This window comes from Monodelphis domestica, chromosome 2 (genome assembly GCF_027887165.1).
Source record: "Monodelphis domestica isolate mMonDom1 chromosome 2, mMonDom1.pri, whole genome shotgun sequence".
NCBI lineage: Eukaryota > Metazoa > Chordata > Mammalia > Didelphimorphia > Didelphidae > Monodelphis > Monodelphis domestica.
This window is the reverse complement of record NC_077228.1, coordinates 523,480,505-523,551,921: the sequence shown is the minus strand read 5'-3', so window position 1 is coordinate 523,551,921 and position 71,417 is coordinate 523,480,505. Positions and strand designations below refer to the sequence as shown.

The 71,417-nt window shown below is 46.5% G+C and overlaps 1 protein-coding gene across 1 annotated transcript; it reads left to right on the top strand.

The window, feature by feature from the left end:
- Positions 1 to 23,170: 23,170 nt before the first annotated feature.
- Positions 23,171 to 48,593, top strand: YWHAG (tyrosine 3-monooxygenase/tryptophan 5-monooxygenase activation protein gamma). The gene is made up of 2 exons (XM_001378914.4): positions 23,171 to 23,665; positions 45,001 to 48,593. Exons 1-2 carry the CDS (start codon positions 23,579 to 23,581, stop codon positions 45,655 to 45,657), a joined length of 744 nt encoding a protein of 247 aa, XP_001378951.1. The 5' UTR covers positions 23,171 to 23,578; the 3' UTR covers positions 45,658 to 48,593.
- Positions 48,594 to 71,417: the final 22,824 nt, after the last annotated feature.

The following is a 71,417-nucleotide window of genomic DNA, read 5'->3' as shown; positions in this document are numbered from 1 at the left end:
GAGCCCAAATGCCCAGAGTGGCGCCAGGATCAGGGAATTCTGCTGTCCCACACTTTGCCTAACACCAGCTGTGCCTTGCCCAGAGCTGTCGAGGGTCCAAACAGGGGCCTAGATTTAGAATTTGAAGGGACCTCCAACCTTGCCTGGTCCATTTACCCCACTCTCCTTCGTTTACAAGAAACTGAGGGCTGGGAGGAGGGCCACGAAATAGCTTTCCCAAAGTCACAAAAGTGATAAGTAGAAGAGGTGGGATTTGACCCCACATTCAAAGGGCCAAATCTGCACTTTTCTGCTCTGCAGCGGGCTCGGATGGCAAGGCAAGACTCCCTCTGGGAGGGTAGTAAGATGTGCCTGTGGGAAGGTGCTCTTCAGGGATTCCTATGCCCTTCGTGTGGTCTTAGCTCTCAGGGCACCCACCCTCATGCACACAGACTTTCTCCGCCCCACCAGCCTTGGGAAGGCTTCTGTCTGAAGGGCCCGATTCACACTGGCCTTGCCACGACTAAGGAGTGGGTCTTTTTTTAGCCCTGCTCTTAATAAGGCCTCTTTAGAGTATGGCTCCTTAAATAAGGCCACTAACCCAGACAAATCAGCAGGGTTATTCAAGCTCTTTCCCCTCCTGGGGGTAGAGGGAAAGGCCTTGGATGCTGCAGGGATGGCAGCTGCTCATTCTCCCCTTGTCTTCCACCTTCTCTCCTTTCCTCTCCCCAGTTTGAGTCTTTTCTTTCCTTGGCCAAGGCTGAAGGTGATAGGAAATGGGTCCAGGATCCTGGGCCCCCTGGGGGTTATAGAGATGCCTGAAAAGGGATTCTTTTCCTCTAGGGACTCTGAGCCTCATTGGAGAGACAAGTCACTTTAGAGGGGCAAAGGAGTTGAGGGAAGAGCGTCCTTACTGAGTCCTGGAGGGATCCTGTAAACCTAACCCAGGAAGGCTTCATGGAGGAGGGGGAAGAGCAAGAACAAAGTGTTCCTAAGAGACATTTAGAAGGAAGAAGATCGTGCTGGTGGGGAGGGGGAACTGGGCTTCTGAATCAGCCAATCAAGCATCATTTAGTACTCATTAAACACAGGAGATACACACATAATAAATGAAACAGTTCCTACTCTCAAGGAGTAACAGGAAAAGAGATTGCTGGAGCAGATTGGGTACTAGATCTGGAGATGGAAGAGTCCATCGAGTTCAACCCTCTATTTTAATAGATGAAGAAATCAAGGCTCAAGAAGTCCAGGAGAGTTGCCCAAAGTCATCTAGCTAATGGCAGCGACAGGATTTGAACTCGTGCTTTGTGACTCCAGCTTTGGGTCTCTTGCCACTATACTCATGGTCCTATTTGGGATTTTCTTGGCAAAGATACTGAGGTGGTTTGTTGATTCCTTTTCTAGTTCATTTTACAGATGAGAAAACTGAGGCAAGCCTGGTTAAGTGACTTGCTTAGGGTCCTACAACTAATGTCTGAGGCTGGATTTGAGCCCAGATCTTCCTGACTCCAGGCCCAGCCCTCTGTGCACTTTGGTTTTCGTTCCCTGGCTTGTGCCCAGTGATGGGCTAAGGTATGGCCAGAACCTTAGCCAGGTTTTACTGGGGTCTGTCTCATGATTTGGATAGATGCTGGGGTGGGGTGGGGGCTACTGGTTTTGGTAGGGATTGGGGAAAGTGGGGGCTTTGGTCCCATAGTCTATCCGACATGAATTCCTTTGCTGAGGGCTTCTGGGTTAAGGCACACTCACCCACAGGAAAGGGATGTTATTAAAAGCCTTTAATAAGAAGGGATTTTCTGATTGTTTCCCCATCATAGCACTTTCCAGATATAAATCCCTTCTATTCAATCAGTTTGCCAATCAGTAAGTATCTTTCAAGTGCCTACTATGTGCCAGGAGGGCGGCTAGATGGGCCATAGTGCCCAGAGGGCTGGGTCTGGAGTCAGGAAGATCTGAGCTCAAATCCAGCCTCAGACACTAGCTGTGGGACCCTAAGCAAGTCTCCTAACCCGGCTTGCCTCAGTTTTCCCATCTGTAAGATGAACTGGAGAAGGAAACAACAAACCACCTCAGTTTCTTTGCCAAGGAAATCTCAAATGGGGTCACGAAGAGACAGACAAGACTGAAACAACTCAACAACACAAATGTTCTGGGAACAATGGCAGGTCCTGGAGAGACAAGTCCAAAGAATGGCATTTCCACTTGGACAAGCCCTCAAGAGGGCTATTATAATAACCTCCTAGCTGATCCCCCTCCCCCCATCTCTGCCCTGGGGAGTCCATCCTTCAGAATTAATTTTCCCGAAGCACAAAGCTGACCTTGTCCTGCCCTTGCCCAGAAACCTTTGGAGGCTTCCCACTGCTTCTAGAATCAAGCCCACACTCCTCGGCTGAGAATTCGAGGGCCAGCCCTAATCTCATTTGGCGCCCTTTCACGTAGGCTGTGTCCTGGCCAGACTAGCCCTTTGCTTTACCCCGGGCCTGTGGCTGTAGCATTCCTTTCTCTGCTCTAATTTTAGCTGTCCTCTAAAGGCAGTGAGCAGTGTCAGGCTGGGAGGCAGGAATAGGCAGGTTCTAGTCCTGCCTCTGACATCCATTTGCTGACTGTGTGACCCTGGACAAAAGTCAGTCACTCAAGCTCTTAGTGTCTTGAGTGATTTAAAAACTATGTGACCCTGGGTAAGTCACTGAGCTTTTATGGGCCTCTGTTCCCTTCTAGCTCTAAATCCATTAATTGCTCTTTAAGACCCAAATGAGGAAGTACCTCCTCCCAGAGCCTTCCTTGATTCTCCCAGCAGAAAGTGATCTCTTCTTCCTCTGAATGGTCATAAAATCTTTCTGTACCTCTCCAATGACATGTCCAATCTGACCCCAGATTTTAATAATATGTATGTGTATAAGCATCTATGGCTTAGTACCTAAGAACACTGGGCCTGGAGTCAGAAAGATATGAGTTCAAATCTGACCTCAAATACCCCAAAGAGATTTTTTAAAAAAATGATCCTACAAAAATATTTATAGCTGTGCTTTTTGTGGTGGCAAAAAATTGGAAACTGGGGGGGGGGGTGTCCCTTGATTGTGTGAAGATTGGATTTATCTATCTCCTGATTGTAACAATGAAGATACTTAGCTCTTCCTTTATAGGGAAGCTAGAATTGTAAGCTACAATCTATTTTTAGATTTTAACTACAAAAAGGTGTTAAGTAACTATAAAAGGTGAATTTTTAACAAAAGAGGTGTTAAGTAACCCAAGAAGATATAATCTAACCAGAGAAGGTGAGAACTAAAGAGTGGGCGGTCCTGGAGAAAAGCATCTGCTGTGATTGGTAGACATGAAAATTTAGAGGAGGTGTCACAAGAGAAAAAGGTCTTTAAATAGAGGGGGAAAAGACTGAAGGAGTCAGTCAGCCACCCTGAGCTTGGAGTGAAGCATCAGTCACTTGGAGCTGAAGAGAAGACGGACATTTGAACAGTCAGTCACCAGGCTTGGAGTGAAGGATGGAGGAGTGGCACCCAGACTTCTTTTAGACTGTTACCGTTGGTGAGTGAAAGGCTGACTTAGTGGACTTGCTTTTCTCTTCCCCTGGCTGGGACTTAGAATTTCTAATTGGTATCAGAAGAAGCCAGAGTTTTCTCTCTCTCTCTCTCATTCCTTAATATCTTCCTTCTATTGTTAATATTGTAAATAAACTACCCTAAATTCCATTTACTTTAGTAATTCATTTTGGAATTTAGAAATTAAATCCCTGGTGACCACCTAATAAAACCACCTAATATATACATTTAGAGTCCAACCACAATTTAATTTAACATTGAGGAATGGTTGAACAAATTGTGGTATAGGACAGTGATGGAATATATTGTGCTCTAAGGAATGATGAACTTCTTGATCTCCATGTGAGCTAGAAAGATCTCCATGAACTGATGCAAAGTGAAATGAGCAAAACCAGAAGAACATTGTGCTGAGAAATTAAAATATTGTGGGATGATCAAATTTAATAGACTTTTCTACTAATAGCAATGCAATGATCAAGAAAAATCCCATGGCAGGAAATTAGAGAACACATAGCTGATTAGGTAGGTATTTTAATGATAATCTGACATTCGTGTTCTTCAGCTTTGGACCACATTTTTTTTGTTTCCTTCCTCCCTCTCTCCATTCCTCCTCTAATATTGTTAATGTTTTATATGTAAATTTCATAGAGTATCAAATATTACCCTACTTGTGTATGGTTGAAATGCTATGTGAAATTATGGATTTGATTTTAAATTGAGAGCTTATTATTAAAAATAATGATATATATAAAAAGAATAATCCCATGGAATTTATGAAAAAGAATGCTATTCACATCTAGAGACTGAAGAACTATGGGAGTAGAAAGGCATAAGAAAAACATATGATTGATCATTTGGTTCTGTGGGTACAGGATTTGGGGTTGTGTTTTTTATAAATTACAATTATGAATATTACAAATATGAACAATATGGAAATAAGCTTTGAGTAATAAGACATGTATAACCCAATGGGATTGCTTGTTAGCTCCAGGAGGAGAAAGGGAAGAGGGAAGGGAGAGAACATGAATCATGAAACCATGGAAAAATAGTCTAAATAAAATAACGTGGGGGAAAAAAATCTGACCTCAAATACTTCCTGGCTATGTGAGCCTGGGCAAGTCACTTAACTTATTGTGTGACAAAAGGATCCACTGGAGAAGGAAATGGCAAAACACTTCAGCATCCTTGCCAAAAAAATGCCATGGATTGCTCTGGTCCATGAGGTCAGGAAGAGTGGTTCCACGGTCAGGGTCCAGCCTCACTTGCGACTCCAGGGTTCCGGAGAGGTGGCGAATGATCAGTCAAAATAAATAACAAATGGAAGACAGCTTAATCATTACAGCCATGGGACTGCTTTGCATCTAACAGCTGCTCTGACATTCCCAGGCCCAGGATTTATTTTTATACCCATTTTCTTGGCATGCAGGTATACAAAATCAAAGAGAGATAATTGGAAAAGTGATATTTTAACTTTTAACAAATCACTTTATTAACATTCTATATTTTTGTATTGTGATTACAGACAGAATACAAGATAAATGATTTTGTCACAGGTGGCTTACTAGGGAGTTTGAGTTACTGATTTGTGAAATTGAGTCACTGAAGCTTAGTGTACCTGTCCTGTACCTGTACGTATTGTATGGGCCTCTATGATTGATTTGTGTGCTGGATTCATAAGAAAGTTTTGGGCTTGGCCTGTAGCTGCGGTTTTGCTGGGAATTATGTACCTAAGTAAAAGTTAACCCATGATAGTCTTTTGGGATTGTGTTTGAGGGTCTGATCTTTTGGTGATGTTTTGGGGAATAAGGGTACAGGTGTTTTGCTCTTGCATTATTTCAGATGAAAACACACAAAGACAATAATAGTCATTCTCAGACACTGAGAGACTACTACTAACTAATTTCTTTTGAGACTAGGGGGAATAATAATCATGTCAACTCATAGATAAAGGGCATTGATGAAAGAGGCCATGCAAGGGGGATAGAGTGGGCAGTCACATCTTGCCAAGGACCACTCTGTGGTCTCCCCAGCTACCACGCGTGACTCTGTCAAGGTGTCGTGGACTGATGGCTCCCAGCAAAGTGGGACATGAGTGAATGGCTAAATAACAACAGCAAAGGTAGCTTTCCCCCCTCTCCTGTCATGTGAGCTCAGGGACCCCCAGTCTTACTCCCTTCTGTATCTCCCTGAGCCCTAGTACAGGCTCTGCGGAAGAAGGTGCTCCCTAGATGACTTCATCATTGTGAATAGTTTTCCATTCGAGAAGGAGGAAACAGAGAAGAGAATAAGGATCAGAGGTCACCTAAGGGGTATATATAAAGCCGATGTCTCTGTCAACTAGAAAAAACACAGAACTATTAAATAGTCAAAATCACTCTTTAATCAAGGGCTAAAGGGGTTCAGCACTAGAGCTGCTTGCGACTGCACAGAGTCCGGATTGAACTCTGGCCACTCTGGTCACTGATCCCTGGGAGTGCCACCAACTCAGGATGGACTCCAGGGAACAAAAGATCTTGGGGAACCTATATACCACTCTAGATGACCTGGGGTTTTAGAGTGAGAGGGACAGTTGATTGACTTTACAATGGTAAGAAAGGAAAATGAGGAGTTCCAGACAGGAATGATAGTGAGGGGCTGATACCCTACAATGGGTGCAAAAGGGAAAGAATCAGCTCAGGGCTGGGCCACCTTGGTAATGGACCTTATCCTAGGGGGAGAAACCATAGGAACAAAAGAGCTACTTAATATTCAAACTACCAGGAGGTCCATTGTCTGGTGAAGTGGGACCTTCCCTCAGGGGGAAACGTCTCCTGTGACAAGGTCAAAAGCTGGGGTTTCCACCCTCAAACTAAATAAACTGGGGATCTCTAGATTTCCATGTTGACATCTCTAAGGCAGAGAACTTGCCTCTGGGCCAAGAACACCTGATTTCAAGTCCTTCTTCTGATGTAGGACCAGGGACAAACCAACTGGCCTTTCAGTGACTTTCCTATCCTTCTTTTGAAGACTACACATTGCAGAGAAGTGCTAAAATCTTTTGGTCTGGGGACATCTAGGTGGCTCGATGGATTAGGAGCTAGGCCTAGAGACAGGAGTTTCTGGGTTTGAATTTGGCCTCAGATACTTCCTTACTGTGTCACCCTGGGCAAAGAGTCACTTAACCCTCATTATCTAGCCCTTATCACTCTGCCCTTGGAACCCATACAAAGCACTGATTCTAAGAAGGAAAGTAAAGGTTAAAAAATAAGCTACTGATAGAAGGCTTTCCTCCTTGGGAACTCCTGACATTGATGAAATCATAGGCTGAGAGCTTAGAAGAAAAAGCTACAGGCCACCATTTTGTCTACTTTGCATTTCCCTCCCACCTAGACTAGGACATGTACCCAGGGGAACCTTATTTGGAGAACCTCCCCTGTGGGTCCCTTCCGGGATGGAATGCAAAGGTGGAACAGCATTTTGGGAGAATTTAGTGGGCGCTAAACTCTGAGGATACGATTGGAAAGTCAAGAGAATGCTTGCTCCCAAGCAGCTCCCATTCAAATTATGGAAGTTAATCTATCAAAAAGAGTTCAAAGGGGGCAACTAGGTGGCTCAGTAGATAGAGTGCCAGGCCTAGAGATTGGTGGTCCGAGTTCAAATCTGGCCTCAGACACTTCCTAGCTGTGTGAGCCTGAACAAATCACTCATTGACTGGCTTTTACCACTTTTCTGCCTTGGATCCAACATTCAGTATTGGTTCTAAGATGGAAAATAAGGTTTAAAAAAAAGAAAAAGAGTTCAACCTTATGTTTAGTTCATAGCTGTTGGAAAATGCAGGTTTTTCTTGGGCAGAGAAAGTAGCAAGGCAGATGGCAAGGCCCAGAGGGTCTCGGAGTCATGGTAGGCAGTAAGGTTGGTTGGCTACCAAGAGGGCTGCAAAGGGAAGCATAGAAGGTTCTGAGTTCCTCACTCTCATCTTGGCTTTGCTTCCAGGGGATCATAAGTTTAGAATTAAACAGGACCCTAGAAATCCTTTAGTCCAACCATCTCCATTACAAACAAAGAGACTGAGGCCTGGAGAAGTGACAGGCTCAAGGTCACCCAGAGAAGCAGCTGAGTTGCTATCATGACTCTCAAGTCCAGCCTGCTCTCAGCCTCCCCACCTCCACCCCAGCAATGACTTTCTGGGTGGCTTTCAGAAAGTGACTTTCCCTTTCTGGTCCAGGATTTCTCCCCTTCATCCTCTGTTCCCTTCCTCCTACCTTCTGGGGAATAAAGAGGAGAAGCCTGTTGGGACAAGGCCTCATGTGATCATGGAGTCCGTGACTGGCCAACTTCTGTGGAAGGCCATGAAGGTCCATGAAAAATCTGGCCAGGACTAGGACAGTCCTTGGAGATGGTGGGGGCTGCCCTGGGGACTCCTGAGCATGGGATTACTCTGGATCAAAGACTTGGAGTTGGAAGGACCTACCCTATGGGTCCTCTAGACCAACTCCCTCATTTTAGAGGAGGAAACTGGAGAATTAGCTTCCCCAAGGCCCCAGAGGAAGTAAGTCGCACCCAGATCTTTGGGTTCCAAGTCCTGAGCCTATTCTCCCACTGCGGGCCAGATCTCCCCAGGAGAAAGATGGAAAGATCCAGAGAGGGAGCAGCATGACCTTGGCCTTGTCCTGCCAGCTGGCTCCCCTGTCTTGATCAATGGGAGATCGATGGCGAAGGGCTGGCCAGGCTGGGAGATGGAGAGGAGAGGAGCTGGGCTGTCTCTTTTTTCTGCATCCCTGCTGAAGCAATCTCAGAGCCACCCTCCTGTTTCTGCAAAGAGGGCTCTTGGATGGCTTTCTGGAAGAATCCCTTCTGGGGGTTGGGATCGTCCCCACCCACAAAGATCTCTTTGGGAGTAGGAGAGTGCCTGGTACAGGGGACAAGCTCAGGGGCCCTGGAGGCAGAGGACTCAGCCACAAATCCCACCCCTGACACTGCTTATCTGAGTGACTCTGGGCAAGTCCCAACCTCCAGGAACTTGTTTCTTCTTCTATAAACTGAGGGCATCTCTGACTTGTTGGTTTCCGAGATCCCTTTAAGCTCTACGTCTATAATCAGTCAGGGGGTGTGGGACTCAGGGAGGGATAATATCTCTGGTATGGAGGGCTTGTCATGCCCTCCTAGGGCAGTTCTCCAGCCTCTGACCCCCACCTGACATCCAGTTCTCACTTGTGGCTCCCAGGAGTTGCTAGCATGCGGCAGCGGCCACACCCTGGGCAACAGCTTCAGCAGGCCGGCTAAACCTTGTGAGGGTAGCCATTGGGTTGTCGACCCCTGGTGAACCAGGGCTTTGCCCACCCAGCATGTGAAGACTGCTTCGGCGGAACAGGCGGAAGAAACCAAAAAGAAGGTTCAACGGCTGAGAGGGCGACGCAGCAAAGCACTGTGGAGTGCTTAGGGCGTGTTGGAGCACAAAGGACAACACAGCCACCCAATGCAGCTGAGGAAGTCTCCAGGTGTAACGACTTTTCGTGCCCCTGGACCCAGGCTTCCAATGCCGAGAGAGTGGGACTGTCTCTGTGCATCGACTTTTCCACTTAAATCTCCTTCACACACAAGTGTCTTTGTGCACACTCATCTATTCCAACCCTGCCTACCCGTTCAGTCTTTGGACTTCAAAGCCACATGAGGGTACCTCAATAGATGATAATGCACAAAGACAATTGTCATTCTCAGCTTCCGAGAGACCACCACTATAATCAGTCAAGAAACAAGCATTAATTAAGCACTTACAGAATACCAGGACTGAATGACAGGAACAGTTCCTGCCCTCAAGGAGTTCACATTCTAATGAGGGAGATAACAAGCAAAGAGCTAGGCTAGGTCCTTCTCAAATACTTATAGGATACAGAAAGTAATCTGAAGGTTCAGCTAGGTGGCCCAGTGGATAGACTGTCAGGCCTAGAGATGGGAGGTCCTAGGTTCAAATCTGGCCTCAGACACTTCCCAGCTGTGTGCTCCTGGGCAAATCACTTAACTTCCATTGCCTAGCCCTGACCACTCTCCTGCCTTGGAACCAATACACAGCATTGATTCCAAGATGAAGGCATAAGAGTTAAAAAACAAAACAAAACTCCTTTTCCTGAGTTCGAATCCAACCTCAGACACTCAATAGCTGTGTGACTCTGAACAAGTCACTTCGCCTTAATTACCTCAGTTTCTTCATCTGGAAAATATGGTGGAAAAGGAAATAGCAAATCACAAAAATGGGGTCACAGAGAGTTAGACACGATAAACAACTCAACAACAACAAAGCCATATTCATGACATGCCAGCATGCGCCTTACATGATGATTGACTCTGCTCACTAGACAGGACAGCTCTCTGGAGTAGCTAGTGGAAAGTATGTTGGACTGAGGAGTCAGGAAGACCTGAAATAAAATCCTGCCTCAGACACTGCAAAGGGGAAAATCCATTGTGGCAGGGAGAACTGGACGAGGTACAGAGCAATGGGGTAAGTCTCAGCTTCCTGGCCCATCAAAGAAGAGGATTGGACTTGATGGTCGCTAGGATTCCTTCCATAGAAGGAACTCTGAGTCTGTGACCCCATGAGAAATCTAGACCACGTTCTCTGGGAAGATGAGAAAAGAAGAGAGCTTGTGTGCTAGAGGGATTATGGGAAGTTTCACTGAAGAAATATAACCATCTCAGGATTCTAGACTCTAGAGCTGGAAGGGACTTTTGGAGTTATTTTTACAGGTGTGGAAGAGGTGAAGTGACTTGTCTGAGGTCTCAGGGTAGATCAGAGGATCACAGATTTAAAAGTGAAAGGAACCTAAGAGGTCAATTAATTCAACTCCCTCATTTTACAGATGAGGAAACTGAGGCAAACAGAATGAAATGACTCATCCAGGGTCACACAGCTAGTAAGTGTCTGAGGTCAAGATCTAAACTTAGGTTTTCCCGACTCCAGACCCAGAGGTCTACCTACTGAGCCTCCTGGCACTTCTAACACCTTGATAACATGAACCTGAATCAATAATTGGGTTTCGAAAGTAGCCTGAATCAAGAGGGAAAAGACCAGGGACTCTATGTGCCATTTGGTATAACTGAATGAAAAGAATCAAGGGACTTAAACCCAAGTCCTGTGTGTGTATGTGTGTGTGAAAGAAAGAGACAGAGACAGAGACAGAGAGACGGAGAGGGAGGGAGTGACAGAGACAGACAAAGACAGAGACAGAGAGGGAAGGACAGAGAGAGAGAGGGAGGGGGAGAGAAAGAGACAGAGACAGAGAAGGAGGGAGTGACAGAGAGGGAGGGAGTGACAGAGACAGACAGACAGACAAAGACAGAGACAGAGAAGGAAGAACAGAGAGAGAGGGAGGGAGAGAGAGAGAGAGAGAGGTCTCAGTTCCCTCCTTTGTCAAATGTAGAAGTGGAACTAGATAACCTGCAAGAATGGTCCCTCTCAGCAGCTCTAATATCAAAACCTTCACAGTCAAGTCTTTGCATACAAATATTTGTAAGCAATTGCTTTGGTCTGTCCCATGAGCTAGTGAGCTGGCCTGCCTGAGGAAAGAGTCTCCTGACTGGACTCGCTTTTCATCCATCTAAGGCAGCAAAGTCAGAGCCCCGTGAGCCTCCGTTGGGGTATTTTCCACACACCTAGACAGACGTGTGTTCCTTTTTGGCTAGGCTGATGTCAGCACACCGGGAGGAGATGACATGCAGGCCAGGTGTGTATGAATCATAAGAGAGCAGTACCTGGTTCAGCCTTGGACAAAATGCCTGGAGACACCAGGCTCCCTCCCTGTTCTGGGCAAGGTCCCATCATTCTGACTTCTCTGCTAATCTCTTCCTCTCCCTCCTTCCTTGTCTCCACCCTTCCTATCTATCTGCCTACTTTCTCTTGTTAGATCACAAATGTAGAGCTGGGAGGGACTTTAGAGGCTTCCTAGTTGAACCCCCTCATTTTACAAATAACTAAACTTAACCCAGAGAAGTCCTGTGACTTGCTCTAAGTCATACAGGTATTTGAACCCAGACCTTTGGCCCATCTCAAAGATAGATAACCATATCTATCCACTGAACCATCTCCCTGCCCCTAGTAGGTTCTTTTTTCTTTTTTAACTCTTTCCTTCCAGCTTAGAATCAATATCCATTCTGAGACAGACAAGCAGCAAGGACTAGGCAAAGGGAGTTAAGTGACTTGCCCAGGGTCAGCCAGTTAGGAAGTTTCTGAGCCTACATTTGAACCCAAGACCTCCTGACTCCAGGCCTGTCTCTTTATGCACCAGAGCCTTGAACTCTCCAACACTGCTGCCTCTAGTCCTCTCCCTTCCCCACTGCCCAAACAGTCCCACTAGAATCCCCCAACTTGGATCTCTTCCTCTTGGCTGAGGTTCCCACTTCCCAGCCCCCTTTTCCCATGTCAGGGCTCACTGCTGCCACATCTCTCCACATCTTAACTCATCCCTTATTCCTCTCATTCATAGGCTTTTTCTGTCTTCCTAGGTGACAGTAATTCATCTGAAACCCTCATTGTATGAAGGAGTATTATAATGGGAGGAGGTCCTAAGAGTTTATAAGCAGGGGGCAGCTACTGGCTAAGGGATTAAGAGATCTGGAGATGGGAGGTCCTGGGTTCAAATCTGACCTCAGACATTTCCTAGCTGAGTGACCCTGGGTAAGTCACTTCACCCCCATTGCCCAGTTCTTACCGCATTTCTGTCTTGAAACCAACACACAGTATTGATTCTAAGACAGAAGGTGAGGGTTAAAAAAAAATGTTTGTAAGCAATCTGAATTCTAGAATGGGAAGAGAACTTTCCTTAGAGACTTTTGAATCCAACCCTTCCCTTTAGAAATGAGGCCTTGTATTCTCCGGTTCACTTTATAGATGAGGAATGTGAGGCCAAGAGAGTTAAATGACTTGTCCAGGGTCGCACAGCCATTAAATGTCTCGGTCAGATTTAAACCGAGGAAGATGAGTCTTCCTGACTCCAGGCTGGCACTCTGTCCACTGAGCCACTTTGTTGCCCATTACATATGTATATAACATATATCCAGAGAGACAGGAAGAGAAATTTCACCAAACACAGGAAAGAGCGTTTACCAGCCCTGCCTGGGATTTGATTAGCTTAAGAAACTCCCAATAGGGAAACTCCCACTGTTGAGGCAGGGCAGTCCCTTCTCCAAGCCTGAAAAGTGAAAGGACTCGCAGAAGCTATCCAGGCCCCTAACCATTAGGCTATATTATCCCTCATCTGTAATCATGATAACCCAATATAACACTTTGAAGCCCACAGAGCACTTTTCAAATTTGATCACAATTTATGCTTCTAAGAACCCTGTAAGATCGTTTTTACAGATGAGGAAACTGAGGCAGGCCGATGAAGTGAATTGCCCAAGATCACACAGCAGGCGTTCTTCCTCTTGTTGAGACCTCCCTTGTCATTGCTTTCAGCTAATATTTCAAGTACACCCTCTCTGTGCTGGGTACTGTCGATGGAGGAGAGAATCTTTGAAAAGCTCTATGTTCTGCTTGGAACACGTATGCCCTCCGAAGGCAAAAGAACCACGGAATAATAACGTCGTAGAGCGGAGGGGGACTTCAGAGGTCATCTGGCCCCACCCTGTCATTTCTCCAGAAGAAGCCAAAGGAGCAGAGTAGGGCAATGACTTGTCCAAGATCATCCAGCCAGTATTCTCTCTGCTGAGTCACTGGCTTAATATGTTTTTATCAGTTGCTTGAACCGAGAGGTCAGCAGGGTCTCTACTCCCATGAGTTATTGGGTCCTCTTTTTTTTTTTAATGGGTGGGTGGGTTGAAGAGAAGAAGCACGTATAGAAAGACACCAGAGCTTGTTGAAAGCATCGGCCTTCCAGGCTCAGGAGTGAGCCTTGCTCATGGTGGTAGCTGAAGGGAAGGAGGGATCTGGGGGAAAGAGCGCCGGACCTCCCATTTCAGATTTTTAAACCAACCCCTTACTTTCTGTCCTTGTCACCACCTGAGACAGAAGGGCAAGGGCTAGGCAAAAGGGTTTAAGTGACTTACCCAGGGTCATACAGTTAGGAAGGGTCTGAGGTCACCCTTGAACCCAGGTCCTTGCGGCTCTAGGCCAGGCTCTCTATCCACTGAGCCACCCAGCTGCTCTCCCTTCTGATTTCTAGCTTCCTGTGGGTCCTGGGGAAACCCCTTCTCCTTCTGGGCCTCAGCTTACTCCAAGATAAAATGAGGGGTTTGGACTAGACACCTTCCAAGGCCCCTTCCAGCTCTGGACCGGAGATCTTGTGACTTTCTGACTCGTCTGCCCATCCTGCCTCCAATCCAGGCAAGGGTTTCCCATCTCACTGTGTCAGCAGCAGCATTCCCGTTCGATGACCAAGAGGGATTTGAACTCTCCAAGCAAGCATTAGCGTTCTTGGCTGACTCTGCAGAACAGCCTGGGCTTACACAGCTCTCTTCCTGCCTCCTGCCTTCTGCCTCCTGTCTCTCTCGTGCCAGGAAGCCCACAAGACCCGCTTCTCAGCCCCCGTCTCAGAGCCCCACTTAACTGTTTGCGGTCTGGGAGAGTGAAGCTGCCTCTGTCTCCCAAGGGGTCCAACAGATTCTGCCTGGCGCGCACAGCATCGCTAGCATCGTCCCCGTTACCCTTCCCATCCCCCTTTGGTGTTCAGTCCCCAATGTATGATGGAGAGGTACTGAGGAATTCTTCTAGTCGTGTTCCAGAGAGGCCCCTACCTGGCCAAGGCCACACAAGCAGGGAGATCCAACGGGGGGCTCTTTGCACCCCAAACTGTAAGCTATTCAGAGTTCTGGGCGGTGGTCCTCCTCACCTTGAATTTCTTTTTTTCAGGGCAGCCACCTCTCTGCTCCCCCTGGTTTCTGGCTGCTTTGGGTGGCATCTCCCCTAAGAGGGCAGTCATTTCTTCTTTAAAGCCTTTCTCCATCTACCTTCCCTCGCTCCCATGCCCCAGGAGGTGAGTCAGGGGGCTGACCAGCACCCGGGTGGTACCTGCCCAGAAAGCCACAGAGCCCACGAGGGGTTTCCTTTTGGTCATTTACTCAGTCTCTCCCTTGGGACCAGAGCTGAGTCAGGGACCCTGGCTAGTGGACAGGAGGACGGGCAGATCTCCAAGGCTGATTTTGCTTGCAGGCAGAATAGGGATGGGGCCATGTCCACTCCCCCCTGCCCTTCCCCGGAGCACAGGGAGTATCTCTGATGGCTTCTTCCCTCCAGCCAGGCCTGAGCCACAGGAGAGGATGCTTATAAGTCAATTAAAGAACCTTCCAACCACTGGAGGAAGCCAGGAACTGAGTGGATGGGGAAGGGAGAGATTTATGGCTGCAAAGTAACAGCAGGACACTAATGCACCCCAGACATCAATACGAGAGAATGCATTAAAGGTCACTTGGAAGACAGGACCAAGGAGAGGGAGAGCTCTCCAAGGTGTCCAGCCACATAAGCCAGCGCCAGGTCAAGGCTTCAGGACATACCCATCTCCTGGGGAGCTGCCAAAGAGCCAGGCTGGGCAAGGGGGACATCAAGATTCTGAAGGTCACAGAACACGGGGCCGAGAAAGATGTTGGAGCCAGGTAGGAAGAAGGTTAGGTGGAGACTTTAAGGAGAAGGAAGAGCAAGGGTTGGAAGGTCTAGAATCATGGCGCTAGGGAAGGAGATCATGTAGTCCTACCTCCTCAGAAGCTACTGAGAGATGAAGGACCGAGGCCCAGAGATGTGGAGGGATCTACCTAAGGTTCCACACCTACTCAGTGAAAGGGAAAGGTGACAGGTAAAGCAGAAGAAAAAAAAAAACAGCCCTTGCCTTGAGGAGCTGGATTCGAATTCTACTGTTGATGCTTCTAATAGTTCGCTGACTTTGTGTGTAAGATACTTAAGTGAAGAAGATGAATGAGCCATCCTGCTACTTCTCAGATGGGTCCTAAACTATTCTTCTCCCTTTTTAATGAAATAACTTAACTCCACTGCCTCAGTTTCCTCATCTGGAAAATTAGAACTAGATGGACTAGATGACCTCTGAGGTCCCCAGCTCTGGATTAATGGATTAATACAAATTGAGCTTCTGTACTTATCTTTCCCAATTGAGAGGCTAGTGGCGACTGATAGTTGCCTAAGCCTTAAAGGTTAACAAAGTGAGCCTCAGAACACCTGGGACAGGTAAGCATTATCACCTCCACTTTATAGATGATGTAACTAAATTGAATAAATGACTTGGCCAAGGCCACAGAGCTTTCAAAGATGACACTTGATCCCAAGTCTAGGACTCTTTTCACTACATCAGAATTTTCAGAACTCCAGGCCCAGAGATAAGATGCCTCCCTTCTCCCTGAAAAACAAGAGGGCAACAACCTGGCTAGCCATCCCTGCTTAGAATGTTGAACAAGAATTTGCAAGGAACTGTCAAGCTGAGAAGATGGATGGTCTTTGGGGAGTGTGGCAGGAACCATTTCCCAGGAACAGCAGGAATGGAGGCAGGAAGCAAATGGATGGCCAGACCGCCTAGCTTCTCTTGCCAGAAGAAGAGTTAATGAAGCAGGGAGTCACCCTAATCCTGTGGGTGGGATCTGGGGATCTGGATATTACAAATGGTACTCAGTGATTAGAATCACAGGAGTCCTGATACATGTGACTAGTCATCCCAAAGAAAGCCATATGACTGAGTTAGAAAGAATGAAAGAGGGAGGGAGGGAGGAAGGAAGGAGGGAGGAGAAGGAAGGAGGGAGGGAAGGAAGGAAGGAGGGAGGGAAGGAAGGAGAAAGGAAGGGAGGAAAGGAAGGATGGAAGGAAGGGAGGGAAGGAAGGATGGAAGGAAGGAGAGAAGGAAGGGGGAAGGAAGGAAGGAAGGAAGGAAGGAAGGAAGGAAGGAAGGAAGGAAGGAAGGAAGGAAGGAAGGAAGGAAGGAAGGAAGGAAGGAAGGAAGGAAGGAAGGAAGGAAGGAAGAAAAAGGGAAGGGATCTTTGAGTTTATACTAGGATAAAGAAGACCCTGACCATTACTGAGTTTCCATACACTGTCTAGGGACAACTAAGAGCAGAATCATAGCTAACCATTTTTATACTCCAGGCAGGCAATATGAAAACTTGGAGTGAAGGGCAGGACTGGGCTAAGGAAAAGTTTACCTGGTGAGCAGCTGTGTGATGAGGGTGAGAGGAAGGTAGAAGCTCTGACAGTTTCCTATTTTAAACAATTATCCTTGTTAACTAGGCCCTCAATTCAGTGTTTCTAGATAAGAACTGTTAGCACCCTTTAAATTTCAGGGCCCTGGCAAAAGTGCCATCTGCTCCACCCTAGTTATAATTCCTTATAAAAGCCTTCAGGTTCCAATTTTGCAGAGTTGGGAAGGAAGCAAGATTTGTGTCTTTCAGAGTTTATCTGCATAGATCCAGTCACTGAGAATATTTGGGCAGAGAAGAGGGGCTGGATCTGTATAAGGTAGACTGTTAGAGGTAAGCTTTGAAGCCTGGGCTTGCTCACAAGTGCTGCTCATTTCAGAGCCTCCAGGGTATGGATGGTTCTCTATTAAGTGTTCTAATGGAGCAAATCGGAGCCTTGGATAATCAATCCAGAAAGAAATCCAAATTCCTTTTTGGCTTTGGAACCAATTCCCCTTTTTACATTCACACTTTATCTTCTCGGGTCTGGCTGGTCTTGACTAATATCAAGACAGTCTGCATTTCCTGAGCACATGTCTACTGTGGGTGGGGGGTGGGCTGGAGGGTAGGAGGAGACTCAGCTGAGGGTAGGAGGTGGAGACAAAGAGAAGATCTGGCCAAGGAGGGTGCTGGGTGTCAGGGGAAAACAATTAGAATTAAAAATGTGCTGCTGATAAAAAAAAAAAACAAAATGGTTTTTCCACACTTAGGGGGGAGATCATAGAATTGATGGCAGGATCTGGACTAGAGGACATTTATTAAACATCTCCTATATGTCAGGTGCACTGGCAATGTGTGTGTAAAATAAAAATGCAGTGATGGAAGGAGGGTGGCATTAATACACAAGGGAGGCAGCCAGTCTTTTTGAAGGAGGTAACTCTGATCAGTGAAGAGAGCCAGAGATCCAAGGGGTAGAGAAGGGAAGGGAAAGCATCATCAGTCTGAAGTCTAGACCCTCTACTGGGCCAGTGGGGCTGGGGGCTGCACTCCTCCCCTCTTCATGGAGGATTCCCTCTTTTCTGGACTCAGCAGTCCTGGAAGAGCCTAGCCTTTAATGGTTGGAGTTGGGTGCCATTTTCTCACAGTCTTTGGCCCTCTAATTCCCCAGCCTTATTATCCTGGAAACAAATGATTTAAAGCTGATTTGGGGGCTCATATGTAGGGTCTCCTCAAAGGAGTAGGGATGGAAAAGAACTCGCCGCACAATGTGAAATTAGGTATGGGACAGCTATTTACTTCCTACTCCCAAAGAAAATGCTAGAAAGCACCAAAGACCATGCACACTGGCAAGACTTAAGTAATCAGAAATTTATCATTTATTGCTAAGGTGACACTGCTAAGAAGTTGAGTCACAAGCCTGAAAATATAAAACAGTGTGTGGGATGCCCAAATAGGGATGCCCATGGTTCACCTCCATTCTGCATAATCCAGACATACTCCTGGATGTCATGGTTTTCTCTGATGAATAATCTAATCTTGCTGATTAGTGGTGAGTCAGCCTGGCCCAATGAACACAGGCTTTCCAGAACTCACCAGGCTACCTCAGAGCCTGGACATCTTGAGAATGATGCTTGAGCATGAAGGGAAAACCAAAGCAGATTCACAGGCAGGCGAGGGTTCAGGTAGGAGCTTGCCTGGTTGAGCCCGTGCTCCACGTGGGAGTGTTCAAAGGGTTGGGGGAGAGGGAAGAGCACCACCCACCCTCCTACCCCCTCAGGGGAGCCTCACCAGAACTGCTTGGCCTATGGGAATTCGTTTTTAATTGACACAGCTACCAGTGGAGGAAGGATCAAGGGACTGTTAAAGATCTGATTGGAGATACCAAAGGGCCAAATCCTTTCATACACACATAATTATAACCATAATAATAAGGGCAGCTAGGTGGAGACGGGGCCCCCCCCCCCCACTCTGGAAATTGGGAGGTCCTGGGTTCAAATCTGGCCTCAGACTCTTCCTAGCTGGGTGGCCCTGCTCTTCTGCCTTGGAAATGATACTTAATTTTGATACTAAGACAAAACAATTATAATAATAATAATTAGCATTTATGTAGCATTGCAAAGTTTGCAAAGCACTTTACATATATTAAGTCATTTGATCCTTAAAACAAACCTGTGAGGTGGTACTGTTCTTATTATGTCACAGGACAGGGTGAAATGACTTGTCCAGGGTCACACAGTTAGTGAGTGGCTGAGGCAGGATTTGAATGCCAGTGTTCTTGAAGCCAGACCCAGAGCTCTATGTACTTTACCATCAAACTGTCTTCATAGGACGGGTCACAAGCAGGCAAGGAATCTCTGTGAATATCCTGTGAAACCCCTGTTCCATGGGCATGGAGACAGGAGACGGGAACAGTCAGTAGCTGTCTTGGCTAGACTAGGGCATATCATGGGGGGAAAGTGCAATGAGCTTGGGAAGCTCGGCTGAACCCAGTCTGGGAGGGGCTTTAAGTGCATGGAAAGAACTTTAATTTCATTTTAAAGACAGTGGGGACCTCTGAAGCTTCTTGAGCAGGGGTGAAACATTCTATTTCCAGCCCTGAAAAGGAACAAAGATGAAGGAGGTGTGTCAACCCTGTCCTCAAATAGTTTAGAATTCAGTAGGACTTCCTGCTTCCTTGGAAATGCCTGCGGACTAATCAATCTTGTTTTTTTTTTTAATTGAAATCCTTACCTTTTGTCTTAGAATCAATATTAAATATTGGTTCCAAGAAAGAAAAGAGGTAAGGGCTAGGCAATAGGGTTGAAGTGACTTGCCCAAGGTCACACAGCTAGGAAGTATCTGAGGCCATTTTTGAACCCTGGATCTCTCCCATCTCTAGGCCTGACTATCTCCTCTATCTACTCTTGAATAGGAAAAACTGTTAGCCTTCCTTAGGAAATCTTGGATCCTGGAAGTGGAAGGGCTAGTAGGGAAGGGAGATATTGTTTGCAGGCGATTGTATGGAAATTTAAGCAGTATTTCAACATAAACATGGCAGCCAGTCCCAGAAACCTTTGGACAGTCAGATGAAAGAAATAAGCAAAGGGCACAGAAGTTTAAGGCTAAGAAGCAATTCCTGCTTGGAATGACTATATATTACTCTGAATACATTCAGTATTGCTGTAAGGGCGTGCTGAGAGCAGGGACTTTTTTTTTAAACCCTTAGAATAGATACTAAGTTTTGGTTCCAAGGGGAAGGCAATGAGGGTTAAGTGACTTATCCAGGGTCACATATGAGGGTCAGGTCTGAATCCAGGACTTCCCATCTTCAGGCCTGATTCTCTTTCCATTGAGCTATGGCCCCAGGGACTGTTCTTTGCCTTTTTTTTTTAAATCTTCCCAACAGAGTTCTTGTCACACAGTGGGTGCTTCATAAATGTCTGTAGACACAAGAAACAATGAACTTTCATCCCACTTAGCTGTTCTGTGGCTGCTCCTTCCTCATCTACCCAGAACAGAAGGGGTTTGGAGTTGGAAAAAATACTGGGGAACTCCAAACCCATTTACTTATCTCATTTCCTCTTGCATAAAAGGAGGGGGTTGGGCTTCATTGCTCTAAGGTCCCTTCCAGCTGGAAACCTAGGATTCTCTGACGTCTTCTGCTAGGGAAATGCAAGCTCCATGAGGCCAGGAATGACTTGGGTTTTCTTTCTGTAGCCCCTTGTGCCTAGTAGATAGTAAATGTCTGTTAAATTGGTTGTTGAGCTGAGGTCTTAAAAGCAGGCTTCCCTTCCTCTTTAGGGGAGAGACAGACAGAGACAGAGACAGAGTGTCTCTGTGTGCTGCAGAATGCCTTTATCTGAATTCCCCGGCCCATAAAGCCCCAGGGGACCACAGGAGCCTTGCCCACTGAGGTCTTAAGGGCCACGCACAGAATTTTTACTGTTCTCTTAGGAAAGTCACAATGTAGGGCACTCGGTCAGGCCTGTTTCCTTTTTGCCTCCAGGGGTTTTGTTTCTGTTGCCGAATCACTGCTCACTTCCCATTATCCCAAGGTAGAGAGAAATGAGGTGGGGACAGATGCTGCCTTGTCATCTTGGCCTCTCCTTCCTTACAATTGAAAGCTGGGTCATTAGCTGGATGTTCTTCCTGGGCATGAGATCAGAATCCTATAGAATGTTCCAGCTGGAAGTGACCTTCGTTTGGAGTGGGAGAAAGCGAGGTCACCAAAGGGGAAGTGACTCACTCCAGGTCACACAGCCACGCAGACTCTGTGACCAAGGCTTCTTCACTTTACCCTAAGGCCAGAGTCCATGACCCATGATTGAGAGAAATGTTGATTCATGCCAGCAGACAGGCACCAGACTTGTGATTTCTTTGGAACTTGGAGTGAGGAAACTCCCTCTGCCAGTGAAGGCCAGGACCTTCTCTGCAATTTCTAATTTTAGAGAACTGTCTGGAGCCCTTGAAGTTTAAGTGACTTGCCCAGGGTCACACAGCCTGTACCTTAGAGGTGAGGCTTACATCCTAATCTTTGTGATTCCAAGGCATTTGGTGACTCTCTACGTGTTGTGTCAATCAAGATGTATCCTTGACAGGGGATCATGTGCCAGGCACTGTGCTAAGCAGTATGAATACAAAGACGGGGGAAACATTCCCTTAAGTAGCTCAGGTTGTACAGGAGGAGACAGGAGACAAGCAATTATGTATAGATTGATCCATCTATCCTTCCTGTTCTATCTATCCATCCATCCTATCTCTCCCTCTATCCATCATCTATCCATAGCTAATCTATCTCTAGATATCTATATTTATCTATCAAGATATAGCTAGATCTCTCTTATTTTTAAAAAATTACCCTTACCTTCTGTTTCAGTATCAATTGTAAGAGCAGCAAGGGCTAGGCAATCCAGGCTAAATGACCTGCTAGAAAGTATTTTGAGGTCAAATCTGAACTCAGGACCTCTCATTTCTAGGTCTGGCTCTCAATTCACGAGCCACCTAGCTGCTACCTATGTACATCTCTTTTGATATATGCCTGTCCATTTCTATACAGTTATTTATCAAGATTTTTGTAGATGTATCTAGAATCTCTCTTGACATGTAGCTGTCCCTATGTATCTATAGATATGGAGACATATTTTTCTATACAGACAGACATAGATCTATACTTATTTATTAAGATAATCTCTAGCTATATCAATCTGCTTCCAAATGTATCTCCATCTATATACATAGCTATTTTACAACATACAAAGAAGATATCTACCATAGGCTCTCTTTCTATAGCTATACCTATTTGTATCAATATCCAGATTAACTTTCTGTATCTAAATGTATCTCCACCATATATGTGTCTATACATACCTCTCTATATCTATTTTGCAATGTACAAACAGGACAGCTCTGCTGTAGACTGTCTCTATAGACATCTATAGCTAGGGAAAGAGATCCACCTATAGATTGTGGATCTATAGATTTATCTGTATAGCTAGAGGGATCTTGTCTGCACCCAGGTGTTGTCATGTTGTCCATGCCAAGTAAATCGGACTTCATATCTGGGAAGGCACTAGAGTAGGAGGGGGATGGGAGGGGGAAGCTAGGGGCTAAATTAGGGCCTGAAGAAAGAGCCTCAGGACACAGAGATGAAGTAGGAGGAGAGCATCCCAGGCATGGGGCAGAGGGCAACCAAAAGGAGGAAGAGATGGAGGCCCTGGGCTGTGAAAGGTTGCCCTGGGAATTCCGGGCCTGCCCTCAGGGGCTTCCGCTCTCCTGGGACACGGGAGCCTAACCTAGGCAGGATATGCGGGGCCTGGATGGTCCAGGAGATGAGCAGTTTTTGGGTCGGGCATGGAAGGGGCTGAGGCTCTGGGCGGGGGGTAAGAGGACGGGAGAAGCTGACCCCCAGGTTAGGAGGAGGAGAGGGGGCTTCAGGCGATATTGTGGGCGCAATTAAGGCCAGTAGAGGACAAGGCTCCCAGCAGAGGACAAGGGGCAGTAGGGAGTCACTGGAACTCCCTGAGCAGAAGAATGACATCCAACGTGAGGCGCGGCCTCAGGGAGAGCAGGATCCGGAGGGGGAAGAGGAGGGAGGCACAGCCTGGGCAGGGCCGGGCAGGGAAGGGGAGAGGGCGGAGTTGCGCCGAGAGGGGAGGGGGCAGAACCTCGGGAGGCAGTGAATCAGCATTCCGCCTAGGTGACGCACAGCACGCCGCGCCCTCCCTCCCCCACCCTACCACGGCAGAGAGTACAACCCGGAGAGAGGGGCGCGCCCAAGGTGGCCCTCCCACCCCCACCCCCACCCCCGCCCCTTGTGGCTCTGGCTCTCCTTCCCAGTCCCTCCCTCCTTCTGTAGGTGCCTGGTTGCTAACGGCCCCACTCCACCCGGCCTCTCCCGTCCTTTAAAAAACGAGAGCTCTCCCCGCAAGGTCTCCTGGGAGGTATAGTCTTCCTCGCTCCAGCCCGGACGCAGTTAGGGGGTCTCGCTCCCCGTAGAGTGAACTACATGTCCCAGGGGTCCTTGCGGCTGGGGCCGGGTGTTGGGGGGGGAAGCTGAGGAGAAGGCTGAGGCGGCGCGGAGTGGGGTGAGGGGAGGAGGGGACGCGCGGGGCGGGGCCCGGCGCTAACGTCAGGGCCGAGGGCGTGGCCGGAGGGGGTTGTCCTCCCGCGGCACGCGCAGCAGCCGCAGCCGCCTCGCGCCGGGTTCCTCCTTTGCAGCACGAGCCTCAGCGGCAGCAGCAGCAACACCACCACCACCACCATCACCACCAGCAGCAGCAGCAGCAGCAGCGGCATCGCCAGCTCCAGCAGTAGCAGCAGGAGTCGGAGCCGGAGCAGCCTCTGCCGCCGCCGCCGTCCCGCGGACGTGATTGGTCGGCCCGTCGCCGCCACTGTCCGGGCTCGAACCGCCGCCGCCACCTTCGCCGCGCGCCCTCCCACCCGCCACCCCAGCCCCGTAGGAGCCGGTCCGAGCCGTCCGCCCCGGGAAGATGGTGGACCGCGAGCAACTGGTGCAGAAAGCCCGGCTGGCCGAGCAGGCGGAGCGCTACGACGACATGGCCGCGGCCATGAAGAACGTGAGTGCCCCCTCTTTTCCCCTCCCCTGTCGCGACAGAACCGGGCCCTGTCGCGATATATTGGGAGATGCAGCTATCGCGAGGCCTCCTCCCTTCCACCCCTTGCCCCGCTGGGCCGCCAAATTCGGGGAGGGGGTTCCCCCTTTGTGCCCTCCCAGCGGTGGGGTGGGGCTGGGGGGGGCGCCGCGTTCATGCGGTCGCTCTTCAGAGGTTCCTCTTTCTCTGTGTCTGGGGCGGCGCCTCTCTCCATTCACTCACCAGCCTGCTCCCCCCACCCCCTTCTTCCTTCTCCCTTCCCGAAGAGGAATTTAGGGTGGGTGGGGGGCTCGGGGGGGGTCAGTTAAAAAAAATCCCAATCATTCCAAGATCGCCGTGCGTGGCTCTTTGCTCCGTTTCTTCTTTCAGGACGCCCCCACCTCCTTCCCCTCCCTCCTTCCTGCCTTTGGGGAGCAGGGGAGGGGGTGGGGGGGGCGCTGGACCATTTCATCTTTCTCTCTTCATTGTCTCGAACGTCTTATCCCCTTTTATTTTATATGATTTTTTGCTTCTTTATTCCCAGCCTTATCGATCCAGACGTGCAGTGTTTCCCCTTAAAATCAAGGTTGTGTATGGAGCTAAGAGGCTGCATTTGTGACATTTGCTGTTTCTTTCCTAAATGCAGGCGTCCATCTATTGAAATCCCTATAAGTAAAAAACAAACCCCACCATCTCTCTGATCTGATCTTGCAAACAAAGCGCTCGTGGGAGGCAGGATCAAGTCATTCCAGAAGATTCTGCATTTGTCATATTGCAGAGAGGCTAGACTGGGGGGAGGGAGGGAGGGGCTGCCTGAAAGGGGGAAAAGGCTTTTTATTTGTTTCCCGAGACAGGTCTGAGCCTTTTTTCCCCCTTTTAATCAAGAAAAGGCTGGCGTGTCCCCTCCTGCTGATGAAAAGAGAATGCTGATCGGAAATGTCGCAGCCTATCTGGTGCACAGATGCCTGCCTATATTGCAGCATTTTTTCTGTAACCTTAACATTTATCAAAGAGGGGGGCCTTGTCAGCATGCCCAGAGTGGGGGAGGAGGCATGGCACCCTGGAAGTGGCACGATCTGATGGACCACTGGGGCCCTCATTCTCCCATCCTTGACAGGCTCTCTTCAGGGACCCTTGACAGCTAGATAACAAAAGGTATCCGGTTATATAACAAGGTATTAAAAATACACCCGTTTTAAATTGGATGCTGAGGGAACCCTGTATACCATATCAATCGCCCTTAATTGGACCAGCTTGGGTGTCATCCCCGGTTCAGAGGCACACCTGTGTAAGTTAAACTGGATCGGTAAAGTTGGCCGAGCTGGATCCTTTGGGTCTACACGATCCACCTTTAAAGGCAGTTTAATAAGGGTAGGAGCTCCGTGCTGGCAAGAATGATATTACAGTTGGGAGTAGATGCCTTAGCTTTTATTTTCACATCCTGTTGGTACCATCCATGGGCTTTAACCCTTCCCATTCGCGATGGGTTTTTCTTTTTCAGTGCTTGCTATCACCGCATTTTAACAGGCATTATTAATCTTAAATGGATTTGTCTTGAGTTCTGTGTCTTTCTGAACCTTCTAACTCTTCCTCATTTGCAGTTTTGCAGGAAAGCTTATGACCTCGCACTCATTGCCTTAGCAACACGGTGATGTCACTCATAATGGCACCGAGGCTGCAATGCGCCCAGGTGGTAGGGAGTGTGCGAATGGCCCATGGCCAAGGTAATGCAGAAATGGGATAATTCCAGAGCCAAGTGGGATTGGAAATTTCATTGTATAGACCCTGCTGGAGAAAACGCAGTGTGTGATAGGATGAAGGCTCGTGCTGTGGACCTGCAACATTTTTACAATATCATTTTGCCTTTAGACATACTAATCAGTGACCTCCAGATGCACATTGGGGCCAGTCACCTTTCTGTTTTGAGTATTCTATGGAGCCATTTTGCTACCTGGTAGGATGGCAAATAGTGGACTACATAGAGCAATCGATAAACAACGAATATTTCAATCTTGTGCTCTATTTACACAGCAGTTGGATTCAGCTTTACACCAAGCCTTAAATTTCTCATAAAACTGAATTTTGTTTTAAATAAACTTGAAGAAAGGGATGGGCTTATATCCAGTCAGAGGGTGTGGGTTTGAATTAAGGGTAGTAAATAAAAATGTTAGCATAGTATGGTGGATTCAGCAGCCACCTAGAAATTAACTTAAGAAGACCAGGGTTCAAATCTCATCTCATTAGAGGCGTTTGACTTACTGCAGCCAGGTGATTTGATAGACAAAGAGCCAGGCCTAGGGTCAGGGAGACCTGAATTCAAATCCAGCTTTTTCAGACACACAGTAATTGTGAAACCTTACACTTAGCAAATGAGGAACTTGTCATGCTTTAGAATGGGGGTGGAAAGCCTGAAAATGGTATGATTTCCTGGGCAAGCCACTTCTGTTTGCCTCAGTTTCCTCATCTGTGAAGTGGGGGTGATGATAATAGCACCCCCTCCCAGGGTGGTTGTGAAGCTCAAATGAGATCACTGTAAATTACTTAGCACAGTTCCTGGCACATAGTAAGTGATATTTTAATAAATATGTAGCTATTATTATTATTACTAGCAAGTTGCCAGCCATTCTCTCATGAGGCCCCCCAAAGTACTTGGCTGCTCTCTCCAACTCATGGATGGATATCATTCTACCTCGTATAATTTGGTTGTCTTGCCCCCAGTATTTGGGTGCTTCAAGCAATAACGGTTGCCTGTGGGGATCTAGAATAGGAATGATGAACTCTCTCAGAATGGTGGAAGAGGGAAACCTTGAATTGCTATGCCTTTTTCCTGAACTGGTCCTCTAGAATTTAAATGGACGTTGCTTTTTTTGGTGACCACCTTGCTACTTCTCATGGCCTAGACAATGCCATTTTTGTACTTGGGTTTTGCAATTGCCTCCTAAGAAGTTAATATGTCTAAGTAGGCTACTGGTACTTGCAGCTGCCTTGGGGAAGTAAAGGGTTCTCTGCAGGGGACAGTTCGAACCTTCATTGTGTTAACCCCTTATATTTGACAGGGGATCTGACAGCTTCCTTAATATAAAAGAAATCACCTTCCTAGTACAATTGATACTTAAGAATCTTTCCCTTATATCTTAAATTTGCTTTAAGAAAAAAACTGATGTGTATTCCAGGATGGCAGGATCAATAGCCATTATCACTAATGGAGTAATAATACCTCGGCAGGCTTTTCAGAGGTGGCTGTCTGCCAGCCCTTATTTAAAGGAATGGGAATTCTTCCCTCTCTTGGGGCTGGGGCGGTCCAGAGTTGATTGATCTTTTCTCTAGATCCCTTAGAAAGCCAGTTTTGGGGAGCAGACTTGGATTCAGGAGGGACCTGTGCCCAAAATATAGTAGGAGCTTAATAAATGTTGATTGATGAAATTGCTAATTGATTCATTGGACCATGAGCACAAAACATTTACTCTCAGGACCTGCCTCCCATTTCTAAAATGTAGGAGGAGAAAACCCTGTATCTACCTCAAGTGGGTGGAAGGTGAGGTCCAAGCGATAGAAGTATAGATAAGGCTCTTTCTAGAAGGGTCCGCTATTGTAGTGACACTGTCCTCTTAATACTCTAGGACCTTACTCAGATCTTTTTTAAGCCTTAAATTAAATTTTCAAATGGAGGCAATTAGGCAGCAGAGCACCAGGCCTGGAGTCAGGAGGACCTGGATTCAGATCTGGCTTCAGATGATTCTCAGCTGTGTGACCCTGGGCAAGTCACTTAACCCCAGTTGCCTAGCCCTTAATTACTCTTCTGTCTTAGATACTTAGTATTTTGATTCTAAGACAGACATTAAAGGCTTAAAAAAAATTTTTTTAGATGATAGGAAAAGGCTCTGCTTTAATGTAAAGCTTTATGAAATTAGGCTACTGGACACCTGCCATTTACCTTAGAATTCTTGTGATATTTCATCTTTATCTTTTAGACCCCAAAGTGGCTCAGTAGAGTGCTAGACCTAGAATCAGGACGATCTGAGTTCAAATCTATCCTCAGACAATTACCAGCTCTGTGGGCAAGTCATATAACTTGCTTGCCTCAGTTTCCTCATCTGCAAAATGGGGATAACACCCAACATCCCAGGGCTGTTGTAAGAATCACAATGAGATCATTGTGAAGAGCTATGTAATTCATAAGTGCTCTGTAAATTATGATTTTAGATGTTTTAGTCAGTCAAATTCTGGATTTACACAAAAAGAATTAAAAAAAGCTTTTAGCTTGCTACCGTATCTAGAATTCATTCTGTAGAGTGACTTGCACACATAGAAGAAATCTAATAAATCAAGTCTTGATTCTATTACTAGCCAGCCATTCTCTTGAGCCCCCCAGAAGTACTTGGCTGCTCTCTCCAACTATCATGGGTGGGTATCGTTCTATCTCATATATAAGTCAGTTATCTTAGATGTTTTTATTAATAGCCTCCCATCTCTTAATTAAGCAGCTCTTTTTCCAGCTATATTTTAATGTTTCTTAATGAATACGGTACCATCTTGTAATGTGGGATCCATGAAAGAATAATACTCTTGAGTCCTATCAGTTTATAATCAGGTTTTCTAAAAAAAATGTCATTTATAGTCATTGAGCAGCCTTGTGATGAAAAGTACAAATCTCACCTCATGAATGATTTTTCCCATCTTTCTGCTCCTTTTAAAGACTAATTTTTTTCTCTTTGTTAGGCCAGGGTGACCATTAGATTTTTCTGCTTGTATCTCTCAAGTATGGAAACACCTTCTGTGGATTCATGTCACTAATTAACTTGTCTTTTTTTTTTTTTGTAAACCATACTTTCTGACTTAGTATCTAAAATGGAAGAATAGTAAGGGCTAGGTAAAGGTGGTTAAGTGACTTGCCCAGGGCCACACAGCTGGGAAGTGTCTGAGGCTTTGATTTGAACTCTGTACCTCCTGTCTCTAGGCCTGGCTCCCAATCCACTGAGCCACCGAGCTGCCCCGCACCCCCAACTTAAAGTCTTAGAGTTTCCTGGGTTGTTCAGAGGTTGAGTGACTACCACGAGGACATAATCCAGTGTGTGTCAGAGGTAGGATTTGAACTCAGAACTTCCTGACTCCCCAGCTGACCCTGTCCACTAAACTATACTGTGGAGTCACCCAGTGAATGCTAAGACTGTGTTAGAGAAGATTTGGTTGCTATTCCTCTGTGGTGGGAATTTCCCCTCTAAAGAGTTCCCCTCGTCCCTCGCCTTCCCCCCAAAACAGCAGTAACAACAACAGAACCCAGAGGACATCACCCAAGATTTAGAATGACCTCTGAGTCTCTTTTTACTTAATTTCTATATTCCTCTGCCATTCTATAATCAAAGCTGCCAACAGAAGTGCAGAGGTTGCCATGAAGCCGCCAGCGCGGGCCTCCCCTTCTGCTGTCACCTGACGATGCTGGGATAGGGACAGCAATGAGGCACGGTCAGCCTGAATGGCTGTCTTTTCCCAGTCGGTGCTTGGGTGCTCCCTGCGCGCCCTTCTTGGGCTTGTCCTTTGCAGTGACCGCTGAGTGCCAGGAAGCATGGCTCCCACCTGTGTGCTGGTGCCACAGACAGACCTTCCTTTGTCTGGATCGAGGGCTGGTGGCATCTCTAATGTGATTTTTGGTCCTCTGTGGGCAAGCAGGGCGCAGATGTCCTATTCAGATCTCTTAGTGGAAGGAAGGGTTTTCCCCACTCATGCCCTGATGCTACCAAAGCAGAAATGCTTAGCTTCCCCTTTTGTCCTCCAGGTGCCCAGTCTCCGACTTGGGGGAAGAGGGCCGGGTAATGCCCGTTGGCCTTTCATCTCCAAGGATCCCTCACTAGTAGGTCTGTTATCAGAGCTGGGGCTGTGACAGTGATCGTAGTGGGCAGCTGAAAGCAGGGACACTTAAAGAGAACCCAGCCACCCCCCACCCCCCTTCCTGCAGACAGCTGCCCTGGTACAGCCAGAAGGTAGCGGTAGGGTTTAAACTTGATATGGTGGAGGCTGGAGGGGAGGAATTAGGGTGTCTAAAATGTGCTGGGTTGGAGTTCTCTCTTGAGAGGAGGATGGCTGTGTCCCTGGTCCTTGGAGTAATAACCTAGACCTAGGAAACGGGAAGCTGCCCGGAGTACCAGGGCTTACACAGCTACGGGAAGAAATTCTAGAATAGAGTCTAGTGCTGCCCCTTTATAGCAGTCCAGCAAGATAATGAATGAATAATTATCTGCCTCTGCAGGGAAGGCCCAGCATGGCTAAGCAGAAGTGCAAATAGCCCCTCTACACCCTGCCAGGGCTCTTTGATACAGATTTGTACCAGTCCTGAGAAGCCGGGGAGTTTGAGAGAAGGAATCAAGGGAAGGGCAGGGAGCCACCCAGAAAGGAGGAATTCAGGGGAGGGGAATATCCCTAGGACACTCTGAAATAGGGAGAAGACTGGCCTCAACGTGGGGGAGCAGTCACCCGGGAGAGTGGGACGTCCTTGGATGTTAAGTTCTCGCTTCTTCATTTTGATGTCATCTGGGACCCACCATGGGGCAAGAGTCAGCTGTTAAATGTTTGCCGATGTTGGGGTTTTATGTAGGGGCTTGGCCAGGGAGATGGTCCCCCTGCTTTAAACACTCTGAAAGCACTTTGTCTTGTTTCCCCTGCTGCCTCTCCCCTACCTCCCCCTGACCCCCCTTTGTAAGGGGAAACAGAACAGGCCAAATAAAGGTGAAGGTTAATAGGATATGGATTGCATCTTTAACAGTACCATAACAGGTAACATAAAGCTTGGAGGGAATAAGAGTCCAAAAGCATATTGATCAATTAAGATAGTGGGCTGATAGTAATATGATGGATAATGGGGAGAAATGTAAAGTCTTCCATTTGGGTTCAAAAAATCAATTTCACAACATGGGGTTAGACATTGTATTGTCTGAACAAGACTTGGAGGTTTTGGTGTTCTACAAAGATCAATATTAGCCACAATTAGCTAATTGAGGTTCCCCCCTTTAACAGTAAAAAAAAAACAATTCATGCAATCTTGTATTATATAAATTATATCTCCCAGGAATAAGTGATACAAAAATCCCTCTATACTTTTCCCCTGGTCAGGCTGTATGTGGGGGAGAGTGTTCAGTTCAGGGCATCACGGTTAATTTATGAAGACAACAACCAGGGTGGCAGTGGGCCATTGCCTCTTGAGTTCATGCCATTTGAGCATCAGTTGAAAAAGAAGTCTGGGAATTTGGGGGAGAAAGGAAGGGGTTGGTGGGATCTTGGAGAATATTTTTGAGAGTTTTCCAAGAAAAGCTAGCTGAGCTATCAGACAATGGATTGAACTATCTCCAAGTCCTGGGGTCACTTCACTAGGGATCTTGAAGCAAAGGCCAGGCCACCATTTTTTCTTCAGATGGAACTAGCTGATCCCTGACATGTCCCTTCCAGCTCTGACATTCCAGGCAAGTGTGCCCTCTACTCCAACTCCTTGAGGGCCTCCTTCCATCCCCAGCAGATAAAAGTGGTGATAAGGCCAAGCAGTGGGTGGAGAAGGACGAAAAGTCAGGAAAGCTCTTCTTCGTGGTCATCATTTTCCTTGGTCTTAAGCAACTGGGATAATTTGAAACAGAAGGGTATCTACCCCTATAACTGGCCACCTTTAACAGCTCATTAATAGTAAGGAGAAAAGGAACTGCTTTCTTCCCTTTAACCTCAGATGATGTAGCGGGTGGGGAGACCCTCCTCTTCAAGGGCAGCTCCTTCATCTTGATGGCTATCAGACTGAGGAGGGAGTCACTGCTTCATCTTTTACAGTCCTCCTCCTTCGTGTTGCCTTCCCTCATCTCTGGTAAGAGGGGCAAAAGAGATGAAGGGATAAGCTTGAGTTCCATCAACAAGAAGCCAGTTTTGTTTCTGTGTGAACTTCAATTTGCCTCCTTAGCCATCTTTTACTTCTTTTTTACTTTAGCCAGACTGAGACCTATTCCTTCAGCCCAGTCTAGATAGACCAAGGTTTCTGGATACTTCAGAAACAATCTAGCTCTTTTAATCACCTCTCACTAAGTTTTAAAAAGGCCACGTGTAGAAAAGTATTCAGTGAAAAGGGGGTAGTCCAATGAGGCTAAGGAAGTGTAGAGAAGAAAACTGGAGGTAGCTGAGTTCAGTTGAGATGCTAAATTTTTTTAAACCCAAATAATGGCAAATGGAAATGGATTCATTCAAAACAAAGATGGTATTTCAGGGAGCCCACATGAGAAAAGATGGTCATGACTGGCTCCTTATTTTGAATAAATACTGCTCACACACCTGTTTTTTTGAATGCCATCAAAAGTATCATGTTACCTTTTTATATAATTAATGTCTGGACTGGTCATTAATTGCTTTTAACGATGGTACCAGTCATTTTGGAGCTGAGGGGCATTTTTGTCACCATTTAACTGCCTCTGTTAGAATTGGATTGAATGGCAAAGCTGTAAGAAATAGACCTTAGTATAGCTATGGAGCCATTTAATGGGAAAGAAAAAAGAATCTAATTATCCCATTGGAAAGATAGCCATGAATTCAGTTCTTCTGCTGGACAATGTCAGATGAACCAAATAGTTGAGAATGTAGCAATTCAAAGGTCTATGGGTTTATGGGTATTCTTCTCCTTCCCCCCCCCCAACCCCCCATGCAGGACCCAGCCCTTCTGGGGGCCCTTGCAGAAACATGAATGAACTCCTAGTCTCCCCTCTAGAGAAATGTCTGGTAGTCAAGCCTCTGATAATGAGTCTGTGCTTAAGTGAGTCATCAAGGATCAAATGTGTCTGCACGTTTCATTCAAAGTTGTCACCTTTGGTCATCCTCCCAGGTGTGGGTTCCACTTGCATGGCCATGGAGAATCCAGAGCCGCCTCCATTCAATACTAGGTAGAGACGGGTTTAAAAGAAATTGAGAAGATGCATAAAACAGAGTGAGACATTGATTTTCCTGAGTACTTCTCCCTAATCCAGTGACATGATTTTTTTTCTCTTTGATTAAAATTTAAGAGCTTGGCCTAAGAATAGTTTCTTTTTCCTGCTCTAAACTACTTAAAAATTGGACAAATATTCTTTTGATGGTGTAGAGTATTTCTGGGTCTTCAATAACAATTGTTCTTGAAGAATTTCTCTTTATAAACTGGGAGGTGTGTCTTTGATACCCTGAATAGTGTTGCTTTTTTTTTTTAAATCCTTACCTTCCATCTTAGAAGCAATACTAAGTATTTGTTCCAAGGCAGAAGAATGATGAGGGTTAGGCCATGTGAGTTAAGTGACTTGCCCACAGTCACACAGCCAGGAAGTGTCTGAGATCAGATTTGAACCCAGGTCCCTTCATCTCCAGGGCTGGCTCTATTCACTGGGTTGGCTAGCTGCCCCTCTGTATGGTGTTTTAAATAAAACATCATCTGATTAAAAGTTAACTTTTTTCCTAGCTATTTTTTAGCCTACAGTGAGTCTTTTTACTATTTTATAAGGACTTCATGTTCTTTTTTAATCTGTCTCTGTTTCTTGAGCAGTCACCAGAGCCATGCCATTCTGTCTAGTTACCCACCTACCTTCTATTCATTGCATGAGCAGTCATTTCTTAGGATGACAATTAGCCCAGGCTCTTGGCCTAAAGGAGTAAATAAATACAAGTCCTTGGCCACGTGAATGATTTCTATGTGGATAGCTTTTTTGGAAGTCTTTCAGTGGCTATCAGACTCTTATCTTTTTGAAGGACCCTAAACCACAGGAGGTAGCATTTCTAGAACAATCTGCCCCGAGACCATTATGATACTCTTTAATTCTCACAAATGTTTGCTTCAAGAGCAGAGTTTGTGGATACTTGACCTTCTTAACAACTGTTACATTGGTTTATTAACTGATGGATTTCATTTTAGTCAGTGTTTTAGGTACATCAAAACCTAGGAAATTATCTACTAGCATTCCCATTCATGGAACTTTGACGGTCCTGGGTTGCTAGATAAAGTGGCTATTGTCAGATATTGCCAGTAACCATCAAAACTGGGCTCACATTAATGGCTGTATATGTGATTCACTAATATAAGACCAAATTCTGGTTTAATCTTTATTAATATTCAATATTATCTTTGATAATAATTTACAATTAATGTCTATTTCAGGACAATTGGAATTGTCTTCCTTTCCCAGATATCCCCAGCTAAGGAGAAGAATTAAGTTAATTAGAACTTGAGTTCTAATCCTTTATTTGTGCTTTCTTTAATGAATGATGTCATCTCATTCTTGGAGAGTTTCAGCAATCCATCAACAATCATTTTATGAACTGTTTAGCATAGGCTAGGCACCATTTGATCAGAAATCAGCCCGACCCCATGGAGCTTATATTCTTCTTCTGGGAGGGCATAAGATGTACACCAAATAAATACAGAAGATACTTAATGTGGCCAACCCCAGGAATGGAGGCTTTTCAGAGAAGGTGGGTTAGAGGTTGGCTTCCAAAACCATGAAGGTTCTAAGAGGCAGAGGGAACAAGAGAACCCTTAGTTTACAGGCAGCCGACTAGAGGCAGGAGAGAGATTGTCACGTACAGAATACCAAGTAGACCAGGTAGGAAGGGATGCAGAGAGCATGCAGCAGGGAGGATGTGAAATAGGTATGGGGCGGGCCTGAGGGCTGGGCTGGAGCCATTCTGGGAAGGGCATTAAATGCCCAGCAGAGAAGGCTGCAATCTGTCCCAGGGCCAGAACAACTGTAGCTTCTTGTGTAGTAGAATAACATTCTCCTGACTGGAAGCGAGGAGGCCAGGTGAAAGGCAATTGGAATATTCCAAAAGAGAAGTAACAAGAGATGTGATTTAGGAGAGACTGTGCCAAGTCTTGGCAGCTGGTTGGGCCCATGAGTTGAACTGGATGACTGTGAAGGGCTCTTGGAGTTCAAAAATCTACAGTCCTGTGATGGCCAAATATTAACCCACATTAGGATTTTGTTTTGTCATAAGAACTAGTGATATGTGCCCAATAAAATGACTTAAAAAATTTCTTGTGAAAGTCCTAAGCTGGGCAAAAGATGAGACACAAATTGAGGACCTGATACACACACAAAAACTAAAGCTTATTTGCTCATATCTTGTATAGGTTGGGATAATGAGAGATGCTGGTCTTTATGAGGATAGAGTATATTTCACATTGTATCTCTTTGACCTAAATGGCTAGCTATGCCTAGCATGATCCTCATTAAATCAAGTTAAAAATCAAATGTTAAGAGCAGGTTTAAAAAGGAAAAGGAATCTCTAGAGGTAACATGTCACCTTGGGGTGGGGAGTATCTGCCTTCACAAGTTTCTCCAAGGATGCCTCATGGTGGCCTGTAGGTGCCCTGAAGTAACAGAAGTCTCAAGGGGGGCAAGTCCAACCAAACTGCAAAGAGCTGGAATATAGGGTGCCAACAGCAGATCCAAGAATCACTAACTCTGGCCTCAGATGGGTTACTAGGAGGCTGGTCATCAAATTTTACACTGATGACATTATCTTCGTACAAATTTAAAGCCTCATTGTGGGCAGAGAGCTCTTTCCAAGTGGTAGGAGAAAGCCTGCATTTTTAGAACATGTATTTTAAGTGGTTAAATGGAAGTGTGTTCAGGGGAGACTAAATGTAAAACTGAGCAGAGAGGATCCCCAGACATGGGCAGATTGTGAATTCCATATAATGATAGAATTTAGAGCTGAAAGAAGAAACTTCATTGCCTTATATCAACCACACTTTATTTCAAAGGGATATTTATATACACATTCACAAACATACATACATAGATTCACATGTGTTTATGATACATTTTTATGTGTGTGTGTATGTATATATTTTACATGGTAACTGCTTTAGAGGTTAGCTCCCTAATAGGCTATAGAATTTTTACTTGTAATTCTTAGAGCAGGAACTATTCATTCTCAAGACAGAAACTGAGCTGAATCCTGGCATGCCAGAAAGAAATTGTTTTGTCATTTTACTTTTATTTCTAGCAATTAAAAAAGAAATTTGGGTTCTACTGTATTTTGATGGATCAGGTACCTAGGATCTTCCTCTGTTTTGGAGATCAGAGCAGCAGGATGGTTTAAAAATAGCGAGACGATTCTCTGGCCTCCCAGTTGTGGTTACTGGTGTTAGTTGCTAATACCATCTCCTTATGTCTTCTGGAGTAGGGATGGCTTCTCACCTAGTTCCAGCTGTCTGCCAAGTTTATTTTACCTGAGCCTTAGGTTCTTTTACAGGTGTCCAAAGGGAATACTTGAAGAAGAGACCAAATAGGTAAGAAAAGGATGGTTGTCTTTATTTTCTCTTAATTATAAGCTCATAGAGAACAGGGAAGCAATTAGTATATGTGGTAACACTTAGACTATTCATTTGCAATGTAATTAATTTACTAAAATATTCTTGTATTTACTACAATCTTCTTGTATTAGTCATTAGTGTGTGATGAAAGGAGCTCTGGAAAAGAAGTTGGGAAACTGGGTCCCCTCCCTGGCTTACCCCCTGTCTTGGAAATCCCCAAGAAATGCACACTGGGAATTGGATATCATTGATTGGGTTTGATAATGAACAATTACTGGAAATTAGTAAGCACAAATAGGATCCTGAAGAGAGGGAGAGAGGGACAGAGAGAGACAGAGAGTTTTAAAATAATTTGGTATTGATGCCTTTTAAAAAAAATTTATGTCTCCCTTCCTTCTACCAGAGACCTATCCACTGTAACAATCCATTAAAAGGGGGTGGGTCAGCAATCTAGCAAAATTAACCACACATCCAAAAAGTCTGACATCATATATATCAAATCCATTTCCATAGTCCCCCACCTCTACAAAGAGGAGGGGGAGCTGCCTTACTCAATCTTTCTTTAAGGCCAGGCTTAGCCATCTTTTTCAGCTGTCCCCCACACCCCCCCCCAGTTGTGTCATGTTAATGATTATATGTGTTTTTCCAGTTCTGCTTACTTTTTTACTTTGCATCAGTAGAAGTCTTCCCATGCTTCTGTATTCATATTCACCAGTAATACAGTACTCATTTATTACCACAACTTGTTTAGCCATTCACCCATCAGTGGACATCTGTTTTATTTTCAGGCCTTTTTCAATATTTTCATACATCTGGGGCCTTTCTTTTTATCATTGGCTTCTTGAGGATGTGTGTCTGAGTTCAGATTGAGAGACATTGGAGTTACTTTCTTAAAATAATTCCAAATTGCTTTTCATAGTAGTTGGGCCAGTTCACAACTCCACTGAATGTGCATCTGAGTACTCATCTTTCCATGGTGCCTCCAACATTGCAAATTCCCATTGTTTGCCATATCTGTGTTGAAATTTTGCCACTCGCTCACTAGAAAGGATAAAAGAAAATTTGTTTTTATTCACATCTTATTAGAAGTGTGTGCCAGTGGCACTTAGATAGTTTGGGTTTGGCTATAGTGATTCACAAAGATGAAACCATTAACTCTATCTCTGGATTTGGGAACATAAATAATTTTGGAGCTAAAAGTAACAACTCCAGTGATTTCCAGTGTTGTTGAGCATGAGGACCCTTTTTGTTTTCAACATCAAGAAATACATAATGACCAAAAGCTGCTGAGAACTTAATATATCATCCACCTACTTTTGAGGTGTGACATTTAGTTCGCAGAAAGAGTGCTTGTTTATAGTAACTTAAACATAAAAATAGCTAGTGCTTTCTTGCAGCTTTCAAAAAACCAAGAAGTCTCTGAAACTGAACAGATAGCTCCTTAGACTAGTGATGAGGAACTGTTAAGTTATTCTAAGCCCCTGTTTGATAAATGGAGAAGCTGAGGCCTGGAGAAATGACTTGCTCCCAGGAGCAAAGTGAATGGTAGAGCCAGGATTAGAAGAATCTTAATATGTGGCCAGGTCAGGAGCCCTTTCTAGGAAATTCCATTGCCTGTAAAAGGCATTAATTGTAGGCATTCTTCTTTGACTTCTCTTCACAGTCACAATCCACTCTTTTTCCTTGTATTGACTTCTGTCCATTGTGGCCATCCACTATCTTGATGTCCCACTTATCCCTCAGACTCTGTGTCCCGACATTTTGTTGTCTTGACTTGTCCTTTGTTTCAGTGGTATCGCCCATCTTTGGACCTTTAGTATACTTTTCTCTATATATACATATTCTCCCACAACTAATAGCTTGCCCTGTTAATTTTTCCTTTCTGTTCCCATTGTTCCCACTTCAGCTAGAGCCCTCATTTTCACCAACCTTGACTATTGTAGCAGCCTCCTAATTGAGTCCTCCTGCCTCAAATTTGTCCTCGTTGTTGCCTGAATTTATTGAATGTATTATGTACCAGACATTAGGGATACTGACAAAAAAATAAAGTCCCTGTCTTCAGGCTGCTTAAGTTCTGTTGGGCACATGGTGGGAGTGGAGCAAGAATAACACTTACACTGAAAGCTAAATACCAGATGTATACAGGGCAAGCACTCCTAGCAACCTGGGAATTGGGAAAGTTCCTAGAAGAGGGGAGCTTTGAAAGAAATGAGGAAGACTGGAATGGAGACCAGGACAAGCTTACCTGTGATCATCAGATCATGGCCATCCAATTCTTTATTTTTTATTTTTTAAATTAAATAACAAAACATTTTTAAACCCTTACCCTTCTGTCTTAGAATCAGTACTATGTTTGGTTCTAAGGCAGAAGGGTGGTAAGGGCTAAGCACATAGATAGGAAGTTCCAGAGGTCAAATTTGAACCTAGGACCTCCCATCTCTAGATCTGGCTCTCAACCACTGAGCCACCCAGCTGCCCCCTCCATCCAGTTCTTAAAGCAGTCTTACACCCTCCTTGGTGCTTTCTTACTTTTGCCTCTCCCTATGTCTCCTGGCTCAGAGTCCTCTTATCTCTTCCATGCAGCCTTCTTTGGGTCTTCTCCCTCCCCCTCCACTGTACTCATGGTCCATTCTTGGTTTAGTGGTATTGTTTTGGTGGCTCCAGTTACTGAATATAATTACCAAGATATTGTTTAACAGTTCACTGATCCTAGGCTAAGAGACATAGATCTAGGCCTGCCCCTTCATTTTACAGGGAAGGAAGCTGAGACCCAGAGATGAGAGAGCTTACCAGAAATCGCAAAGCTCATTTCTCTGGATTCAAACCCAAACTATGGCTTTTGTCTATTGTCCTATCAGACTTTTGTTCTGCAGCCATGTCAGATTCTTCATGACCCTGTTTGGAGTTTTCTTGGTGAAGACACTGGGCTGGTTTGATATTTCCTTCTCCAACTCATTTAACAAATGAGGAAACTGAGGCATATAGGATTGAGTGACTTGCCCAAGATCAGTCAGTACAGGTCTGCAGTCTGCCTGACTGCAGGCCCAGCACTATCTTCTGGGCCACCTAGCTGCCCCTGGTATCTCTGCCTCCCTGCTACCCTTAATGGAACACCCCTTAGCTGTGTAAAGCTCAACTTTAGATTAATCTACACAGAGCAAATGACTGTTTTCAAATGTCTTCTGATGTGGATGCAAAGATGTTGAATGTAAAGCTTTGGAACGTGCCAACAGTGACCCATGGGTTTTTCTTTCATACCAGTTGGTGCCAATGATAATGTTCCCAAGTGTGCAGCTTTTAAAACATGTTGCAGGCAGAATTTTAAATCATTAATAATGTAGTGTCATAGGGTTCTATGTAGAGTCTCCAGCAACTTAGTTATTAATTATTGTGACTATCAGGCCTGGGTTAAAAAAATCAGTTGGGGCTGTTAGGTGACTCTGAGAGCCAGGCCCTTAGTTGGGAGGATTTGGGTTCAAATGTGGCGTCTGACACTTAGTAGCTTTGTGGCCCTGGGTAAGTCACTTAACCCTAGTTGCCTATCCCTTACCATTCTCCTGCCTTGAACCTAAGATTCCAAGATTTGATTCTAAGACAGAATGTAAGGACTTAAAAAAAAAATAGATTGCATAAGCGTAAGGGAGATGGTCCTGGTACAATATTCAAATGGGGGGAATCACGATGGGGGGCTTGAGTCAACAAACCCATTATGAATCCACAGCATGACCTAGCACCCCAAAAGCTAACAGCACTAGCTCGTGTTTCTGTAGCTCCGTAGGCCGGCGCTGCCTTCAGTTCTGGGCTCTCCCCTGGATGGGAGGCATTCCTGAGCACCTTTGTTAAGGGGACTAGATAGAAGTCAGAATTGGCAAAGATTGGTCCTGGGACTGTGGGCTGAGGTGAGTTAGCTTGGGAAAGGCTTCCAGCTGTCTTCTGGGATTTAAGGTGTCTTGCGTGGCCCCACAGCACAGAAGTAGGGGTAGAAGTCACTGAGATAGTTGGGGGTGCATTCACAGGCTGAGCTGTCTAAAGTTGATGGAGTCTCCTCAGAAGCAGACCAGTCCCCCCTGCCTTGGGCCCTGGAGCTCTCAAAGCAGAACCCAGTGCTCCATGCGTCTTGTTGGGTGGGGAGAAAGGAGATCTTCTTTGGGTCCACCCCTGGTTGGGCTCCACAAGCCCCTGGATCTCGGGCCCCATTAAGGGCTGCTGGTTAGATAGTCACTGGGCTCCAAGTGTGATGAACTGCCATGGGCTTGATTGAAAATGCCTGTGGTGCCCTGTGCAGTGTCCCCTCAGGGTGCTCCAGTCCTAACGGGGGAAGAATCTTGGTGAACGCAGCCTCTGGCAGCTGAGGAGCTGAAAAGCTTAGGAACGATGTGCATTTAGATGGCTAAAACAGCCATGAAATTGTCTTCCAGGAGCAGCAAGGCTTCCTTGAAAAGAAGCAGTCCTTAAAGATACTCTGGAGTAGAGTGCCATGTTTGGAGACTGGAAGGTCCTGGATTCACAGTGGCTTCACACACTTCCTAGCTGGGAGGCCTTTTACGGCTTGTTTGCCTTGGAACCCATATACTTAGTATCAGTTCTAAGACAATCAAGGGTTGTTTACAAAAAAAGAAAAACAGTTGCTTCTGTTGTGCAGGTGGTTGCATGTGCACATTGCGTTCCTATAGAGCAGTTCATTAACATGAATATGATGATTATTAATAATATAGGAACACACTATTGATGTGGTCGGTTCTCCTGTCCTCAGCCTGTATCTTTGGCACCTTTGACCCACTAAATGAACTTGAACCAGGATCACGGATATCTTGGAATTGGAGCCTAATTGAGTGAATTCTTGAACTAGAATTTTTTTTTTTAGCAGAAAAGCTCTGGGGAATAAAGTCTTGTACTTTCTCTACATTTCTTCTTACACTCTCAGGTGCTGGTGAATTGTTGCAATATTTCTGAGAGTTGTATTGGCTTTATTTCTATTAAAAATCAGATCTGTTCATTGTATTGTCTCTCCCCTCCAAAAAAAGATCCATTTTGTACCTTCCATTCAGGTGACTGCCCCTACCCCAAATTCATCGACTCTGAAGTCTTTTTTTAAGGGCTGAATGACACAGCCAGTTTTTAGAAATGAAAGGATCTTCGGTCTGGACTTCTTTTAGTGGCAGAGAAAGATCTTTGAAGATTTTCCAAATGTGACTGAGTTACTAGATCTAAAGGTAATATTGCTATTTCATAACTTTGTTATGTTCCATTTTAAGGCTTAAGAGTTAGCAAAACACTTCTTTCTAAGCATAGATTGCTAACTTTTGGTGGCCTCTGAACAAATCCTTATTTGGAGAAGGCCTTCTGATATATAGGGGTGAGGCAATTGGGGCTTTAAATAGTTTTTGGCCCTTCCAATAAGGGCAGCATGATTTAGGGAAAGGGCCAGAACTTAATCTTGGGAGTCTGGAGCACCCAAGGTTCATGTTGCAGTGACAGATATTATATTATGGCAAGGAGTGCTGTGCTTAGGAATCCATGTTCTGGCCAGACCTATATATTCAATGATCAAGGAATAGAATTCATAAATGTTCTGAATATGCTGTGATAAAAATTTCCATTTAAAAATACCTTTGAATTATAACTTTGGAGCACAATTTTTTTTGTTTTTGAAAAAAAAAGACATGTTTTTTTAAAAAAACAGATGTCTCTGAATAAACTTTATTGTTGTTTAATAACGGGCTGCCTTACTAGGAAATTTCATCTGTCATTCATGAATAATGCCTTTTTAGTGGCATAGTTGTTAACTCCCATTTACCTTCTATCCCTCATCCCCAAGGAGGGCAAAGGTCTTTTTGGTAGTAGGAAAGGGACTATATAAAAAGATCATGGTTCCGAGTATTCTAGTTAGAGAGCCAGTGAGAAGGGTAAATTGGTAGGGTGGGACCAAATTGATTTTCACAGACACTTGAGCCCCAAACTAAGGAGTTTGTTATTTTGAAGCCAATAAAGAGTCATTAGGGGGTATTTGAACAGGAAGCAACATGGGGAAGAGGTAATGGAAGACATTTTGTATTGGGATACAACTGTGCAGGCCAAATTGGAAGGAAGGGAGCCATGAGTCAGAAAACTCATTAGGAAGTATAGCTGGGTAATGAGGACCGGTCAAGGGACAGAAATTAAAAGGAAGAGAGGAGACAGGTTTGTGCAGTGGAAGTGACAAGACTGGCTGCCTTGAACACAAGGGAGAAAAAACCAAACCTAGTTCCATAGTTTCTGATGTGATGAAAGAAGGAGCAGGATCTAGCACAGATTCATCTGTGTCTGGCCTGGGGCTAGGATGGAGGCAAAGGGGGTTTGATGTTCTGAGAATTTCCCTACCCTTAGGAATGTGGGCATTTTCCCTTGTGGCGGGGGAGTAGAGATTAAGCAAGTAGCCCCTTCCATCTTTGCATCCCTTGGGTTTGAATCCCTGGTGTTGGGTATCCTGTAAGTAGTGTCACGTAAGAGAATACCTAATATATGTTGTCATTCATAACACTTGAACCATATCTGATGACAGTCCACAGCTTTCTTAACATTGGAATGGAAAATTGAGAATATGGAGCAAATCTGGTTTAATACAAAGAAAGTGGTCAGGGCTTGAAATCACAAGAGCTGGGTTTGAATCTGGATTTTTAGTAATACTGATGCAGCTTTGGGTAAATCACTTAATTCCTGGGCTTTGAGGCTTACAGAATTATACATAGTTGGACATTTTAAGGTTCCATGATTTCTAATGAATTAATGGCTTTTAACTTGCCAGAAATTGGTTTCATGTGGCTAGGCAGAATTCAGAGAGTTGCCTAATTGGGAAGACCATGACAAGGAGTCAGAAGACTCGAATTCTTTTCTGGATTCTGCTGCTTGTTAGCTTGGTGACCCCACAAGCCAGCAGCCTCTTAAACCAACTGAGATGCAGGTGGCTTAGACCTTCCTTCCCTGCCTCCCTGTCCAGACAGGCGATGAGAATTAGTTGTCCTTCCCTGTTCAGGGGGAAATGGGACTGTTAGGCATTTTAGCTGTTGTCATTTCACAGATGCCACCACTTGAGGGCAATATTCTGTTCTCCTGTCCCTGATGTATAACCACAGGCTCTAGAGTGAAGGCGGGAGCTGATGAAGGTGGGGTTCCAAGGAGTGAGACTAGGGAGTGATGAGGTAGGTAGAGTGTGGCCAGATGGCTTTGGGGAATTTCTCCTACCTGGCTAGCAGAAGAATTTTTGCACAATATTCCAAAGGCAGATTTGGAATTCCAAAGGCAGAAACGGAAACGTCAAAAGTAATACATAAACGTTAGGTGATGATATTAAGACAGAATTCACAAAGGGGTAGCTAGGTAGCACAGTGGATAAAATACCAAGCCTAGAATGGGGAGGTCCTGAGTTCAAAGTGACCTCAAACATGTCTTAGCTGTGTGACCCTGGGTAAGTCCCTTAACTCCCATTGCCTAGCCAGCCCTTCCTGCTCTTTTGCCTTGGAATCAATACTTGGTTCTCAGACAAGGTAAAGGTTAAAAAAAAAATAAACTGGAGCAACTGGATGAGAGTATAAAAGGAAAAAACTTGGTTCTAGTTTGGAATAAAAGGACTGTGTAAGTGCTGTTGGGAGCTAGGAAAACCTTGCGAGGCCCAATAAAGCCCTGCTGTTTGATGAATGAGGCCAGCGCTTTAGCTCAGTCCCCCGTATTTGTGTGTGTGTGTGTGTATAATTTTTTTTTTAACCAAAAGATACTGGGCAATTAACTCATCCAAATGTTAAAATGTTGTTATAAGGGATATTGATCCTTATTAATTATTGGTATCACCAATACTTGGTATTGCTATAGACAGGCTCTTGAATTGATCTTGGATTTCATTTGAAGGAAAACGGCTGCCCGGCAGTAGAAGGAAAATTCCTGGTCAGGCCAGTTATAGAAAATCTATTTATTTTAACTATTAAAATTTGTATACAGAAAGTAAAAGGAAAATGAATATTGAAAAGAAAAATTCCCTATAACTAGTAAATTCTATATAAATTCTTGATCCCAGTCTTTCCCACAAGGGAAATCTTTGTGATCACCAAGAGTGATCCTTCTTATACTACATTATCCCAACTAAATTCCCCAAATGACTATCTTACTACCCTAAATCTAGAAAATTAAACTTATGAGTAATAAGAGCAAAATCAGATTTCTTTCTCTGACTCAGATGACATAGTTTTCCAGCAGCTTACTGTCACCACCACTCAGCTGTTTCACTCTACTGCCACCACTGGTGGAAAAGTGGTACTGCAGCACTACTGGTGTTTGCTAGAATGGGGTTTATGAGACAAACATAAACATCTCCGCAACTCTCAGAGCAAAACTCCCTGGAGAGCCTTCCTTGAACCAAGACAGCCAAAGGGTGAGTCGTTGGTCCAACTGTCTTACCCAAAAGCCTCTGGGAAAATTCCTTTTTCCATACTTTCCAAAATTCTATTCTGGTTTAAAGAAATCCAACTCTTCTCAAATTCAGTTCTCTATTTACTTATTGAGATCTTATCAAGAAATGTTGTTAATCCACCCTGTTTCCTAATTTACTCTTAATCAACAAATTTCCTATTAAAATGTCAATGGAGAGAGGAGGTTCCTTGAGAGAATTGTCAATGTTATTGATTTGGACCTAATGCCTGCTTTGCCATTTCATCCCAGATTTCAGGTTTTGCACATATCTTCTTGGGAACTTTAACCACGTAGAGGTGTTGTCCCCCCTCTCCCCACTCCCCAGAACAGCAGCGTTGGGCTTCTGATCCAGCATCCAGAGGACAGCCGTTCCGGTCCGTCACCTGCTCCGGAGAGGGGTCTAGATAACCTCCTCGCTGGAGGCCGCGTGCGGCGAGTGGGATCCTGTGATCCGGTGTTCTGGGCCTCTCTGCCTCCTCGCCTTCGTTCCTTTCTCCTCCTTTCTGTTAGTGGCTGAGAGCGTGAACGTGAGCCCTACTAATCCCACCTTTACTCTGATGTCTTTTTCGTCCTTCCAAACCAGGTGACAGAACTGAACGACCCGCTCTCTAACGAAGAGAGAAACCTCCTCTCGGTGGCCTACAAGAACGTGGTGGGAGCCCGGCGCTCTTCCTGGCGGGTCATCAGCAGCATCGAGCAGAAGACCTCGGCCGACGGCAACGAGAAGAAGATCGAGATGGTGCGCGCCTACCGCGAGAAGATCGAGAAGGAGCTGGAGGCCGTGTGCCAGGACGTGCTGAGCCTGCTGGACAACTACCTGATCAAGAACTGCAGCGAGACGCAGTACGAGAGCAAAGTGTTCTACCTGAAGATGAAGGGCGACTACTACCGCTACCTGGCCGAGGTGGCCACCGGGGAGAAGAGGGCCACCGTGGTGGAGTCCTCCGAGAAGGCCTACAGCGAGGCCCACGAGATCAGCAAGGAGCACATGCAGCCCACCCACCCCATCCGGCTGGGCCTGGCGCTCAACTACTCCGTGTTCTACTACGAGATCCAGAACGCTCCGGAGCAGGCCTGCCACCTGGCCAAGACCGCCTTTGACGACGCCATCGCCGAGCTGGACACCCTCAACGAGGACTCCTACAAGGACTCAACCCTCATCATGCAGCTCCTGCGGGACAACCTAACGCTCTGGACCAGTGATCAGCAAGACGACGACGGCGGAGAAGGCAACAATTAGGACCCCGGGTGGACTGGCAGCCGCACGCCGATGCTACTACTGCAGTCTTTATTTTTTTCCCACAAGTTGGGGGGGTCGGGTGGGGGAGGGAAGGGAGGGGGTGACCTTCCCGGGGAGGAACCCACGGCCTATCTTTGATTGCCTCTTTGACATTTTTGCCAAAATACCACTAGTGGAAGGTCGGGCTGGCTGTGCTGGTTTGGAGGGACAGCCTCCCACCGGCATCTGGACTGTTCTGTAGATTCATAAGGGTGGAGCTGTCTTTGAGTTAACTTATCGCTAGGCATAGGGTTCAGACGGAAACACCGAGAATGGCTTGGCCCTCATCCGAATGAGTTCTGTGGTTCCAGTAAGGGTTCTGTTTTCTGTTGTTATCGTTGCCGTGGTCTTTCTTTTCTCGTTCATGTGCTCATGTCTCGAGTCGTGGGTGCTGTGTAGAGTCCCCGTGTCTAGTGGCGTATCCTCCGGTGCACGCTGCCCGCCCCGCCATCGCCCCTCCCCGTGTGGCGGCTCCGGGCCTTGAGACCAGGCCGCGCTCCCTCTTCCCAGACGCCCATCAGCTTTGCAGTATTAACACTAAGTTACAGTTTACAGTATTTCTACATGACAGCCATACGTGACATCAAGCCATGATCGATCGTGTCTCCCTTTGCTTTGCTGTTTGCCCGTTTTCCCTTCCTGGGCCCGCTCTGGGCCGAGCCGTTCCACCTCCCGGGCCACAGGGCTCCCCTGAGGAGGGTCAAAGCTGCTCTGGACCGGGGCTCCGAGTTCAAACGACAGGTGCTTGGCAAGTGGCTGTGGAATTGTCCTCTTTTTTTCTCTTCTTTTCAGCGATTTCCTCCACCAAAAATAGTTAAACACTTTCATAGAAGTAGATTTGGGGAAAGGGATTAGACACCACCAAAAACAAACAAAAAAACAGAAAATTCAGGTCTGTATGTCATGTGCCGTGTTGGCGTTTTCAGAGAACCTCCTCGTTCCGAGCCGATGCCACAGCTTCTTCCTCAGGGATCACACTGCCAGTCCCCTTCCACCTGGCTCTCTCCCACTGTACGTGGGCCCACGCATGGCATGTGGTCACCTGCTGGATTACGGAAGGAAGCTCGGTGACCGCTCTGAGGAGGCTGGGGGTTCGGAGGTAACTGGGGGAAACTTCAGGTGCTAGCAGCTCATTTGGCAGAGAAATCCACACCGGAAGAGCCGAGTGTAGGGAGCCCTGTGGATGTCCACTCTTTTCTTTGCTCCCCCTAGAAAAAAGAGAAACATCGCCACCCCCCACTTCTTCAGTCAGCGAGAAAACGGACCCAGATCACGAGCAGATCGTGCTGCTTTATTTTGACTAAAGGCTTTTTTTCAGACTTCTAAATTAAAGTGTGGGAAATTGGAGGCTGACTGCCATTCCCTTCTAATTTACGTATCGGTAGGTTATAATAAGCATTGATTAAGCGCTCACTGTATGCCAGGCACAATGCTGAGTGCTGGGGATAGCGCTTGACTTGATTGAAGAAGTGGGGCTCCTGCCATCCACCAATTGGTTTCCAGTAAGCCTTCGGGCCCTTCTCCATTTGGAGAAGCCAATCAACAAACATTATATATTAGTGTTGCTTCTATGTTACATTCAGTTAGTTTTTTTTTAAACTGCCATAGTGTGTCTACAGTCTTTTTGGTCACAGACATTTTGGCTTTTGTCCCCTCATTTAAACAAAAATCAGTAATTAAGGGAATGAAAAAAATACCTGACAATTAGTTCTGCTAAATTTTTATGCCAAAATTGGCTTTATAATTATGAACACTGGATCCAAATGCCAGTGAAGTTGGAAGAAGTCATTCTTCTAACGTGGAATCGGTGTATTCTGTCTGTAACATCACAGTCTCCCCCAAAGTGACTTCCTTTAGAAGTCTTTCTCCATGAACTAGGGGGAAAGTCCTAATTAAATGAACCCTTCCGAAACGACAAACAGGAAAGCTGGGATCCAACTTACGCTGCCAGTTGCAACTTTTTGAGTAGATGCCATGGAGTGGACAAGATTGGATTGGGGGGAAATGGGGTGTGGCTCTTTTTTCCTTTAAAGTAATTTAAATTCATGTTCAGACGTGAGCAGTGTTGTCCCTACCTGTATAATTTGGAAGTAATTTACTGGAATTACAAAACCTTTTTTTTTTTTAACTTCAGCTTTGGCTCTGGCTGCTTTTAGAAAACCCATTCAGGCCATGATCACACAGAGGCTGAAACGAATGGGGGCGGGGATTTGATTTTTAAGCAGCTTCCATGGTCTTTCCTCTTTTTTTTTCTTTTTCCTTTTTTTTTAAAGAAATGCACTTGCCTATGATACTGTTTCTCCAGTGAAATGATGACTGCTCCATTACTCTCGATACCATATTGTGCATGCTAGTGTTGTATTTCTATACAGTAGCTTGAAATTTATTAACTTATACTGTAGATGTTATGTATTCCTATGACAAAAAAAAATTAAGTCTTCAAAAAATTTTTAAAGTTTTTTAATTTATTTTTTTCTGTTGGGGGTAAAGTTCGCGCTACCAAATAGTGATCGTAACAAATTGATCTGTTATGGATGTTGCTATAGTGACATGCAATTATATCTTATTTTGTTTCTAAAAAGGAAAACAAAGCAAAAGAAACACCAGGATTAGATTAATCTTAATGTCTGGTGTTTGTTGTCACCGTGAAATTATAACTCTCACAGTGTAGGAGAACAATGAATATGTTCTTGGAATGAGCCTTTGTGCTTTTTGTCATGTTATGCAGTGAACTATTTTTAAGGTCTAATCAGTGATTATTTTTCAACTCCGTGTTTCTGTAAGGGATTATTTCACACACGGACCATTCTTAGCAGTTTTCCTCAGTGATGGAATATCATGAATGTGAGTCATTATGTAGCCGTCGTACATTGAGCAAATAAACTTACAGACCCTGATGTCAGTGTGTTCCGGCTTGTTTTTTGTGTTGTTTATTCTGCATTTTCCCCGAGACAGACATTGGATGCTTGGGGTAACCTAGAGGAATCGGCCCTCCCTTACCACGTTCACACTTCCTTCCCACTTGCAGTCTCTTTGGGAGAGACTGGCCCAGTGGCTTGACTTTGGAAGGAGTGGGCAGCCCCAAGTGGGGGGGGGGGGGGATTCTCCATTAAAAACTGCCTTCCTGACGTCTTAGAACCCATGCTGGGGATCGGTTCCAGTTGGGGCAGAAGAGGGGTGAGGGCTAGACAATGGGGGGGGGGGGTCCAGTGACTTGCCCAGGGTCACCCAGCTAGGAAGTGTCTAAGGCCAGATTTGGCCTCAGAACCTCCCATCTCTAGGCCTGACTCGGCACAGCCCACTGAGCAATCCAGCGGCCCCCAGTCTATGGTGGAAGTGTGTCATGGGGCGCGTCAAGACTTCTAGGCTTTGGGCGAACATTGAGGGCCCCAGAACTCGGCCTGAACCCATTGGCAGGAGGCTCTCCGACAGACCTGTGCGTTCTCAGCCCGATGGATGAGATGGGCTCTCTTTACAAGCAAGTCACTGCCATCCGTTCCGGGGATGGTCCCAGCTGCCACGTCAGTCTTCATGGCCAGGGGACGCCATTGTCCCGCTGAATCCTCGTGAAGTGGCCGATCTGGGTGCGGGTCGACTCCCCAAACGTGTCCAAGGATGGCTCCGGCCTCCCTCAGGCTCGTGTTTAGGGCCGCTTCCTAAGGAAGCCCAAAGGCAGGCTAAAAAGTAACGGGAGGCGCTCTGGCCCAAGCCTTGGCGTCTGAGGTTCTGCTGCCACCTGAGGTTCTGCTGCCACCTCCGGCCAGCCGGTTGGGTGACTTCCGGCCACTCGCCTAAGCCCTGGGCTTCCCTTTCCTCCACTGTAGATGGGATTAACCCCGGAGGGAGCGCCAGTGCTCGTCCAGGCCGCTTTCAGCCCCTCTTCCAGACGGACCCTCTTCCCCTAACAGGTTTGGGGCCAGGAGCAGAGGCTTACTGGGAAATGGCCCAAGACCTTTCCCGCTAAGCAGAGAGTGAGGCCGGCTGGAGCCCAGGACGCTTCATTCCGTTCCGGGGCAGGCCGGGATGGTGGCTCTGCCCGGAGACTCCGAGACTGCCCATCATGGGGAGGGGGGGGGAAGCCCGTAACCCTGGAGGCATGCGGGGGAGAGGCCGGGCCAGACCAGACCTTCAGCGGCTTTTCCCATTGCCGCTTCGCCCACCGCGTGTACTTCCTCGCTGTGCCGCGGGGAGAAGGCCGGGCCAGCCCGGAGCAGGGCCCTTAAATCCGCACCAGCCATCCGCGTAGAGTGAACACCCCCTCTTGGAGGTTCTTTCTGTGCTTAGAGGCCAAACCCCTGACCTCAGCAGACTACAGAATCATTCTGAACCCCATCCGGTTGCTGCCACCTCTTCCATAAAGCCCGCCCAGATTCCCTCTCCTCCCAGCTGAGAACCGTTGTCCTTCTAGTCTCTGAAGGTGCCCGTCCTCCTTAGAGTGTCCCCAGGGAGCCATGGAAGAGCTGGGAGGGTGGGGGTGACGCCGAACCTCAGAGCCCCAGAAAAGGACGAGAGCCAGGTCTCCACGCCACGGCTGTCTGGGGCATGGCCTTGTGGAGAGAATGCGAGAAACGGGATACCTGGGCCGGGTTTGGTAAACTGAGGAGCCCCAGAAAGCTGCCGTGAAGGCGCTCTTATCAGGGCGGGAACAATCGTCCCAGGCCCTTCCCTGAGCGTCCATTTCCCCTCTAGAGAGGCCCTCCCCCCTCCCCTGACCCCTAACCAGAGGGGGTGCCTGACGCCCACTCCGATCACGGCACATCCAGGCTGCTGCTTCGTTGGCGTCCCTTTGAGCAGTCCTCGCCTTGCTGTCATGGAGCGTCAGAGGAGTGCAGAAGGTCGGGCTCTGGGGGCCCTCCAAGGTCTGCTTAAATACTGGAGAGGGACGGAGAGCTCACTACCTTACAAAGAAGTCTGTGCCCCTCCGGGATGACTCCTTGCTAGGAGGTTTCTTTATTTTTCCTTGAAATCATGCCCGATCTGCAGTTTGGTGGTAGGAAGGGCCTGGCGGTGCCTGGATGTACCCAGTACTGCAGCTGGGAAAGCCCTCCGGATCCCCGGACACTGGGCCTCCCTGAGAACCTCGGGCCTCTCTTGCCCCTCTAGGCCCCCGGGTCTTTTTCAGAGGATGCGCTGCCTGGGGAGGCCAGGAGCTTCCGAAGCGAGAGCTGCTGCCACCTTCAGAGGGCGAGCCTGCAGCTGGGCAGGGGAGGGAGGCCCGACCAGCACAAGCTTGGGATGGCTGCAGGGAAAGGCCTTGGCGGCGGAGGCCAGACCGGGGCTGCCAAACTCTCGCGGAATAACGGAGGGTTTCAGGGAGCTGGCCCCACCCAGTTAGTCACGTGCCCACGGGCCCATCGCATCTTCGGGTTTTCAGTGCCCTGCCCTCTGCTCTACACCAGGCCCTGGCAGGTAGCTCCGGGGCATCACAAAAGCCTTCATGTGGCTCCTCCAAAGAGCCAGGGGTCTCCCGCCTTCCAGGCCAGAACGGAGAGCCAGGAAGACATTCATGGGGGGCCTTCTACAAGCTTGGGAAGGCCCATCTCCCCAGGTTTGACAACTGCCCGTTTAACCAAGCAGGAAATGGAGAGGGAGAGATCCAAGGCAGGATTCGAACCCTGGGCTCCTGGGCTCTTCATGGGGACACCCAGGCCTAGCCTCGGAGGCTCACAGGTTCTGGAGCTGTAAAGCGTCTCCAGGAGCTTTAGCCCCCAAAGGGTCATTTCACAGAGGTGGGGAAAGGGCTCCGCTAAGGAGGCTTTGCATTGGGGCCTCAGATAGTCTCCTCTACCTCGGACTCTCTGCATAGAGAACCTCTGCGATGGACAGAAGCCTCGCCGAGCGCCTCATCGGATCCCTTCCCAACATCCCTGGGGCTTTCCCGGGCTGTGTCCAGCCCTGGGCTGAGAGGGGGACACAGATCTACTCTTGGTCCGCCATTTACTGAGCGACCTTGGCCCAGTCCTTTCCCTTCTCCCAGTGTCCCCCTCCGTCAACTGAGGCACTAAACAGCCCCGTGCCTGGCTCCGGGGAGGGCCGGTGCCCTGTGGAGTCGGGCTGTAGGTTTGAGGGTTCTTGTCCTGCCGGAAGTCACCCCCACATTCTACACTCGCTGTACCCGCCACACCCACCCTCCGCCCTCTCGGGCACTCTGCCCGCGCACCCCCAGCTTTTGCGTTTGCTCCCACGCCCTCTGCACCTGCACCCCTTCTCCCATTCCTCGCACTGGTCCTCGCCCCATTTGGGTCCCCCGCTGTCCGGTACCCTCCACGCCCCCTCCCCTACATCCCCGCAACCGCGCATCTCCAAGCAGTTGGTTGGACCGGCTAGACTGCAGCGGCACGCCCCATCCCTTGGGCAAAGTCTCAGCCCGCCAATCCTGGACCAGCACGACCAGCCAATGGTAGGGCGAGGGTTCTTCGCACTCCTCCAATGGCCTGCCTGTTGCTAAGGCTGTTGCTCCCTTCTGTCTAGCTGCAGGGCAGGCTAGCGCGTCCGAGCCCAGAGCCCTAGTGGTGGAGTATACGCGCATGCGCACTGGAGGGAGCGCGGTAGACAGCGAGGGAGGGGGCAGATCCGTCCCTCCTCCACCTTTTAGACGCCTTGGGGCGTGAGGTTCTTGTTTATTTCACCGGTTGGTCTGGGATCCAGATTGAATGTTCCAAACTCGGGGCGGGGCTTTTTTTCTTGTCTTTTTCTCTTTTGTAAGAGGTTACCAAGCCGGGAAAAGGGGCAAAAAGAAAGCCTTTTTCAAACACAGATGAGGACAGGCAGCAGGAGGCGAGGACTAGTGAGGGGGGAGAAAGTGTATAGATTTATGTGCGTGTGTATGTGTGTAACACGCACACACATGTGAATAAATGCCATAAAGAGGGGGGACAGGCCTCTGGCAGAGACTCACCCATGGCCCTACCGCCCTCTTTTCCTGACCTTGCTATATGGAAATGTTCGCGATTTTCTAGTTGATCATTTAAAAAATACAGCTTTCTCCTAGGCCAAGGGCGAGCCCCTTGTTGGTCGGGGGGGGCCCCACGGCTGGGTGGGGAGAGCCCTTTGGGGGCATCTCCCAGGCCAGCCTTCTCCAGACTGGGCATCGGTTTGAGGCAGAAGAGTAAGGGCTGGGCAATGGGGATGAAGGGACTTGCCCAGGGTCACACAGCTGGGAAGTGTGGGAGGCCAGATTTGAACCTCCTGCCTCTGGGCCCTGCTCTGCATCCACTGAGCTGCCCAGCTGCTCCTCACCTCAGAGATTTCTAGTCCAGAGATTTGGACTAGGAGCCTAATCCAGAGCTAAGCCTAGCCTGGGGCTCCACAACTGGAACAAGTTCCCTTCCTAAGCTCTCTGGGGCCCTTTACTTGTCTGTATCCAAGCTGGATGTCCCCTGACCCCCAGAGGAATGTCCGCCGCTCCTTGAGGTCCAGAACGGCTTGGTTCCCCGGTTTGGAGCCCCGACCCATTTCCCACAGTAAGCACCCACCAAGAAATATTGTGGAGCTGAAAGACTATTCCTGATAAGCCCACCAGCCAGCGTCCATGCAGAGCGCCCCGTGACATCTCATTTGTAACTGGGATGGTCTGAGAAGGAGGTGGGGAGCTCCCTGTTCATCCCTGTTCATCCCTATCACATAATTCCTGCCCTGTCACGTCATCCTGGCCCTGTGGGCACAGAGGCACCATTGTGTCCTAGATAGAGCCCGGAGGCATCAAGGGCTTTCTCTGGCCTTGTAAGTCTCTCCTCCCTCGGGCCTGGCCTCCACACAGCTGCCCTAGGAATCTCCCCAGACCCTGGCCTGCCCGGCCGGTCCCAGCTCAAACAGCTTCCTGCTGCTTCTAGCACAAGCACAAGTTGTTGCATTTGGCATTAAAAGCCCTTCACAATCAGCTCTAATCTACACCATCCCCTGTTCAGATTTCCTTCCATTTAGTTATTTATATGTCGCTCCCTTCAGCTCCCTCCACCAAGAGGGCTGAAACAGTCTTTCGGCCTCTCCGCAGTGCCTGGTGCTCAGTAAATACTTCTTTGCTGACTGGTAGACTCGCAGCATAGAACTCGCCATTCATTCTCTTTTCCAAACCAACTGGACTTCTCTCCGTGGCCTGGGCACTTCATGGAGCTCCTGTCGGATCAGGGTGGGCGAGGAAGTCTTTAACAACCCACTCGCTGAAAAAAGGCCAGACACACTTTTAAGTTGAACCTGCATCATTCACGTTTGATCCAGCCTGGACCTCCGCCACAACCATAAACCAAGTCCCAGCTGTCAGTGTTGGCCAATTTCCAAGTTGTAAATGTTGACGATGGAACAATCACAGTTCAGTTCAAGTGGGGTCCAGCACACCCTTGCCTCTAGGCCTACGGTAGGTAGATCCTTGTGTGACCTTGGGCAAGTCATCTCCCCTGAGCTTCAGCTCCCCCTTCTCTAAAAGAAGGGCATTGGTTGGTGGGTTGCAATCTCCAATCCTTACCTGGGAGAGTCTTGAGGTCTCTGATGAGTTACTAGCATGCGCAGAGCACTGCCCTGGGTGTTGGGGAAGAGGCAAAGCTTATAGTTTTGGAAAGGGTTTGACACCAAAATGCCCAAATAACTGGAATATACTTCATTAGAAGTGAAGCCTAGGAGGGCATCGAGGCGGCTTGGTGGATGGAAAGCCAGGTCTAGAGATGGGAGGTCCAGGGTTCAAACGTGGCCTCAGATACTTCCCAGCTGTGTCACCTTGGACAAGTCACTTCAGTCCCATGGCCCAGCCCTTACCGCTCTTCTGCTTTGGAACCAACACACAGAATTGATTCTAAAATAGAAGGCGAGGGTTAAAAAATAAAACAAGTGAAGCCCAGGGTGGTGACCCTCAGTGGTAATCCCAGCTCTGCTAGGGAAAGGCTGACCCTGATGAATCCCCGAGCTCTGAGCTGCAGTTGGGCTAAAACCAATCAGGGTCCACTCTGAAAGTCAGGCACCTTATGGTGAGCCCATGTGGTGGCTTCCCAAGAGGGGGCAAAGGGGCTCAGGCCAGAAGCGGAGCTGGTCAAAGCTCCCACAGAACAGTATGTGAGTGGCTGCTGCACTTTCAACCTAGATGAGATTAAAACAAAGTGTGCTGTGGAGGTGGAGAGGAGAGCATTGCTGGGTGCTTCCTGGAGGGGGCAGCATTTGGACTGACCTTTAAAGAATGAATAGAAATTCAGCTGGGGGAGAGAGAGTCGGGGAGGGCATTCCAGTCCTGGGCAAAGACCTGGAAGTGGGAAAACGGTTCTGCCCAGTTCCAGGATGGGAGAGCTGTCCAGGCTAGTATTGTGGGCCTCGAAGGGCAAAGGCTTCCCCACAGGGAACTGGCCAGAGTCCCAGGATCTCACCTTAATCCCTTCTGCATAGAGATGCCAAGCTATGAGGTAAGCTCTGTGGGCCCAGGTTTTGGAGGGCCTGGAATGCCAGGCAGAAGATGACACACTACCCCGGCTTAAGCCGATTATTTCTGAAGGCTGCTCCTGTGCCAGCTGTCAGATAACAGGAATAGATTTAGAAGGTGCTTCCCAGTTATCAAGGGCTTACACACTGGGACCTCCAAACAACTCTAGGAGGGAACTCGGGTCTCCTTGAGTGAGACCCAGAGACCCAGAGGCCCCTGAAGACCCAGAACCGAGAAAGGAACCCAGACGGGGCTCCCAGCCCTGCCAACAGGTTCTTTTCGTTGCTCTACATGGCCTCTTGGAGGTGACTTGGTCCACTGATGTTTGAAGGCCAAGGCCAGAGGTTTTAGAGAAGAGCTGCCATCCTCTGGCCTGCGAGAGAGGAGAGATGGGGAAGGAAAAATCAAAACACACTGGGAGCATCGGATTGCCCAATCAGGGCTTCTCCCAAAGAGATCAAGGGCCCTCAGCTCCAGAGAAACACTCAAGCCAACAAAGCATCAGATGCAGCCCAGCCTTCCTTTAGGCTGACCCCCCAAAAGCTACTGAGGTCTTGAAGCTAAGCTGTAAAAGGGAAGAGCTCCACCCTCTGACTTACACAGTCCTCATAATTGACTGTGCTGCCCAGTGCAGGGAAAGAGCTCACTGTTCCTTTTCCCTGGGTCAGAACAGTCCACAAAATCAGCACTGCTTCCTGTGCCTGAGGGCACTCCAGGTTCTGACCTAAGCTCTCTGGTAACTGTCTGTCTGTCTGTCTCCTCTTTCTCTTTCTCCTCTTCCTTCTCCTTCTTTCTTCTTCCTCCTCTCCCTCCTCTTCTTCCTTTTTCCTTCTCCTCCGCCTCCTTCTCCTTCTTCTCCTCCTTCTTTTCCTTCTCCTCCTTCTTCTCTTTCTCCTCCTCCTTCTCCCTCTCCTCCTCCTTCTCCTCCTCCTCCTTTTTTCTCCTCCTCCTCCTCCTTCTTTTTCTCCTCCTCCTCCTCTTCTTCTCCTCCTCCTCTTTCTTCTCCTTCTCCTCCTCCTTTTCCTTCTCCTCCTCTTTCTTCCTCTCCTCCTCCTTCTCCTCCTCCTTCTTTTTCTCCTCCTCCTCCTTCTCCTCCTCCTTCTTCTCTTCTTCTCCTCCTCCTTCTTCTTCTCCTCTCCCTCCCTCTCTCTCCCCTCATCTCTCTCCCTCCTCTCTTTGTCTCTTTTTCTCTCTGTCTCCCTCCTGTTTTCTCTTTTCTCTGTCTGTCTCTTTTTCTCTGTCTCTCTCTTTCTCCCTCCCCATCTCTATCCCACCGTCTCCCATAGATTCAACTCTCCTCTCCCTAGAGTGATCCCCAGAGCTACATCTCCAGCCCTTAGCCCCTCTTCTGAATAATTTCCAGCTTCTTGCTTGGCATCCCCCTGCACAGCCTGGGGGGCATCTCAAATTCAATGCATTCAAGACAGAACTTCTCTACCTTCCCTCCTAAACCCACCCCTTGTCCTACCTTCTCTCTTTCTGGCAAGGGTACCACCCTACTTCCAGCCATCCAGGTTTCTAATTTAAGAGTTTTCCATCTTTGTAGTCTCATATGTGTTTCTATAGAGTGCTAATAAAGCCTGGAATCAGGAAGATCTGAATTCAAATCCTGCACCAGACACTAGTTGTGTGATTGAGCAAGAAGTCATTTTAACCTTAGTTTGCCTCAGTTTTCTCAACTGTAAAATGGGGATAATAACAGAACATCTTGCAGGGTTGTTGTAAGGATCAAATCAGAGAATATTTTGTAAAGCACTTAGTATGATGCTTGGCAAACAGTAGGAGCTCTCAAAATGCTTAGTCCCTTCCTCCTCCCATTCTCATTAACTACCCTCCCAGCCAATCGATTGCCAGGTCTGGTTGCTTTTGCCTCCCCATCATCTAATTCTCTGTTCCCTTTTCTCCTCACTCCCCCCCAGACCAGGCTCTCCTGCCTTCTCACCTGGCCTCTTTCAATAGCCTCCAAACAGGGCTCCTCCTTCAGTCCAGCCTCCACAGGGTTGTTTATTGATAATCATGAAGCACAGGTCCAACTAGCCCATTTCCTGGTTACCAAAGTTTCAGTGACTCTCCTTTGCCTCAAGTATGATACCATCAAAGGATCTCTGACATTTCAAACCCTTTATAGTGAGTCTCCAGCCTATCATTATTCCCCCTCATGCATTCTGCCTTCCAACCACACTGGCCGATTTTCCATTTCCCACACAGAGAATCTCATCTCCAGCCTCCGTGCTTTTGTACCAAGCCCAGGTGGAGAATATTCTCCCTTTTTCTCCTTGTGTCTGGAAGCCCTCAATCCCCTTCCATCATGGGCTGCAGGGCTATCTTTCCTGACTGTCCCTGGTTTTTAGTCCCTTTGCTGCCCATCACTGTCTCTCCTGTACCTATTTCTTCACAAATATTCCAAGTCCTCCCAGTGGAATGTGAGACCCTTGAGGGCCAAGCCTGTCTCGCTTTAGTCTTTATAGCTCCCTCCCTTAATAGATTATTTGGTACATTCATAAATGTCTGTTGACTGATTAACCATTAAACTCCAGAGAAGAGCACAGTTTGGAAATGAAGGCTTGCTCTGGCTAGTAGGTCCCAGTGATGGTGAGCCTTTTAGAGAATGAGTGCCTAAACTGCACCCTCACCTATACGTGAGCTACATGCCCCCCGAGGGGAAGGAGGAAGCTCTCCCACTGGGCTGCTGGGCAGAGGGGTGGGGGAGGCATTTGGAGGAGGGAAGGGAGCAGCCCCTCCAGCAGGTGTGCCATAGGTTTGCCAGCACAGGGCTGCAGGGTGAGGAATTTTGAATAGAGCTAGGTAAAGGCAGTTGCACCAGTGCAGTAACTAGGCACAGTTTCACCACTGGACTAGATAAGGATAATGAGGGTGGGGGTGGAGGGGCAGAATTTCCTGGGTGTCAGGGGCTACATTCCTGGATTCAGTCGTCATTCTGGCTGTCCACCTGTCTCTTCTCCTCCTCCCTCTGGGGGATGGAGCCTGGCTAAATCAGGCTGCCTACAGTTCCTAATCTGGATCTAGCAGTCGCACCCCATAGGCAGCACTGCCCTTTTCTTGGCCCAGGAAGCTTTCATCAGGTCCCTGCTGCCATCTTGGAAGCCACATGCTTCCCTAGGGCGGCTTCGGAGAAGCTTTCCCTCCACAAGGGACTAGAATCCCAGAGTCACATTCTCCGAACCTTCCCCAAGATGAATCCAAAGAAACACCTTGTGGCAACATCTGTGACTCAGTGGGAAGAATGGTAGCTTCTGGAACTGAGGACCTGAGTTAAAATCCCACCTTCATCACTTACTACATGTGTGTGTGATCCTAGGCACTTCCACACCCTTATCTTCTATCTTAGAATCCATATTCAGTATTGGTTCCAAGGTAGAAGAGCAGGAAGGGCTGAGGAACCGGGGCTAAGTGACTTGCCCAGGGTCACACAGCTAGGAAGTGTCGGAGGCCAGATTTGAACCCTCACCCTCTCATTTCTGCGCCTGGCTCTCAATCCACCGAGCTACCCAGCTGCCCTCCATTCCCTCTTTAGACTTATGATCCTACGGGTGCGCTGACATTGCACCCCCAGCAATGGATTGGCCAGAGGAGCAGCCTCTCAGGATGTCCTGTGGGGCAACCCCTGCCCTTGGGAAGCCTCAGCTTTCGAGAGTCCTTATGGGAATAAGGAGCTGGCCCAGGCGGCACTCAGGGGGCTTCCTAAATGTCTCTACTCGGCTGGGCGGAGGTGGGGAGGGCGAAGGAAGGCTAAAGCTCAGCAAATAGCCGCCCTCGGGAGAAGAGCCGAGGGACTGAGCCCCGGCTGGTCCGGGGTCACAGCCTTGGCCAAGAGCAGGGTTTGGTGCCCAAAGAGAGCAGGGGCGAAAGTGGGGGGCGTGAAAGAGAGAAACTGCCGCAAAGGGAAAGCGCGGAAGGAAAAAGGGAGGCGCCCGGCCGGGCTGCGGCGGTTAGTCAGATTGAATTCCGGCCGGCTTCTCGAGAGCCCGACCAGCAAACAAATGAATTAAACATTCTTCGGGCTGGAATTTTACAGCCTGCGGGGCCACTCAGGTGATTAGAGGGGCTCTCGAAGCCTAGGAGAGCTGCGGCCAAGTGGAAGGAGTTGGGGGGAGGGAGAAGGGCGAGCGGGGCGGCGGGCGGGTGTTCATTTATTAAAGCCCAAGACGATCTGGCTTGGCTACGTTCTCTTCCCCTCCCCCAACCCAGGGAGAGCCGCAAAGCTGGAGGAAACCTGGGCTGGGGCGGGGCTGGGGACCAGCAGCTTTCCTCAGCCCTGTCTTTCTCCCCTCCAGCATCATCTGCTCTTCTTTCCCCTCTAGAGTCCTCAGGCTCTCCGCCGAGCTGCTGGAGCTGGGAAAAGGCTGAGCGCTTGAAAGGGAATCATCAGACAATGGAAAAAACCTTATTTAACCGGGAAGAGGGGGAGGAGGAGAGGAGAGGGCCTGGGGGGAGGGGGAGGACGGAGGGGCTCTCAGTCTGTCATCCAGAGGCTTTGTCACCGGCTGGAGATCTTCCGGCAATAGGAGGTTCTGGGGCTCTGCGAACCAGAGTGGTTCTTTCTCACAGGCACGCCAGTGGGGAGTGGCGTGGAATGCAGAGCTTCAGCTCCGACGTTGGAGCACCTAGATCTTGTGTTCTGGGAGCCCCTCATCTATGATGGGGGAGGGGGACAGAACCCCTACCTTGAAGGAGCCTCTGGTCAGAAGGGGGATATACAACCCTAGCCTTTGGGGAGCCCCTCGTCTGATGGGGGAGGGGGACAGAACCCCTACCTTGAAGGAGCCTCTGGTCAGAAGGGGGATATACAACCCTAGCCTTTGGGGAGCCCCTCGTCTGATGGGGGAGGGGGACAGAACCCCTACCTTGAAGGAGCCTCTGGTCAGAAGGGGGATATACAACCCTAGCCTTTGGGGAGCCCCTCGTCTGATGGGGGAGGGGGACAGAACCCCTACCTTGAAGGAGCCTCTGGTCAGAAGGGGGATATACAACCCTAGCCTTTGGGGAGCCCCTCGTCTGATGGGGGAGGGGGACAGAACCCCTACCTTGAAGGAGCCTCTGGTCAGAAGGGGGATATACAACCCTAGCCTTTGGGGAGCCCCTCGTCTGATGGGGGAGGGGGACAGAACCCCTACCTTGAAGGAGCCTCTGGTCAGAAGGGGGATATACAACCCTAGCCTTTGGGGACCCCTCCTCTGATGGGGGAGGGTAAATACTCCCTCAGGGAGTAACTTTCTACTGGGGAAATAAGACAGAATGTGGGAACTGGAATGAACCTTAAAGACCATCAGGTCCGACTCCCTCTTTTTCCAGATGAAGAATGGAAGCCTGGAGGAGTGGAGCAATTTACTGCAAGCCCCCAGAGCCAGTTACTGTTAGTCCCCTCTTAGCTCCGCAATCCACTGCCTCTTCGGATGCTCTAGATCCAGCTTCTCTGGGAAGTCCAAGCCTGAGCCAAGATATGACGTCATGAGAAGGATGGTTCTGGCTTCCATAGCTGGTGTCCACATGCAGCACCCTAGAGCCAAGCCTAGGCAGAATGGGAAGGCCAGAGCTGGGGGAGGAATTGGACGTCCCAGCAGTGTCCATGGTGAAGAGTGGCTTTGTTCCCCATAGAGGTAGATGGCAAAGACTCAAGTTCCAGATGGACAGACCAGAGGGAGCTCTTGGGGAATCTGGGCCATTCATTCATTCATTCGTTCATTCATTCGTTCATTCATTCGTTCATTCGTTCATTCGTTCATTCATTCATTCGTTCATTCATTCATTCGTTCATTCATTCATTCATTCATTCATTCATTCATTCATTCATTCATTCATCCATTCATTCATCCATTCATCCATTCATTCGTTCCTACAGTTGTTAGGCATGCTGGTGCTGGAAGGGCTGGAGAGCTCTCCTCCTGGCACCCCTGGGCCCTCTCCTATGGGGCCACTGAGATTAGTAGCCATCCAAAAACGCAGATGAGGGAGCAACTAGATGGCTCAGTGGACTGAGTTGGCCCATAAGATGGGAGGTCCTGGGTTCAAATTTGACCTCAGACATGTCCTATCTGTGTGACTCTGGGCAAGTCACTTAGCCCTGTTTGCCTCTGTTTCCTCATCTGTAAAATGAGCTGGAGAAGGAAATAGCAAACCACTCCAGTGTCTCTGCCAAGGAAACCCCAAAGAGCAGGACACAACTGAACAACTACAACAACGCTTCCTAACCTGGCTACAGCTTACCATTCTGGCCCTATGACGCATTTCCCCTCCCCCTCCTTCACTCATACTACTTTGGGCCAACCTCGCTGGCCTTTGCCTATCTCCTACCTCCCTGCCTTTGCTCTGGCTTTATTCCGTGAATGAAATGCACTCCTTTCTGACTCCAGAACACTGGATTTCCTTCAAGGCTCCATTCAAGGGACACCTTCTATAAGCCTTCCCAGATCTCAGTTGTGCAGTGGTTAGAGCACCAGGCCCAGAGTCAGGAAGATATGAGGTCAGCGAAGACCTCCTATACTTACTATCGAGGCACCCTCTGTTTGCCTCAGTTTCTTCATCTATAAAATGGGGATAATAATAGTACCAACCTTCCAGGGCTGTTGTGATGCTCAAATAATGATCATTGTGAAGCGATTAACACAGGGCTTGGCACATAGGAGGTGTATAATGAACGGTAAATGACCCTGAACAATTCTGGGAGCTCATTTCCTAATTTTTAGATGGAAGCTCTGAGGCCAAGAGAAATTCCTGGTTACATGAAATCGTGGATGTGGAAATTCTCTAAATCCTGGTCCTTCTAGGCCTCAAGGAATGTCGCTAACTCCCAGAAGCCTTTGCCTTTTGACTGAAACCTGAACTGTTGCAGCTGTAGCCCTGGAATTCACCTCAATCAGCTCCAACCAGGTGGGAGCTGCTCTTTGGTTTAGCATTTATTGACCTTTAACCTTCCTGATTCTCTGGGGACCAACCTTTGCTGGAAGAATGTGCCCCCCTGACCCCCTCCCCAAACAAAACAAAAATAAAAATCCTTTGTCCATTTTTTGCTCTGGTTTGCTCTCCAAAGTCTGCGCCACTATTTTACATCTGAATTCCAACTATGAGCCTTTCTTAATCCCATTAGATAGGAAATTAGGGTTGTTGCTAGTCTCATTACCTAATTTCTAGCCAGTTATTTTGAATTACTCCCCTGTCCCTTATCCTTTATGGTTTTTAGCCATAAAAGGCCCCTTTGCTATAAGGGGTCAGGAACAATTTAACACCCTGTAACATTAGACTGTCCTGGAGCCTGTAAGTGCCTAATAAAGACATCTGATTGATTGATTGGTTTTCTTAAGCAATGGAGGTAAAGTGACTTGCCCAGGGTCACACAGCTGGGAAGTGTCTGAGGCCAGATTTGAACCCAGGACCTCCTGTCTCTAGGCCTGGCTCTCCATCCACTGAGCCACCCAGCTGCCCCCTTGATTTATTTCTAAATCCTAGTCTGCCTCAGTTTACATTTGGTATAAATTCTGACCAGACTTAGTTTAAGTTTGGTGTCAGAAAAAAACAAACAAAACTGAAGCAGGATCAAGAGCTCTTCAGTCCAGGAACGGATTTAGGATGCTTTGGTAGCAGCATCAGAGCCCTTGAAGGCCAATCTGTCCTATCCTCTCTTGGATTGGTGGGTAACTTCCTCCCCTCTCCATTTCTTGACCTCACACTCCTGATTTGGGTTCATCTCTTCCTTGGGGATTCTGGGATGGTAGCCCATGGGAAATTCTGGTTGTCTCCCCCTAAGAAAAGGCACCTTTGATCTGGTGTGGAAAACTGATCGATTCCTCAATGATTGGCAAGATCTGACAAAGAGCTCCTGGAGAGCTGCAGCCTTTTGTCCATCTCTGCCTGCTGTTTCTATTTGTGTGTGCCTTAGTGCAGCCTCTGGAAATAGCTAATGAATGACCACACTGAGGTATTGTTTGGGAGGCCGGTAGTAGTATCTGCAGATGTGCTTGTATATGGGCTGTCTGTGCCATTTTTACCAGAATTTAGAAGGAAAATCTGGTCTGGTTTGTTTTGTTTTTTCTGAGTTCTCTACTGTGAATCCCCCAAACATGGTTTAAATGGTTTCTATAAAAGCTGGCGCTGTTAGAGGGAGTTTGAGCTCATTGTTTCACTGAGAACTCTAAGCACTCTTTGCCTGTGGAGGGGCATGTTCACAACGAGGATTTGCTATAAAGAGGGAAATCTGTAGAACAGATTGAAGCTCTTTGTGGAAAAAACTTTTGCTTAAAGATTAGAGATTTAGGGGCAGCTGGGTAGCTCAGTGGATGGAGAGCCAAGCCTAGAAATGGGAGGTCCTAGGTTCAAATCTGGCCTCAGACACTTCCTAGCTGTGTGACCCTGGGTAAGTCACTTAACCCCCATTGCCTAGCCCTGACCACTCTTCTGCCTTGGAACCAATACCCAGTATTGATTCCAAGATGGAAGGTGAGGGTTTAAAATAAAAAAAGATCGGAGATTTAGCAGTTGTTCTAAAATGCTATTGGAGTAAAGGAGAATTGAGGGAATGAATATAACAGAGCATGAAAACAATGAGAAAGGTACGGTTCTTTTTTAAAAGAAGGTTTGACTACGGTACCATCTCATACCTACCATATTGGCTAACGTGACCAAAAAGGAAAATCATAAATATTGGAGGGGATGTGGGGAAATTTGGATACTAATACCCTGTTGGTGGAACTGAGAATGGATACCACCATTCTGGGGAATATTATGGAACCAGGTTCAAATGGCCACAAAACTATGCCTAGCCTGTGACCCATTAATACCACTCCTGGAGGTCAGAGAGAAGTGAAAAGGACCTCACCGTATCAAAATGTTGTTAGCAGTTCTTTTTGTAGTGGCAAAGAATTAGAAACGGAGAGGTTGTCCTTTACTTGGCTAAATGGATGAACAAGTTGCGGTATATGATTGTAAAATACACCACAAGGAATGATGAATAGGAGGAAGTCAGAAAAACCTGGTAAGACTTATATGAACTGATGCAAAGTGAAGAGAGCAGGATCAGGAAAACAGTGTATACAGTAACGGAAATGTTAGACAATGATCAGCTGTGAAGGATTAAACCATCATTGGCAAAGCCAGTCTCTGAGATAACCACAAGGGATTTAGGGTGAAAATGCTAAAAAAGGAATCTGAGTGCAGATCAAAGCAGACCATCTTTCCTTCACGAGATTTCTATTCTTTGTGTGATATGTGTCTTCCATTATCACAGGAAAGTATGGATATAATCTACATCAGACTATATATAACTGGGAAAAAAAGGAAAAAATGGAGGAAAAAAGCAGGTTTGACCTTCGTAGGGATAAAGAAAGGCTCAGGAAAAGAATAATGAAGGAAATAATAAAGGTGTAGCAGAAATTAAGAAGATTTGAGTAGGTTGGAGAAAGATATGAGGAAGCTTTCTGATGTATACATTTGTATACATGTATCCATAGAGTAGGGTTTATTCTTTCCTCTGAGACTGGATTGTGATTGTTCTGAGCAGGATATTAAAGACACAAGACGGGTACAGTTTGGGGGCTAAATTTAGAAGAAAGCTGGAGGGAGGTATTTAAGGAAGTTAGTAAGAAGAGGAAATGAGGATTGATAAAATGGATTCTTTTTTTTTTTAAGTGCTAACAGTAAATGGCCTTTGCATAAATTGAGATGTTAATGTTCATTAGTGATTATGAACTGAAATTTGATTTGATCCTGGAATGAAATCATCCTGTGGTCTCATTTATAGTGATAATTGTGGTAAATCAGAACTCAACGCAGAAATGCATTTGCTATTTGGCTTTCATGAAAGCATGGAACTGCTGGGAAATGCATGTATTCAGAAAAGCCTGAGTTAAAATACAGTCTGGGAAGGTTATTAGCTGTGTGATTTCACCTCTGTTTAAAAGGAAAAATTAAATAATAGCACTCACCGGGGTGAGGATCAAAATTGATACAATGATTGTGAAATTCTAAACACAAAATCTGGCATAAGGTAAGCACTGTATATTTATTGGCCTTTTTATTTATTGCTATTTCTTCGATTAGATGCAAATATTCCATCCTGGATAACTCTGTACGAGGTTTTTCAATGTAATTGATACCAAAGGCATATATCAGGAGATCGGTTAGCTTTGTGATTCTTACACTAAATCTCCTCAACTTACAGATTTTTACTGGGGATAAAATAATGCCTGATATGAATTTCAGGAATCACTATGGTAGATTCCCTTTTCCCCCCCTGGATTCTTTTGGGTCATTTATTAAATTTCTGTAGATTTAATTGTTGAAAGAAATGATATCAATTGTTTGAAACGATTCCTTTGGATACGCAATAGATAATGATGTTTTTATTATGAATTTTATATAGCAGAAATCTCTGTCAGAGACTCTCCACCGTGTAATGAGGAGTTTTGAGATCTTATTGGCCCTGGGAGCAGCGTGAGGTATTTTATTTTATTTTTTATTTATTTTATTATTATTTTAAACCCTTACCTTCCATCTTGGAGTCAATACTGGGTATTGGCTCCAAGGCAGAAGAGTGGTAAGGGTTAGGCAATGGGGGTCAAGTGACTTGCCCAGGGTCACAGAGCTGGGAAGTGTATGAGGCCAGATTTGAACCCAGGACCTCCCGTCTCTAGACCTGACTCTCAATCCACTGAGCCACCCAGCTGCCCCCAGTGTGAGATATTTTAAACAACAATGATTTGTACTATTTGGCCCAGCATATTTTGAATCAACTTCACATTAAATTTAAGTCACTAGGGGGCAGCTGGGTAGCTCAGTGGATTGAGAGCCAACCCTAGAGGTTCAAATCTGGCCTCAGACACTTCCTAGCTGTGTGACCCTGGGCAAGTCACTTGACCCGCATTGCCTAGCCCTTACCACTCTTCTGCCTTGGAGCCAATACACAGTAATGACTCCAAGATGGAAGGTAAAGGTTAAAAAAAAAATTTAAATCACTAAAGTCTTATTTTTCCTGTGTGTTTTCATTTGACCTACGTATGTGTTACTATTTGTTAATTGGGTCTCTAATAACATATGAAGTGTGTTGTACTAATATTTTCCCAAACTACCAGGATTGTGATTTTATAAGTCACTCGTGGTAATATGTATAGGGAAATTTGGAAATATATTTGACTAAGTTAATATTACCCGATTCATGTTGGGTTTTGTTTCAAATTCAAGATGTGATGATTGTTATTATCATATTTTAGAGTTTTCTTGCGTGGTAAATTCAGAGAATCCATTGTAGAAGATATGCGATTAAGGAAATAGTATAATTATTTCATTGGAAATTTTGATCTTTTAATTTGAATACAGTGAAATTATTCATTAAGTTATTAGAGATTATTATCCTGATGTTGACGTCCAAGAAGCATTTAATTGAGTATATTTTAAAAAGAATACCAAATAGGCCTTGGGAAATCTCTTTGCTTGGTTGAGAGTCAGACAAATCGAATCAGCAGAAGTCTGTGACTGTGTCAAGTTCTTATTCCTTTTCCTTTCACAGCCACTCCTTGGCAAGAGGTGGAAGGGAGTTGGGGGGGCGTAATCAGGAACTGTTTACCTTGGAGGTTTAGAGCAGTCATATATTCATAGTTTACGTGGAATTCCAGAACGTAATTATTTTATAGTCTTCTAATAGGAGATAATTACACCAGAGTGAGCTTAGACTCTAGGAGGGAAAGGATCGTGAATAAACCTTTTAAAGGCCTGGTAAACTTTTATTGGTGAAATACCAGGAGAGAAATAATAATTTAGCTCTAGGCTGTGGTTAGTGAAACTCATTATTTGAGGCAAAATGTCGTGGGATTGTAATCTGCTACTATTCTGAGTTTGATTCTATGTAAGACTGTATTGTCATGATTTGCCACCATTTAAGGGAATGCCATGTGCAACATGGGAATTATTACAGATAGAATATCTATGCCTGGATAAGTTGGAGGGGATGGCCTTGGCAAAGCTGAAGGTAGGGATTCTTGACTCAGTTTCCCCATTGTGTTACTTCCTTTTGAAATGGAATATTTCCTACCTGGTTAATTCCCGAGTCTGAATTTGGCATCCTGTAAATGGAAGTGGGACGTTGCATGATTTGCTATTAACTGTGACTCTCACTTGAACTCAGATGGAGCTGGGGAGGCTTTATCCTACTGTATATGAGTTGAGTCATTCTGTGCCCTGGAGCTTAGTCCTAGATGACCACAATGATGCTGTTGTAGCATGTCCATGTTTCTTCCTCTCATAGCAAATCTCTCTAACCAGGATATGTTAGAACTATGATGTTTGTGAAGAATCTAGTTACAATATCAATTCCTAAATCACTAAGTGGCTACATGTGGGGCTTTGTCATCTGCCTCCTTTATGAATATATATTTAGGAATAAAATAAGGTCCTTATTTTGAATTAATATTTCATATTTCAAATGAATGTCAGAATAATTGGGTATTGATGTTACAGTTTATGAGGCCAAGTTGTTATTCTATTAATTATTATTATTATTATTATTAAAACCCTTACCTTCTATCTTGGAGTCAGCACTGTGTATTGGCTCCAAGGCAGAAGAGTGGTAAGGGCTAGGCAATGGGGGTCAAGTGACTTGCCCAGGGTCACACAGCTAGGAAGTGGCTGAGGCCAGATTTGAACCCAGGACCTCCCGTCTCTAGGCCTGGCTCTCAATCCACTAAGCTACCCAGCTGCCCCCTATTCTATTAATTATTAAGATTAAATCAGAAACATCTTCAGTTTGGGTTTGAGAAAAAGAATTTTAGTGCAGTCAGTTTTTGTAGAAGTAACTTATAGGGGAGACAGCTGAGTAGCTCAGTGGATTGAGAGCCAGGCCTAGAGACGGGAGGTCCTGGGTTCAAATCTGACCTCAGACACTTCCCAGCTGTGTGACCCTGGGCAAGTCACTTGGCCCCCATTGCCTAGCCCTTACCACTCTTCTGCCTTAGAGCCAATACACAGTACTGGCTCCAAGACAGAAAGTAAGGGTTTAAAAAAAAAAGAAAGAAGTAACTTATAGGGGGCAGCTAGTGGTTTATTGGATAGAGAGCCAGGCCTAGAGGCAGGAGGGTTCAAATCTGGCCACAGACACTTCCTAGCTGTGAGACCCCAGGCAGGTCACTTGGCCCCCATTGCCTACCCCTTATTACTATAGTATCCATTCTAAGACAGAAAATAAGGGTTTTAAAAAAGTAACTAATATACCGGTTTGTGCTATCATAATGGAAAATCTGGTTTTACCAAGGTTTATGATTTGATAAGAAAATGAAGTCCTATTTATGAAATATTATTAATAAATATCAATATTAATCTGTGATGCCAACATATTTTACTATGGACAATTCATTTTATATGTACTGTTTTTTGTATAGTATTTGAAATTAATTGATATATCTGGATTTCCCATCTCGGGAATTCTTGCTACACTTGAAATAATTTTAAATGAATTCATTTGTGTAGTAGAGGCCATCTTTTTATAAAAGGGTTCTCCTGTTCCCCGTGTTCTTATATGAAGATTAGGTCCTTATCAGTCTCTACTCTGAAGTGGGGAATTGAATTCTGAGTTTTGTATTGAACTGGAATTAATTGGGGTTCTAAAATTTTTTTGGAATCAATTGAAAAATTTGGAGATCTAAATACTTGCAAAATCAAGCATGAATTTTTAGAAAGGAACAAGATCAGATAATTGTATATGTCATTTTATTTTATTTTATTTTGTTTCTAACCCTAACCTTCCATCTTAGAATCACTACTGTGTATTGGTTCCAAGGCAGAAGAGTGGTAAAAGTTAGGCAATGGGGGTCAAGTGACTTGCCCAGGGTCACCCAGCTGGGAAGTGTCTGAGGCCAGATTTGAACCCAGGACCTTTCATCTCTAGGTCTGGTTCTCAATCCACTGAGCCACCCAGCTGCCCTCCTCATCTTCATTTCTTAAAATCATTAGAATCCCTGAAGAATCCTGCACAAGTCCCCTGAGTTGTTGTTTCTCCCTTCCTCTTAAAGTGCCCCCTGTATATGCCATTTTAAAAGCTTTTAAACATTAAAAAGGTTTAAAGAATTCTGCCATCTGTGGTATTTTAAATGTTTAGCCTTTGTGACTTGATTTTTCCATTAACCAAGTCATTTTAACCTTTTGCTCAACGATAATGGAATCAGCCTGTTTCAGGTGTAGAATTATGAAAGAGTTAACAAGATCTGTTTAAGAACAGAAATTCTTTCAAGTGAAATAGGAAATCTTCATTTAATGATCTTGTAGCTATACTGTTGATAATATCCAAACCACAAGGTTTGAGGGGTTTTCACTGGTTAATGGAGAATAATGTTTAAAGTGTTGTATCAAGATCTGTTATATAAAAGATTTGGTCAGAAACATCCCAGAATTTTGATAAGCAATATGGCACCAGAGAAACACATTAGGAGACCACTACAGAGCTGTGTTGAAGACTTCCAGAATGTCTAAGAGAAGATGATCTCGGATCAGACAACTGAATGGAACATCTGAGATTCAATGGATTTCATCATGCATCAAAGATGAAACGTATTAATTAATGAACGCGGAAAGATGGATCACTTTCAACGTGTAAACTTGTTATGATTAGAAACATTTGGGAGAATGGGTTTTGTGTAAGAATATCAATTTATTGATTAAGCTATTGATTGAACTAATGAATTGGTGGCCTGTCGTCCTCTTGAAAATGAAAGGCAAAGAAGTATCTTCATGCTTGCTTATAAATATAGTTTTTGAGTTCATTTTTCAGTCCCTCCCTTGGACATCCCAAGACATCTCTGATTGGGAAGTACCCTTAGATACCTCAATTCCTCCCTTGCTACTCCATCACAGGAGAGGTGAGTCTTTGTCTAAATAAGGAAAACACCAGCATACCCTTTCACTAGCCGTGTAGTTGGCCCACTGCACTTTCAAATGGATCAAAGTCCAATTTAGCTGTCTTCACCCCTTTCAAGGGCTTATCAAAAGACAAAAAGTCTCAGCCCAGTTTGAAAGCTTGGTGGGCTGGGAGTTACTGTACCTTAACTTGGAAGCTGGCTGTTTCAGCCTGATTTTGGAAGGCTAAAGGAAATATTACTAATATATTACTATGTAATATCTTACTATGTAATTACTATGTGATAATAATTACATAGAAATATTGCTAATAAATAGAAATATTAATTGTCCTCAATCGCTTGGTGAGGAGATCTGACTTTTGGCATTCCTGGCACAGAGGTTTCTTTCCATGCCAAGGTTGAGTTTGATTCCTCCAACCCTTGTTGATCCCTTTGGCCTTAAAGAGGTTATCCATTTCCCTGTCCTTTCACCATTACTTGTTGGAACCTCATTTTTTGCCACTGCATGCACACCCTACCCCCAGCTGGATTGGCTCTCACACATTATGCCCTTATCTCTGTACCTGGTCAGTACCAGTTATTTTTGACTTTGTGGAGACCATATTCACCTTGCTCCCCCTTCTCATGGCAAGTGATCTGTGGCTTGGTGTCAGCCCTCCCTCTTCATTTAGGCCACTTTCAGTGCTATGTCCCAAATACTATACCCCTAACCTGCTATGAGCTTTTCTTGGCTCCCCTGTGATATAGGGCCCTTTTCTTCCATTTCTTCCGGAGATTACTTAGTGGTCTCCTCTGCATTCTGCCTCTATTTATCATGTTCAAACTAATCTCTTGCTTTATTTCCCGATGCTCCTTCCAGGTTGTTAATAAGGTTATGTTACCACCAGATTCTTACCCACTAGGACCCAGCTCTTCTGGCCGTTGGTCAAGATGGCCTGGGATGCCACCTTGGTCAAAAGGGAGGAATGTGGAAATTCTCTAGACCCTGGTCAAATTCAGAGCTCCTGCTCTTCTACAAAACTAAGATCAAGGAGTCCTCAAAGGCTGTTGCTCATTCCCAGAAGCCTTTGCCTTTAGACCCAAGCATGAACTATTGCAGCAATAACCCTGGAATTCACCTACTTCAGACCTGCTCCTCAGTTTAGTTTTTATTTACATTTATCTTTAATATTCCTGAATCACTGTGTTTCAATCTTTACTGGAAGACTATGCTCAACCCCACCAAAAACACCTTTGTCTAGTTTTTGTTCTGGTTTGCTGTGCAAAGCCTGAGCTACTACATTAAACCAGGATTCTAATAACAAGGCCTCCTTAATCTCTCATAAGATAAGTAGAGGAAGGTTATTGCTAGTTCCATTCCCTAATTTCCAGCCAATCATTTTGTATTAACTCTTCTGTCCATCCCCTTCCTGGCATCTGCTATAAAAGGCCCCTATGATGAAATGGGCAGGAGGTAGGGTACAATTTAG

What these genes read in the sequence shown, in the direction of transcription:
- YWHAG (XM_001378914.4), top strand. Translation starts at nt 23,579, where the DNA reads ATGGTGGACCGCGAGCAACTGGTGCAGAAAGCCCGGCTGGCCGAGCAG. An exon ending in TGGCCGCGGCCATGAAGAAC is followed by an intron (nt 23,666 to 45,000) that starts GTGAGTGCCCCC and finishes CTTCCAAACCAG; the next exon opens with GTGACAGAACTGAACGACCC.